Genomic DNA, 58,513 nt, shown 5'->3' with positions numbered 1-58,513 from the left:
AAGTTACTGTAATACAAAGTAAAAGGTGACAAATGCTTATAAGGGGGAGGTTCGTGGAAGTGCCAGGAATAGGGGGAAAACATTTCAGGTAGGGAATATCAAGGAAGGCTTGTGTAGTAGATGTCATTTGTCATTTTATCCGAGTCTTGAAGGATAGCTATAGTTCTGATAGGTCGAAATGAATTCCAGACAGATAAGTAGATGTGAAATCTTAGAGCTTGTTCTGTTAGCAGGAATTTGGAACATAAGAATGTAAGCAAGACTAGATTGGCAGGTTGGGGCTCAAATGTGGAAGCCTTCAATACCATGCTAAGTAATTTGGTCTTTGTTCTGCAAGCAATGGAGAATTAGAGTTTTTGGAGGTTGCAGGGGAATGGGGTGACAGTAGTGACATGATCAAAATGTGCTTTAGAAGTATCATTCTGGAGTGATATCAGGAACCAGGTGACCATGTAGGAGGGTAGAACAATACCCTAGACTAGACCAGGGGAATGGGAATGGAAAGGAAGAGATGGAACACAGAGCTCTGCAAGTTTGACAGAGAGAGGGAGCCATTTTTCTAAAGTTTTAAGAATAACTGGTTTTTTGAAAAGATGTGAGAAAATAGGAAGTGATCATTCTTTGGTCAGACAGAGTAACAGAATCAGGGAGGCCAGGCATGGTGGCTCAGGCCTGTAATCCCAGCACTTTGGGAGGCTAAGGCAGGCAGATCACCTGAGGCCAGGAGCTCGAGACCAGCTTCGCCAACATGGTGAGACCCTGTCTCTACTAAAAATGCAAAAATTAGCCAGCCGTGGTGGTGCACGCCTGTAGTCCCAGCTGCTTGGGAGGCTGAGGCAGGAGAATCACTTGAACCTGGGAGGCAGAGGTTGCAGTGAGCTGAGATTGTGCCACTGCACTCCAGCCTGGCAACAGAGTGAGATTCAGTCTGAAAAAACAACAACAACAACAACAAAAAACCCAAAAAAATAGAATCAGGGAGAGTCTTAGAAACACAAACAGACTGTTTGATAAAGGGCAGCCCGTGTGTTCTGCAAGCTTGCATTGTCCTGGGTTGAAAGTCAGGTCAGAAGGAAGCAGGTGATGAGGCATTGGTGAGCTTCCCTTTGGAAACAGAAGCAAACTATGAGTTTATCTATAGTTTACCACTGGTTTCTGTGTCATGGGTGCGGTGATAAAAAATCTCCCTAGGAAAAGGGATTGGACATTCTTTTCTTTGACTTAACTTTGACTTTGGCAATAATCCTTGGATGAGGAGGGGAACCCTGGCTTCACCCCTGGAGGTTGCAGCAAAGATGGGAGGAGACTCCAGCAGCTGAGTAGGCCCAGGTAGGAAACAAGCTTTGGGGTTGAGTAGTGGAAAGGTCTGTAAGGCCTCCCAACTTGGGAAATAGATACACTTGTTAAGGATTGAAAAACCAGCGTGTGGAAAGGTGAAGGGTTCTATTTTGGACAAATTGAATTGGAGGTGCTGGCTGTACGAAGACAGACTAGTTGTGGGTAGCCAGGCCTGGACTGATGGGGCTCATCGGTTTGAAGCCCAGTTTGCGTCAAGTGAAAATAAGATCTAGGCCTGGCACGGTGGCTCACGCCTGTAATCCCAGCACTTTGGGAGGCCAAGGCGGGCGGATCACGAGGTCAAGAGATCGAGACCATCCTGGCCAACACGGTGAAACCCCGTCTCTAATAAAAATACAAAAAATTAGCCGGGCTTTGTGGCGGGCGCCTGTAGTCCCAGCTACTCAGGAGGCTGAGGCAGGAGAATGGCGTGAACCTGGGAGGCGGAGCTTGCAGTGAGCCAAGATCGCGCCACTGCACTCCAGCCTGGGGACAGAGCGAGACTCCGTCACAAAAAAAAAAAAAAAAAAAAGAAAAAGAAAATAAGATCTAAATTGGGTCGGGCATGGTGGTTTGAGCCTGTAATCCCAGCTACTCAGGAAGGTGGAAGGATCACTTGAGCCCACGAGTTTGAGACCAGCCTGGCAACAGAGCAAGACCCCATATCAAAAAAAAAAAAAAAAAAACCAAAAATCTAAATTAGGAAGGATGGTATTGATAGGCAATATATGAGTGCAGTGACCTCTAGTCCTATCAGAGACAGAGGGTCCTGCCCCAAGGCCCCTGCAGACTCAGGTCACATTTCCGTGTCAACAGAGTCCCATGTCAAGGATGGATAGTTTGTCATCGTGAGCTCTGGCATAGGTGTTCTTGAAGGAGAAATGATTTCACTGAACAAGATGTTCCAGATTTCTGTTGCAGGAAGGATTCTGCTCATGTGCAGTGGGGAGAGGTTTCTACTGAGCCAGCTGATTGCTCTCCAGCTCTCATACAGACCTACTGACTTTCTAGGGAAGGACTTAACATGGCTTCTTGGAGCTTAAGTCTGCCTGTGATTGTTGCATATGCCTAGCTCAGACTTCTTCCTCTTCTTCTTTTTTTTTTTTTTTTTGAGGCCGGGTCTTGCTCTGTTGTCCCAGGCTGGAGTGCTGTGGCTGATCTCAGCTCACTACAGCCTTGACCTCCCGGGCTCAAATGATCCTCCCACCTCAGCCTCCAGAGTAACTGGAACAACAGTGTGTACCGCCACACTTGACTAATTGTTTTTGAAATGCCCAGACTGGCCTCTAACTCCTGAGCTCAAGCCATCTGCCCTCCCCGGCCTCCCAAAGTGCTGGGATTGCTGGGATTACAGGCATGAGCCGCCGTGCCTGACCAAGCTCTAGCTTCTTTAAGGGTATTAAGTGAACCCATTCAGTAAGAGGACATGAAAAGCAACAGGTGAGAGAAGAAGTGAAAGCACAGGCTATGGGGCCAAATATCACCCACCTAGATAATAGGCTCTTGGCCATCCTCTCACTCCTCTCTGCTCCTTGCTAGGTTTGACACAATCTCTTTCCTCAATCAGTTGGCTTTTAACCCAACTCACTTTTGCCTTCTGCTTCCTCACTTTCTTTCTTTTTTTAAGATGGAGTCTTGCTCTTGTCACCCAGGCTGGAGTGCAATGGCATGATTTCCACTCACTGCAACCTCTGCCTCCTGGGTTCAAGCGATTCTCCTGCCTCAGCCTCCCTCAGCTGGGATTACAGGCACCCGCCACCACGTTCAGCTAATTTTTGTATATTTAGTAGACAGGGTTTCACCATGTTGGCAAAGCTGGTCTGGAATTCCTGACCTCAGGTGATCCGCCCGCCTTGGCCTCCCAAAGTGCTGGGATTACAGGCGTGAGCCACCTTCTCCCTTACTTTCTCTTGAATATTCCCTTTAAAGAGATTTTTCCGAGCAGGGGGGCCTCTCCTTTATGCAACAGAGTTTTTCTTCTTCGCTTGCTTCATCTCTTCCTTGATTTACTGAGAACCCATTTCCTATAGGATACACGGCTAACTGTGTCTGGCTAGACATGATGTCCAAAGACGTAATTCCTGTCACCAAGGACTTTACAATCTAGGAGAGGAAATAAGATTTCCACATATTTCACCATAACACGGAAGTGGAGGAAATTGGAAAGTGTCACATGATAGGGTGAAATAATAATCAGGAAGTTCAAAAGAGGGCAGATTGCTTTTGACTGGAGAGGTGGGGAAGGCTTCCTGGAGGAGGAGACATTTACACTGAACATTGAAAAATGGAGACAATCTAGACATGTCAGAGACAGAACATTTCAACTGTATTACATCAGAGGTATGCACTTAGCCATGTCCATGTTTCTCAGTCTCATTTCAGAGTGCATAAATCACCGATATGGGATTTGTAAAAGGGAAGCTGGTAAAATGCGCGTGTTAAAATATAGCTGGCTATTATTGTTCCATCCTTCACCTTCAGAACCAGACAGCTCTCCGGCTATCAGCTGTCAGTGTGATAACTCTCTGGTGGAGGTATAGTAGAAAGAATGCAAATATCTTTCTGATGGATTTATACTTAATAAACCTTCCAATGCTCATATTTTAGATTTTATAATATATAGATGATAAAATGGTGAATTTCCTCATATCTCTATGTAGCAAAGGGGAAGCTGGATTTAATCCTGGGTCACACAGAGAAAAAAGTGTTGAATCAGGATGACAACGGAATCAGCCTGTGACAAAGATTTCACTAGTCTATGGTGAAATGAGAAAAATAATGTGGCTCCAATGAGTTTTTCATAAACTTAAAATTTATTAAACACAATAATTACCTTTTATCCAGAGATTAAATTTCTGGTCTTAACATGGCTTATTAAAATGACATGATGGTGATGGTTTGTAGGATGGTGGGACTAGGAATAAAAAACTCCTTCTTTTGTCAAAATAAAAGACTTCTGGCCAGGTGCAGTGACTCACGCCTGTAATCCTAGCACTTTGGGGGGCCAAGGTGGGCAGATCACCTGAGGTCAGGAGTGAAGACTAGCCTGGCCAACATAGTGAAACCTCGTTTCTACTAAAAATACAAAAATTAACTAGGCGTGGTGGCAGATGCCTGTAATCCCAGCTACTCAGGAGGCTGAGGCAGGAGAATCGCTTGAACCTGGGAGGTGGAGGTTGCGGCGAGGCGAGATCGTGCCATTGCTCTCCAGCCTGGGCGACAAGAGCGAAACTCTGTCTCAAAAAAATAAAAATAAAAATAACAACAACAACAAAAATAAAACACTTCTAACCCTCTGAAAATCCTGTGGAAAAAAACTGGGGGCAAGGGAATTTTACTGGCCTATGAAATCTTAAAACTGAATGCTCAGACTGATAAACTTGCTGATTTAAGGAGCAGAGGGGTAGTTTTTTGCATACGGAGTCAAAGGATGTCAGAACTGAAGGAAACACAGAGATCATCTGGTTTGTGCCACCTCCTCATTTTAAGATGAGGAATTTGCAGGGCGTGGTGGCATGTGCCTGTAGTCCCGGCTACTTGGAAGGCTGAGGCAGGAGGATTGCTTGAGCCTAGGAGTTTGAGGCTGCAGTGAGCTATGCACTTCATACCACCGCACTTCAGCCGGGTTTGTAAAGAGATGCTGTCTCTCTTAAAAAAAAAAAAAAAAGGAATGTGCGGCCCAGAAATGTTAAGTGGCTTGCCCAAAGTCATTTGTCCTTTTCTTTTGTTTTCAAGTGGCCCTATTTATAGTGACTGTGATTTGTGTGTAAGCATAACCGACAAAAAAAGGTCAATGAGCTGGTATCAGGATATTTATCATAAATTCAAATTATGTATAATAAACTTTAAAAAATGTCTCACATCACTTTCTGTAAGTTTGTGCTATTATTGATAAGTATTCATGAAATAATTGTGTTTTCTTGTTCTGCATCTAAGAAGGATCTCAAGAACTTACAAGATCATGCAGAGCCGCTGACCTGTCAAAATGCCCTTTCTGTGCTTTCTCACCTGCACAAAAGCAAAACATCCGTACCACTCATTACATTACACCAGTAATTATAATGCAATGGGAGATGTGACCTACTCCATGGGCTTCAAGGTTTCTTCATGCATTTGGCTGTAATTTACTCACTACCTACTCCGTGTTACATACTGTGCAGGCTTACAACACAGGGTCAGCACGACCAACTTTGCCATCCAGAAGGAGAAAGTCTCCTGGAGGAAGCTCAATTATGAAGAAACTTGAAAAACTGATAGTGAACTATAGACTGATATTGTAGAGGTCTCAGGGAGCCACCATTCTAGGTGTTTGAGCTAAGGAATGACTCAATGGGGATGGTGTTCTAGGGATATTTGGCAGCGATGTGATGGGCAGCTGGAATGCAGAGGAGCCTAGAGTAAGCGATGTTATAATCAGTGTGTGGTTACTAAGGACTGCACTGGCTGAGAGCGGAAGAAGAGAAAACATCACACTTTTCAAAGAAATGATGCCCAGAAGTTGATGACTCATGGGATAAGAGAGATAAAAAAGAAGAGTGAGTCAAAAATGACACCAAGTTTTAGAATTTTAAGCTTGGCTGATTGAGAAATTGGTGATGGTATTAGACCAAGACAGGAGAATTGGGAAGGAAGCACCAACCCTAAGTTGAGCTGAAGAAACTGGGTCCTTGTTGATATGAATGTGTCCTGTACTTTCAGGATTCTGCTTTTTTTTTGAGATGGAGTCTCACTCTGTCATTGCCCAGGCCGGAGTGCAGTGGCACAATCTTGGCTCACTGCAACCTCTGCCTCCCGGGTTCAAGTGATTCTCCTGCCTCAGTCTTCTGAGTAGCTGGGATTACAGGTGCACGCCACCACCCCCGGCTAGTTTTTGTATTTTTAGTAGAGATGGAGTTTCACCATGTTGGTCAGGCTGGTCTTGAACTCCTGACCTTGTGATCCATCTGCTTCAGCTTCCCAAAGTTCTGGGATTACAGGCGTGAGCAACCACCCTCTGCCAGGATTCTACATTTTAATGAGTTCATCTGAAAACCAATTTATGTCGTTAATGGTAGTATGATGGCTAGTTGTATGGGATAAATTCACAGGGCCATGGGATATCTAGGTAGTTGATTAAACATTATTTCTGAGTGTGTCTGTGAAGCTGTTTCTGGACGAGATTAGTATTTGAGTTGGTGAACGGATTAAAGCAGTTGTTCCTCCCCAATGTGAGTGGACATCATTCCCCTTGAGGGCCTGAGTAGAACAAAAAGTCAGAGGAAGGCTGAATTCACTCTCTGCCTGACCACTTGAGCTGGGAAATTGATCTACCTTCAGTGCTCCTGGTTCTTAGGCCTTCACATGCAGACTGGAATCTACACCATTGACTTGCTGAGGTTGTTAAACCACACCACTGGTTTTCCTGGGTCTCTAGCTTACAAATGGCATATTGTGGGATTTCTCAGCTTCCATAATTACATGAACCAACACCTTGTAAGACAGAAAGAGAAAGAGAGACAGCGAGAGAGGAAGGAAGGATGGATGGCAAAAAGGAAGGAAAGAGAAAAAGGTAAAGAAGGAAGGAAGGAAGGAAGGAAGAAAGGAAGGAAAGAAGGAAGGAAGGAAGGAAGGAAGGAAGCGCTGGGTGCAGTGGCTCATGCCTGTAGTCCCAGCACTTTGGGAGGCTGAGATAGGCAGATCACTTGAAGTCAGGAGTTTGAGACCAGCCTGGCCAACACGGCAAAACCCTGTCTCTACTAAAAATACAAAAATTAGCCGGGTATGATGCTGCACACCTGTAATCCCAGCTACTCAGGTGGCTGAGGCATGAGAATTGCTTGAACCTGGGAGGCAGAGGTTGCAAGAAAGAGTCTCTCTATCTATCTATCTATCAACTGTTATACCAACAGAATAGTTGGTTCTGTTTCTCTGGAGAACTCTAATACAGGTAGCTTTTTAATTTTATTATTAATAGATAATTACATCGTAGATAAACAAAAAACAATCTGTAATTGGCTTAGGTTATTCTTCGTAGCTGCCTATGTGAGGAAGTGACAAGGTTTGTGTTTCTGTTTTGGGAGGTGAGTGTAGCAAATAGGCAGATGCATATACCCGTGTAGCATCCACATTTTTGTCTAGAATGACAGTGGTCCACATCTCTGGTTCTATTCTTTTTTTGAGATGGAGACTCGCTCTGTTGCCCAGGTGGGAGTGCAGTGGCGTGATCTCAGCTCGCTGCAACCTCTGCCTCCTGGGTTCAAGTGATTCTCGTGCCTTGGTCTCCTGAATACCTGAGATTACAGGCGCATGCCACCACACCCGGCTAATTTTTGTATTTTTAGTAGAGACAGGGTTTCACCATGTTGCTCAGAGTGGTCTTGAACTCCTGACCTCAGGTGATCCACCCACCTCGACCTCCCAAAGTGCTGGGATTACAGGCGTGAACCACCGTGCCCGGCCGTCTGGTTCTGTTCTTGAAACTGAAGAGCTGGAAATTTGGGTGTGGACTGGCTTGTCAAGCTGGAAGGGGAATAAATTGGAATGGGACAAGAGCAACAACTTTGAGCAGGCTATGACTTTTGCCCCAAGAAGTAGTGGCCTGTCCCCAGATTTTAGGCCTGGAATATCCTTGCACCACAAAGTAAAGCCAGACTGTGGCCCTAAACTGATATCACTGGTAGATATTTGACCTGGGTAATTGGGCTCTCTATTCAGCTTCCAAACCACAGGCTATTCTGGGTTTGCTATGTAATTCTGCAATCCTTTGATGTTAGGGTTGTTCTGATATAATTACAGAGAGGACAAACAATACACAGTTGTGTTTATAACAATGCAGAATATGTTGTTGCTAACTTTTGAGGCCCTTAAATCCAATAAACTAGATTCCATCAAAAATACATTCGTCTAGCCTGCTTTTTCTTACCAGCAGCTACCCTGTCATACAAAATTGTGAATAGCATTTTCAATCCCTTGTAATCTTTGTGTCCTACAATGCTTTCTTTGGGAAACCCCACCCAAGAACAGCTTTATTTATTTGTCCTATTAAAACGGTAGTATACTGGGGTGGGTATCTTCAAAACGTACAGTGATATTGCTTGAAAACTCTGGGGCTAGAGGTTTGCGAGTGACTGCCAAATATTGTCCTTGAAGTCACTTTAGTAAATAAGTAACAAAAAGTCAGAGTAACCAGTAAGGATGCACATAACTAGGAAGGAAATTCTCCCTTTCTGTTTTTTTTTTTCTGTTGTTGTTGTTCTTTAATTGAAAAATTACATAACCCATTGCATAATTTACCTTGACATTTTGGATTGTCCTTTTTAAATAATGCAAATACAACTAACTGGTTTGTCTCTTCCAAGTGAGGATAATGTTGGAGCATTTCCAAACAATTAATATTGTGGTTCTTTCCTGATATTCGTGTTAGGAGCTAACTTTATGTGTATGGGTGAAAAGCCAATGCTTTAATTTGGATAGCTCTCCACTAGCTGAGAAGGGTGATTTGTACATACAACCAAGGGGTAATAAATAGGACGCTGAAGGATATGACTGTAACATGCTGATGAACCAGAGAGAAGAAGCAAATATCTAGCAGCACAAATCATACAGTTGATGTATCTATGGGATATGCCATGGCAGAATTATACAAGTGTAATTTATATTACATAGCTGGAAAAATTCTTGGGGATATTAATTCTTATCTTGACACTTGAAAAAACAGTATAAGCCAAACACAGTGGCTCACGCCTGTAATCCTAGCACTCTGAGAGGCTGAGGTGGGCAGATCACTTCAGCCCAGGAGTTCAAGACCAGCCTGGCCAACATGACAAAACCCAATCTCTACTAAAAATACAAAAAGTTAGCCAGGTGTGGGTGTGCATGCCTGTAGTCCCAGCTACTGAGGAAGCTGAGGTGGGAGGATCACCAGAGCTTGAGAAGTCGAGGCTGCAGTGAGCTGAGATCACACCACTGTACTGCAGCCTGGGTGATAGGAGTGAGACCCTGTCTCAAAAAAAAAAAAAAAAAAAAAGTACAACTGAGCAAGTGACTGAGTATCTCAAATTCCCCCCTGAGGGAAGCCATGTGGTTTTCCTCTGCTGGACTCTAGCTGTGTAGCCTTGGACTAATCTCCAGGCCTCAGTTTCCTCAATTATAAATAGGGCTGTGATCCTCTTTCTTCAGTGTTAAAAACATTGAATTGTACCTTAAGTGTTATGGGCTGACACGAGTTCCCCAAATTCATATGCTGAAGTCCTAACACCCAGTACTTCAAAATGTGACCATATTTGAAGAGAGTCTTAAAGAATTAATTAAGTTAAATGAGGTCATTAGGCCCTAATCTAATGTGATAGGTTTCTTTACAAGAAGAGAAGAAGATTAGGAAACAGACAGAGTGAAGACCATTTGAAGACAAAGGGAAAAGACTCAAGCCAAAGAGAGAGGCTTCAGAAGAAACCAACCGTATGAACACCTTGATCTCAGGTATCTAGCCTCCAGAATTGTGGAAAATAAAGTTCTGTTGTTTAAACCACCCCGTCTGTAGTACTTTGTTATGGGAGTCTGTGATAATCAATTTTATGTGTCAACTTAGCTGGGCCACAGTATTTAGATATTTAGTCAAACCTTATTCTGGATGTTTCTGTGAAGGTGTTTGTTAAATGAGATTAACATTTAATCAATGGACTTTGAGTAAAGCAGATGACCCTCCAAAACGTGGTTGAATCTCATCCAATCCGTTGAAGTCATTAAGAAAATAAGAACTGACCTCCCCTGAGTAAGAAGAAATTCTGCAGACTGCCTTTGAACTTGAACTGCAACTCTTCCCTGGGTCTCCAGCCTGTCAGCAGATTTTGAACTTGCATATACAAAATTGTGTGAGCCAATTCCTTAATTTATATATTTCTTCCTCTCTCTCTCTCAATACACGTCTTCTTGGTTCTGTTTCTCTGGATAACCCTGACTAACATATGGACCTAGCCAACTAATACAGTGTGTGAATTATATCTCAAGTCTGTGTTAAAAGAAAACTTAGAAGGCTGCATCCAAAAGGTTAACAGTAATTATTTGATGGTAGAATTTGTTTTAGGTTTATTTTTTGTTTAGTTTATCTGTACTTGTGACTTTTTGTGACCATGTGTTGTTTGTGTAATGATAATGTAAGAAAAGATTTCCATTCAGAGGAATGTTTAAAAGCAAGATTAGCTAATACAGAGCTCAGAGGACATGGGGTAAGATGAGATGTAACACCACTTATTATGAAGATTTGAATGGCACCCAAATCAAATTACAACTACTACAGAAAAAAAAAAAAAAAAATCTCAACATGGAACACAGCTATGATATATCTGCTAACACTCTTCCCTAGAATATACGTAATAAAGGAATTTTATTTTTCCTACGAAATCTATTTTTTCTGCCATTTTCAGTTTTTTTTTATTCAATAAGCTAGCAAGCTTTTACTGAACATATGCTGTGTCCAAGGGCTGCATTAGATGCCGGAGTTTGAAAACAAACAGACAATTAAGAAGTGTACACTTGACCGGGTGAGGTGGCTCATGCCTGTAATCCCAGCACTTTGGGAGGCTGAGGGGGGTGGATCACTTGAGGTCAGACCAGCCTGGCCAGCATGGTGGAACTCTATCTCAACTAAAGATACCAAAATTAGCTTGGCATGGTGGTGCATGCCTGTAGTCTCAGCTCCTTGGGAGGCTGAGGCAGGAGGATCGCTTGAACCCAGGAGGCAGAGGTTGCAGTGAGCTAAGATAGTGTCACTGCACTCCAGCCTGGGCTACAGAGCAAGACTCCATCTCAAAAAAAAGAAGTGTACACTCTAGAGGAGGGGACAATGTGGTCCAATGTGATAAGGGCTCCCATGGAGAAAGCCAAGAGAGCTGTTTGTGCACATGAGAGAGGCTGCCAGCCCACAGGGGATGGAGACAGGAGGAGAGGCTTTTTAATCCTTAGGACAACTCTGCAAGATATAATTGTTATTCCCATTTTATAGATGAGTAAACTAAATTTCAGAGAGCTTAAAAAATTTGTCCAAACCTCTCAAGAAGTAGAAGAAAGAGATTTAAGCACAATTCTGACACTAGAGTCCATATTTTTTCCACTATACCATATTCTGTGTGTCCAAAGCATTGTCAAATGGACAAGCAAACAAGTAGAATACACTGAAATAGAATCAATTTCATTTTTACTTTGAAGTAAGGATGTAGCTTTGTAGATACTATATGGTTTGTCTTAGTCTTAATTACCTTATTCTGCTCTTTTCACTAATTCTTGTAATTGCCAATAATAATAGTAACAATAGGCCGGGTACAGTGGCTTACGCCTGTAATCCCAGCACTTTGGGAGGCCGAGGTGGGTGGATCATGAGGTCAGGAGATTGAGACCATCCTGGCTAACACGGTGAAACCCCATCTCTACTAAAAATTAAAAAAAAAAAAAAAAAAATTAGCCGGTGTGGTGGCAGGTGCCTGTAGTCCCAGCTACTGGGGAGGCTAAGGCAGGAGAATGGCGTGAACCCGGGAGGTGGAGCTTGAAGTGAGCTGAGATCTCACCACTGCACTCCAGCCTGGGCAACAGAACGAGACTCCATCTCAAAAGAAAAAAATAATAGTAACAACAGTTAACATTTATTGAATGTTTACTGTGTGCCAGATATTATACTTGGAGCTTAACAAAGTTTCTCTTAATCAATCCTCATAACAGCCTGATAAGGTAGGCAGTGGTGTTGTCCCTATTTTATAATCAGGGAGACTGAGGTTTCAAGAGTTATCTGGTAAGTGGCAAAGCTGGGGTTTGATCCCAGATCTCATTCTAAGAGCAAGTTTTAATCATTTTGCTGCAGTACCCCAAACCAGACAACTGGCAGCCTCAAAACTCATTGCTGCTTGCTGGATTTTTTTAATTAGAAGAAAATCCTGGAAAGTGATATTCCACATCACAAGAGATAACCAAGAACTTCTCTTCTGTCTCTGGATCTCCTTAAGAGAGTTTCAGTGATTGGGCTCTGGAACTCTAGGTTGTTCTGAGAGATGGACACTGGTGGGTGGGCTGTTTGGATTTGGGACCAAGGGTACCAAAATGGAGCCCTTTGCAGATTCTGCCTGGGTAGCAGCTCTTGCGTCCCATCCCACTGAAGCTACTCATGCCCTCGTCTCTCTGACACTCCCCACAGGAATCTGGTGGCCCCTGGAAGGGCTGGACTCTGTAAACAAACCAAACAGCATCCATAATGCTAAACCACTAGGAAGGGTTTGGAAGAGGTGGAAGAAAGAGCCAGTTTTGCTTCCTTAGCCTTTGCTGCCCACTGATTGTGATGCTCTTTTCCTGAATCTGTGATAGGAATGAGCTCACACAAGGGACAGGCAACAGAGACAGCCTGTCCTGTAGCCCTGGTCCCTGGGGCTCCGGGTCCTGGGGAATTTTAGGCAGACAGAAGGAAGGGGAACAAGCCCATGGCGAAGGCTTTGGTTGAGAGCAAGAGAGAGAAACACCCACAAATCCACTAAACTTCAGTGTCGGGTAGATCCAGTCTAGGGCAGAGGAAAAGATGACTTTCAGGATGTTGTTTGCTTCCTGTGGAAGTAAGTGCTCACCCTTTATCTAAATGACCCAGGCTGGACTTCCACAAGGGTAGCCCAGAAGCTATGGAGCTTAGATTACAGGACTATGTCTGACCTTCAGGAGGCGGGCACAGGGACGTGATAAGCCCCTGCTTCAGAAAACACTTGAACACTGTGGCAGAGGTCATGAACATCGCAGAGCCCCAGTTCCCTGTTGATGGGAACAGGTGTATCCTCTGTTTTGATGTAGGGAGGGTGAGTGGAGAAGAAACTTGCCCCACCTCTGATGTATCTGTGGAGCATCACAGTACCAGGCTGTGAGCAGGTCAGAGGTGAGTGTTAGGCATTGGTGCATTCTTCACCTGATGCCCCTGACCGAACGTGGTCCCCCTGCCCAAGGCAGGTAGAGAACTCTGGAATCCATAGGAGGCTCTATTTCATCCAGACAAAAGAGATGAAAGAGCATTTGGTGCAGCGTCTGTGGGCTTGGCCTGGGTCTGGCAAGTGGTAGTCTTCTGGGCATGGTGTGAGACCCTCAGGGCACATCTTGGGCACTGAAAACTGTGATGACTTTGGACAGTGAGGAGCTGTGCCCACCGAGGGGTGGTGAGAATGTGGCCTCCAGGGAGGGCAAAACCTCCAGAGGCAGCCCTGCTGGCTTGGGAGGGGGCTTACTGTAGTCAGAACAGGTAAGTGCTCAGTACCCAAGGCCTGAAAAAGGAACACAGGGGGCCAGGACCTGTGACATCATCCATGCTGGGACTCAGGACACTGTGCCAGCCTGCCCTGATTATGAGAGGGGTTTGAACTAGGACATGACTTGTGTTCCTGAGACTAATAAGGATCAGAAGGCTTTGTTTGCTGATAATGCATTGCACCTGATGCTTTTATAGCTTTCTTTTTCCTGGATACCTGTTTAGATATCTCAAAATCTATTTAATACTGCAGGCGGGGGTTAAGCTAGATTAAAAATTATGAAACAGTCCTGGGAAGTGGGATGATTTGTTCCTAGAAAACATTTACTGAGTCTGACTAACTGACAGCCTGTTGGTGTCCTACATTTTCACAAAATTTAAATGAGGGATTGTAATGATCAATGTTGTGTACACAGTCTTAGTATTTGTTGAGTAGATACATAAGCACACATGCAAATCAGTTTAATTCAACAAATATTTGCTAGATGGCTAATAAGTGCCTTCATGGGAATTAGTGTCTGATTTTGTGGCTTAATTTTTTGTCAGTGCCACAGTAAGAAATATCTTTTATGTTGTGACTCAATACACACATACATGCACACTGCAACAAAAATTTCATGAGCTAACTTTTACCTTACTAGGTGAAATGCGTTCTGATATTTTCCTGTTCTATTCTTTTTTCTATTTTTTTTTTTAAAGCTGATTAAGGCCGGTGTGGTGGCTTACACCTGTAATCCCAGCACTTTGGGAGGCCGAGGTAGGCAGATCGCAAGGTCAAGAGATCAGGACCATCCTGGCCAACATGGTGAAACCCCATTTCTACTAAAATACAAAAGTTAGCTGGGCATGGTGGTGCACACCTGTAGTCCTAGCTACTTGGAAAGCTGAGGCAGGAGAATCGCTTGAACCCAGAAGACGGAGGTTGCAGTGAGCCGAGATCGCACCACTGCACTCCAACCTAGTGACAGAGTGAGACTCCGTCTCAAAAAAAAAAAAAAAGACTGATGAAGACCCACTGATTGGATTTTATGACCCATCAGTGATTCAGAGTCTGCAGTTTGGAAGACACTGGTGATACATGAAGTTACTGAATTTCTAATCTCATCTTTACCTTGCTAAAAGTTGAGGAAATGAATACAGAAGCTGGTGATTGTGGTAGATGCTCACTCACTTCCCAGTATCATGTACAAATGTGTCTGTCAGTGGAGCTAAGTGACCAAGAAGGAAAAAAAATGAGTGACTTCTCATTGAGCCCAAAGGAAAATAGGGAATCAGTATTTTTTCTTTTGGCTATCTTCCCAGAAACTTGAGATCAGCACGGTAGGTATGATGAATGTCTGTGTCATCACTGAAAACAAAGAAATGCTACCCCCCGATTTACGAATCCTTAAGGAGTTTAGAACACATGTGATTGTTAACCAAGAGAAAACACATCTGAACAAACCCCCTGAAAATACGATTTCAACTCCTAACTAAACATCTCATTTGCAATATTAGGCAAAACCATATCCTTTTTTTTCTTTGAGACGGAGTCTTGCTCTATTGGCAGGCTGGAGTGCAGTGGCGCGATCTCAGCTCACTGCAACCTCCGCCTCCTGGATTCAAGCAATTCTCCTGCCTCAAGCTCCCGAGTAGCTGAGACTGCAGGTGTGCGCCACCACACCCAGCTAATTTTTGTACTTTTAATAGAGACGGGGTTTCACCATGTTGGCCAGGCTGGTCTTGATCTCTTGACCTTGTGATCTGCCTGCCTCGGCCTCCCAACGTGCTGGGATTACAGGCGTGAGCCACTGCACCCGACCAGATCCTTTTTATACTTAGAGCTGACACTGTTGGAGCAATCCAGAAGATGCTAGTTCTGGAGAAAGTCTCTGATGTTAATCAGATTTTTAGAATTCTGACTCCACCCATCAAGGACCGACCACTCCTGCCTTGTTATTTCCCCCTTCACCTTTATATATATTTTAAAAATGATTACACCTGTGATATCCTGTTGCTTATACATTACTGGCTTACAAATTTTTCTCCCTCCCAGATTATAAACTTGCAGATAAGAAATTGTTTCTTCTACATCTTTATATTCCCAGTGCTAGGCACAAAGTAAGTGCTTTGTGAATGTTTGTAGAATAATTGAATGATAATTGGTTCAAATTGGTTGGAACGGTATTAATAATGAAAAGTACAAATTAGTTTACTTATGAAGGAAAATTTAGCTGCAAAAAAGAGAAAGAGCTCTCTGAAATAGAACTTGGGATTCTAACACATCATAAGTTGAATAAGGTTCAGATAAAGGCAGAGTAATTGTGTTTTTACACTTACATAAGAAGTACAAGCAGGACTCTCGCCATTCTATTTTTTTTTTTCTTCTTCAAGACAGGGTCTCCCTCTGTTGCCCAGGCTGGAGTGCAGTGGTGCGATCTTGGCTAACTGCAACCTCCGCCTCCCAGGTTCAAGCGATTCTCCTGCCTCAGCCTCCCGACCCTCGCCATTCTTACGTTGAATTTTGCATCATAGGTCTTCAACCTGTGAGAAATCTCAATAAATCACCTAATCCAGCTTCCTGCTTTTACAGAGAGGGGTTTTTTTTTTTGGTTGATAAAGCAAATATACCAAAAAATTGGAGATTTATATAAGTTTACTCTCAATTGTGGAAGCATATCTGAGATATCTGTACCTGATGAAAGCTGAGGGTAGCAGACCCAGGACCAAGAATGCTTTGAATTTTTCAGATGACAGATTCATTGAGCAGAAAAAATTCTTGATTTTGTTCCAGGTGGTTTAGTTGATGACTCATTTATTATTAGCTTAAGCAAATTATGGCAATCCATCTTCCTTTTGCCAAATATCTGATTTCCTTGCCTCTCTTTGCAATTGGAAGGAAGTGCCCATGTGGCTAGTTGTGGCTAAAAATATGTAAGAGGAAGTGTGCTGAAGGACTTCTCGTAAACACTTGGCTTTTCTGATTAAAAAATGTGGTTAGTGTTGCCCTTTCCCACTCATCCAACCGTGAATGTAGAATGATACCTGGAGACGTGGTAACTATCGCAGACAAGCAGAAGGAGGAAGCCCTGGCATAATAATGACAGCAGAGTAAGTAAAAAGATGGAAAGAATGGAGATCCTTGATGTCACCCCTGAGCAGCCGATCAATGCTAATGACCCCCATGTTTGGGTTTCTGTGTTGTGTTAAAAAACCGAAAATATATAAAAACAAAAACAAGATTCTTGTATGAGTTAGATATCCTGATACTTGATTGCAGTTAAAACCTTCCTAATTGATACAGCCAGTAGGAATACATCAATGACCAGATCTCAGTCCTATCAAAAGAACTTACTAGGGACTGGGCACAGTGGTTCACACCTGTAATCCCAGCACTTTGGGAGACTGAGGCAGGTGGATCACCTGAGGTCAGGAGTACAAGACCAGCCTGGCCAACATGGTGAAACCCCACCTCTATTAAAAGTACAAAAATTAGCTGGGCATAGTGGTAGGCTCCTGTAATCCCAGCTACTCTGGAGGCTGAGGCAGGAGAATCGCTTGAACCCAGGAGGCGGAGGTTGCAGTGAGCCGAGATCACGCCGCTGCACTCCAGCCTGGGCAACAAGAGCGAAACTCCATCTCAAAAAAAAAAAAAGAAAAGAACTTACTAGGATGGAAAACAATTGGATTTATCTAAATAAAATATCAATATGGGGATTTTGGTTTTAAAAAAGTAATGAATTCATTACTTTTCATTCAATTAAAAATGGAGTACTAAAAGATCAATCTAAACATATGTGCAGAACTTCCTTTGAGAATCACTGAAAAAGTAGGTAAGGAAAAAGAAACTGATGTTCATTTAGTGCCTACCACTGGCTGGGCTCAGTACCAGATATCTTCACACTCAGTTTTCACAAACCTCACAAGAGCTTTTCCCCATCTCACAGATAAGATCACTGAGCCTTAGACATGTTACTATAACTTGCTCAAAGTCACACAGTAAATCTTAGAGCCAGAAATTGGGTTTACAGAATTATTTTAATGACTTTCAAATGAATAATGTTGTGAGCCTAAAGGAAAAAAAAAAACTGAGGCAAAATAAATAGAGTTTATCTGGGCCAAGGTTGAGGACCACTGCCCTGGACACACATGCCTTGGGGAGTGCTCCATTAATCTTTTGTCACAGGCAGGTTTTCAAAGGCCAAAAAAAGGGGGAGTTTGGGGACAAAGGGTGGACTGATACAAAGTTGTTTGTCAGGAATTTTCACTGGTTTAAAGAAATAACATGGATTAGATTGGCTACACATTGTTGAACTATAGGGTATGAGTATGGTGTCCTGTGTGTGGCATTGCTAGGTTAATTTATAACTACTTGTGAAAATAGCAAGCAGTTTCAACAGATGATTACAGGCCGGGTGCAGTGGCTTATACCTGTAATCCCAGCACTTTGGGGGGCTAAACTGGGTGGATCACTTGAGGTCAGGAGTTCGACCTTTCCCTGGCCAACATGGCGAAACCCCATCTCTACTAAAAATTTAAAAATTAGATGGTTGTGGAGGTGTGCGCCAGTAATCCCAGCTACTTAGGAGGCTGAGGCATGAGAATCCTTTGAACCTGGGAGGTAGAAGTTGCAGTGAGCCGAGATCACACCACTGCACTCCAACCTGGGCGACAGAGGGAGACCCTGTCTCAAAAAAAAAAAAAAAAAAAAAGATAATTACATAGCTCAGGTTGGGGTGGGAAGGAGTAGGACATAATTGCTGTCTCATTTTAATGCCTCTCTGGGCCTGATAATTTAAAAGGGGTCACATTCCTCAAATAAGAAGTATTTATATGTTTTCTTTTCTTTCACAATGTCTTCTTCACTTGCACTAAATTGAAAGCAACCTGACGAAAAAGTTAAATTATTTAATATGTAAAGGAATAGCATTTTGATTACTTTGAAGTATTGACAGTATCTCAATTAATAAAATCTTTGTAGATGACTTATGTAAATCTTACTTTCATAAACAGATAAGCTTTGTTTCTGTGGTCTTCATGGATTTTACTTTAGTAAATAGATAAGCTTTGTTTCTATTGGTACACCACAAAGGATATTTGTCAAATACTTGAAGGTGCTAAAAATTTAGATCTTTTAAGATATTTAAACCTTTCCCACATTAAGTTTGTTTATATACCAATTACTGCCATTTGTCAGTTGCAAAAGTCAAACTTCAAATTAATCCTTGTCTGAATTACCATATATTCAAAATTATGAGTCAATTAACTTTTACTACATATAAAGGATTGTTATTTGGATGAAGACGAGCATATCTAAAGTGAAGAGATGGAAGCTAATTGGCTCAGACCACGACAGGAGATCTTTGAAATTGTCTTTCGTTTTCCAAAACCATTGCTTACATAAAGCCGTCTTGACCTGTACTGTTGTGATGATAGTTTATGAACAATAACAGGGAGGCTGAGCTAAGTAGATGGTATTGGAGAGACAGGGTATTGGAGAGACCCTGCCTTGGGGGCTGGGGAGCGGAAGGTGTGCAGACGACAGGGCCAGGGGAAATAAGGCTAGAAAAATAAAGTGGGGCAGAGCTTGGAAAGCTTTGAGGATCTGTATGAGGAGCCTGAACTTAAAAAGTTCTTGAGGATTCTAGGAAGATCCGCAAGATGTGAAATGATGTGAAGTGCACAGAGAATAAAATCAGGGCAATTTGTTTAGATTTCTTAATCTATAAACTTCTTTTATTTTTCATCTATTTGGTCTCCTTGGCCACATTGTGGCCAAGATGTGCATTCAGAAAATATTCTAAAGGCCGGGCATGGTGGCTCATGCCTGTAATCCCAGCCACTTTGTGAGTCCGAGGTGGGTGGATCACTTGAGCTCAGGAATTTGAGACTAGCCTGGTCAACATGGCGAAACCCCATCTCTGCTAAAAATACAAAAACTGACCAGGTGCGTTGGCATGTGCCTATAATCCCAGCTACTCAGGAGTCTGAGGCAGGAGAATCACTTGAACCCAAGAGGCAGAGCTTGCAGTGAGCCGAGACCTCACCACTGCACTCCAGCCTGGGTGACAAAGCAAGACTCCATCTCAAAAAAAAGTGTGTGTGTATATATACACACACACACATACACACATTTACATATACATATATTTATACATATATGTGTGTATGTGTATCTATATATAAAATTGTTTATTGAACCCAAACCAGTGAAGTGACAGGATTATCAAGAAACATATGCTCGAGGTTGAAGCCATGAGACTCTGGAATTTTTGCAAATCTTCTAGGGTCTCTCTCTGTCACCCAGGCTGGAGTGCAATGGCACGATCTCAGCTTACTGCAACCTGCACCTCCTGGGCTCAAGCAATTCTCTTGCCTCAGCCTCCCTAGTAGTTGGGACTGTAGGCATGCACAGCTACACCCAGCTAATTTTAAAAATTTTTATAGAGATGGAGTTTTGCCATGTTGCCCAGACTGGTCTTGAACTCCTGGACTCAAGTGATCTACCTGCATTTGCCTCCCAAAGCACTGGGATTACAGGCGTGAACCACTGCACCTGGCCTGCAAATCTTCTTGCTAATTGATATAAAGATAACTTGGAAGACAGAGGGCAGGTGGTTCTTCCTTCCCCCATTACCAGTTGAGATGAATAATGAGGCCCCAGAGCACCTGATGCTGAGTAACATCGGTATAGGTCCCCCTTCATTACCTTCTCTTTTGTTCAGATCTGCAGGTTGTGGAACCCGAGCCTCAAAGAACTGGCTGGCTACTTTTAGAAAGCCCTAAATTCAAAACTTGAAAGCAGAAAAAATAGAAAATGATTTTTCATTTGTATTTCCTGTAAAACAACCAACTCTTATTACCTAACTTTAAAATCTCATTGATTTTACAGAGTTTCCATCTTTATGTCACCTTTCCAGAAGCTTATTGATTAAACAGTGTGTGTTGTCTTTATTTACCCCCTGCCCACAACCTAGCCTCACTCCATAGCACATCTCCTGGGTGTGGCCTGGAGCTTCCAGCATTGGAAGCTTTCTGGTTGATAATGCTTATTTTGATTGCAGCAGTAAAGTCACCAAGGACTAGAAATTCCCTGCTCCCCACTTTAGCAACTGAAGCTCATTTTGTTTGTAATTGCTAGATATTTTAGGTGGAGGAGGAACGATGGCTGGCTGTGGGGAGAGGAGGGAGGAAAAACATCATAAAGGGCTCTAGCTAACAGCTTTCCAGAAAGACAAGGGCTTTCCATTCACTATTTGCAGTTTACTTGTGTAAAATATTTTAGCAAAATTGCTATAGCTCTAAGCTGCATTGTCAAGTCACACCATGAACACAAACATCTCATATAGCAGGTCCTTGCAAGGAAACAGCAAAGGGAAGGCGGAAGGGTTACTCCCTACTGCCAATGACTGGTCATAGTCAAGCTTTGGCTATTAAATTAATTCCCCATCAACATCACAAATGCCCAGGGTAGGGGGGCTATTGAAATAATTATGGTAGATCAGTCCCTTTCATGACCATTAGTGCAATTCTTCAAAAGCTCCCAGGCCACTAACTCTTTCAGCACACCATCTCAAGAAGTATCCTAACTACACTCTTAGATGACCATTTGGGGTACATGTTTGGGAGGGGGGTTGTAAATAATTTCCTACATTGATGATGTGGTGTGCCTTAGTGATGGGTAAGGCCACATTCTCATCATCAGTAAAGAGATCGTGCTATCATTAGGAGCTGCCCGACTGGAAGAGTGTCACCACTATAATTCTTTATTAATTATAACTCATTGAATAGTGGTGTTACCCCAAGAAGTTGCTCTGGAGACCTTCGCCCAATGAGTGACCATCTTTTGCACAACAGAGAAAGTCTATTGTCATAAACAAGTTAACACCCTACCACACACAAATTATAGTAGTACTAAACAAAATGTCTATTTACTTAAGCTACTATTACATTTAATTAGTTGCTGGGAAATAAGAAATGCATTTTCTAACAAGCTAACTCATTATAATTTCTGTCTTGCTTCTGTAGAATCACATTCAAGTGTTATGAATGCCTCAAACAAATGTTTGCTTCCGTGAAAGTGAAAAGAAATACTAAAAATGTGATAAAGATTTTAAAGACTCAGATAAATGAAGGAATAATTTGCTAAAAGCCCATCATGTGCTAAGTACTGTGCTGGAGGCCATGGGTTTGGAGTCAGGTCCCCCAAAAGCTGAAACACAGGCCTTGCTTTCCACAGGCTCACAGACCAGGAGTAGGAGATTCTCATGTGATAATTTGAATATAAATTGGTTAGTGCTAAAGGCCTTCTCAGAATTGCAGAGGGCATGGGGAGAGATTGGTCAGGCTGTAAGATCTAGGGAGGATGCTCCTTGTGGGGTTTAAACAAGGCCTGGAAAAAATGCTTAATGGGGGTGAGGTGGGGGAGCAATAGAGAGAGTTGCATAGTCCTAGACATGAAAATAGACAAGAGGTTGGGCGCGGTGGCTCATGCCTGTAATCCCAGCACTTCGGGAGGCTGAGGTGGGTGGATCCTGAGGTCAGGAGTTCGAGATCAGCTTGGCCAACATGGGAAACCCTGTCTCTACTAAAAATACAAAAATTAGCCGTGTATGGTGGCGGGCACCTGTAATCCCAGCTACTCGGGAGGCTGCGGCAGGAGAATTGCTGGAGGCCAGGAGGCAGTGGTTGCAGTGAGCTGAGATAGTGCCACTGCACTCCAGCCTGGGCGAAAGAGCAAGACTCTGTCTCAAAAAAAAAAAAGAAAGAAAAAAAGAAAATAGACAGAAATGTAGACATTTTTAAGGAAGTGAAAGGAGCTGACTGTGATGAAAGTGTGAGTCTGTGATGTCTCTGAGCTGGGAGGACAGCAGAAGGGAAGCGGATATGATGTGGGGCAGCCATGTGGCTGGGTTAGGATACTGGCAGGCCTGTGCAACCCCGAGAGTCAACACCTCCTAAAATTCTCCTAGGACATGTGTCTTTCTGGTCTCACCTTAGTCCTGCCCCTGATTGTATAGAACAAACATCATGATAAACACTGGACAGAAGAGCCCAGCTTGCAACTTCTTTAAGGGCAGGAATCATATCGTTCTTTCAATTTTTTTTTTTTTCTTTTTTTGAGACAGAGTCTCGCTCCACACCCAGGCTGCAGTGCAGTGGCACGATCTTGGCTCACTGAAGGTTCTGCCCCTCCGGGTTCACGCCATTCTCCTGTCTCAGCCTCCCCAGCGGCTGGGACTACAGGCGCCCGCCACCACGCCTGGCTAATTTTTTTGTACTTTTAGTAGAGATGGGGTTTCACTGTGTTAGCCAGGATGGTCTTCATCTCCTGATTTGTGATCTGCCCTCCTCGGCCTCCCAAAGTGCTGGGATTACAGGTGTGAGCCACCGCACCCAGACTTTTTTTTTTTTTTTTTTTGAGACAGAGTCTCCCTTTGTTGTCCAGGCTGAGGTGCAGTGGTGGGATCTCGGTTCACTGCAACCTCTGCCTTTCGGTTCAAGTGATTCTCCTGTTTCAGCCTCCCGAGTAGCTTACCACGCTTGGATAATTTTTCTATTTTTAGTAGAGATAGGGTTTCCCCACGTTGGCCACACTGGTCTCAAACTCCCTACCTCAGGTAATCCACCCTGCCTCAGCCTCCCAAAGTGCTGGGATTACAGGCTTGAGCCACCGTGCCCAGCGTTTTTCAATTTTATATTTATCTGTCTATTCCCTGTGCTCTAGTGCTGGACAGAGAGACTGGGACCTAGAAGATTCTCAAAAATGTTTATCGAATGAATAAATATTTGTCTAATGACACAGGGTAACCAAGGCAAATCTGGTAAGCAAATGAATAGTGGAGTTTTAAATAATCAGTCTCCAAATAGAAATTCAGCAACAAAAGAGTATTTGTTGTGTTAATGTGTCAAGAGAAGACCTTGGCCTGGAATGAGTTCAGTATTTAAAACCCATTTTCCAAGGGGTAGAAGAATGGAATGTGTATAACTTTGGATCAAAATGTGTATAAGTTGTAATCAAACTCAAGGTCTGATGCCTTGACATTGGGACAAACACATGATTCAAAAGGCAAAACTGCAAAGCAGAAAAATGTTTTGTAAAATCTGTAACAGTTAAAATGCTCTCCTCTGATATCTTTTACTGAAGGGAATTTTTTAAAAGTCATTTAATACAAATACTTCATCTTAAAAATAAACATATAAATGTCACTCTTTTCTTAGGTTTGAGGTTGCTATGTTATTTAATTACATTAAATGTAACTTCTGTTAATCAAAAGAAAATCTTTTTTTTGCCCTCTTTTTGTGGAATAATGTATGTGTAGTCTAAGTAAATATTCATTTGAGGCCGGGCGCAGTGGCTCACACCTGTAATCTTAGCAGTTTGGGAGGCTGAGGCTGGAAGATCACTTGAGCCCTGGAGTTCAAGACCAGCCTGGGCAACGTGGTAAGACCCCATCTCTACAAAAAAATAAAAAAATAGGTGGGCATGGTGGTGCATGCCTGTAGTCCCAGTTACTAGGGAGGCTGAGGTAGGAGGATCACTTGAATCTGGAAGGTCAAGGCTGCAGTGAGCCATGATTGCACCACTGCACTCCAGCCTGAGTGACAGAGTGAGACCTGGTCTCAAGAAAAAAAAAAAGTCATTTGAGACAATATATTCTTAGCATAAAATTTATTATAATGAATTCAGCTTTATTTTATCATAATGGTGGTTTACATTTCAGAAACAAACAGAAAGCTAGAATTCTCCTTTATCTGGGGACTGAAATCAAAATGAGAAAGGCAGCAAATGTCATTCTTCTACACCCACTTAGTATGGTAGAGTCAAGGAAGGACAATAGGTTTCTAACAGCCCCTGGGTTTTTAGGTGATGGGCAGCTCTGCCTGCACTGTATTTATACTCCACTAGGACCGAATTAATAAAAGGAAGTGAGCTTAATGATATTCTTTTTCTATGATTAAATATATTCACTGTCCAATAGATACATGAATGTAGCATCTGTTTGTTTTCAGAAGCAAGAATTGTGAGGTAGAAATGCCCCTAGAGAACAGAGGTGCATAGAGGGTCAGCACCCAGCCTTCACCACCTGCCTCCTGCCTCCCTCCCTTCCTTGGCCCCATTGCTATATCAAAAACCCCTGCAGTCTATTTTTTCATGTATTCTGTTGGGGGCATGTATGCAGAAATTAAACGACACCTCTTAGACTTGTTTTTTGTTTTGTTTTGAGACGCCTGCAATCCCAGCACTTTGGGAGGCCGAGGCGGTTGGATCACCCAAGATCAGGAGTACAAGACAAGACTGGCCAACATGATGGAACCCCGTCTCTACTAATAATAGAAAAATTAGCTGGGCGTGGTGGCACATGCCTGTAATCCCAGTTACTCTGGAGGCTGAGGCAGGAGAATTGCTTGAACCCAGGAGGCAGAGGTTGCAGTTAGCTGAGATCATACCATTGCACTCCAGCCTGGGTGACAAGAGTGAAACTCCAACTCAAAAAAAATAAATAAATAAAAGAAAGTAATAAATGCTTTCAGTGAGAAAATTCAAATAATATAGAAAGGTAAACATTTGAACTGAAAGCTTCCTTCTTCACCCAATTACTCTCTTCCTAGAAGGCTCCTGTTAATAATTTCTTAAGTGTCTTTTCAGCAAAAAGGGCTATGTACCAGCATATATTTCTTTTTGAAATGTACATAAATTGAATTATAATGTATTTTATTTTATACCTTGCTCTTTTCACTTAATAAGCTTTGAACATGTTTTCATTATCAGTATCTACAGTATGGATCTTCCCATATTATTTTTATAATGCTTCCTAGTGTTCTATTGTATAAAGGTATTCTAATCTATTTATATACAGTGTGCCCTGCTGGTGGACATTTGTGATAATTTATTTTGCTGTTACAATGAATACCCTTCAATTGATACCCTTTTATGTATAACTCGATATCATCTTTCATATGAATTCATGAGGTCACTGGGCCGTTGCGTATAGTTACATAAGTTGTACACTGCATAAAGTGCCTTTTCTATGAGGGCACCATTCAGTTTGTAGACATCATAAATTTAAATAGTTATTATGATACTTTTCTGGAAGATAGACATAAAATCTCCTGATGAAGGGATACTTTATTCTAATTTGAACAAAATCACCATGGCCCTGGGTAAATCAATATTAACAGAACAACTGAGTCAAAGGGCATATGTGGCCAGGCGTGGTGGCTCATGCCTGTACTTTGGGAGGCCGAGGCATGTGGAACATCTGAGGTCAGGAGTCGGAGATGAAACCCAAAATTAGGAGTTTGGCAAAAGCCTGTCTCTAGTAAATATACAAAAATTAACCAGGCGTGGTGGTGCATGCCTGTAATCCCAGCCGCTCAGGAGCTACCTAAAAAAAAAAAAAAAAAAAAAGAAGGCGTATGCACATGGACTCTTTTGATAAAATATTGTCAACTTTCCCTGCAAAATGGTTGTACCAAGAGAGACTGATTTTTGACAGACAATAGGGCTTGATTTCTAAGATCTAAAACATACCATGTTGTTTTAAGTCATGGTCAACTTTTATTTACCTGAGGTTGTAAGAAAGAATGAGAACAGGAATAGCGAAAAGCTACCTCCCCAAAAATTCTCAATGAGAAAATCAGGTAATTTGCTTGTTACCTGTTTTCCTTTCCTTTCTAGGGATGATCTAATGGACAATCCCTTGAGGGATTGGATGCCAGCAGGAGACAAAATAATCTGCTCTAGTTGCAGGGCACCTGAAACCTGCATAGTTAGTTCCTGAACATATATATGTTGATAAAAATGTTTGCTTTTGTTCTGTTTTTTGTTTTTTTTTTTTTTTCTGAGACAGAGTCTTGCTCTGTTGTCCAGGCTGGAGTGCAGTGGCACGATCTTGGCTCACTGCAACCTCCACCTACTGGGTTCAAGTGATTCTCCCACGTTCAAGTGATTCTCCCACCTCAGCCTCACCAGTAGCTGGGACTACAGGTGCCTGCCACCATGCCTGGCTAATTTTTGTATTTTTAGTAGAGATGAGGTTTTGCCATGTTGGCCAGGCTGGTCTCGAACTCCTGACCTCAAGTGATCTGCCCACCTTGGCCTCCCAAATTGTTGGGATTACAGGTGAGCCACTGCGCCTTGCTGTTCTTTTGTTCTTTACTGGAGAAATTAAATGAGCAATAATGGGAAAGTTGCAGTAATGCTGTGATGGAGTTGTGGTGGGAAGCTGGTATTATGGGATTAAAGACAGGACTGTTGTAATGTATCTATTGTGGGGTACATAAAAAATAGGTTCTACTCTTAGAGTCTTCTCCAATCTGTCAAGGAAGAGTCAACAGTTCCAATATTAGACTGGGTCTTTATGACAGCAGCAGGCCTGGTAAAGCACTTTTGGGCATGGGTTTATTGTTTTATCGGTCACGTTGTGCCTGACATCACTCTCATTTTCATAAAATGCCTACAGGTTGGTCGCTTTGTGGGATTTGACCGGATTCTACTCTAAGTATAAAATCGAAGGATGAGCCGTGGAATGTTAAGACTATGGTCAGTTTCAGAGGAAGGAATATGTTAAGCAATGCTCAAAACAAACTTAAAACAGAAACAAGGCAGGTGGGGGTGGGGGAGGGGGCAGAGAAAAAAAACAAGCTGAGAAAAGATTTTTAAAAAGTGGGAAGAAGGAAGGCCATGGGAATGAGAACTCTGCCTTTAGAGGTGAAAGGCAGAATCCATAGAATGACTGGCTGGACAAAGCCCAAGAGGACGCCAAACATTTAGATCCCAATCCCATCAACTAGCTTTGGGACTTTCGGGAAGCTCCCCACTCACTCTTCTCCACTCCCCCAAGTTTCCCCGTATGTCAAAGAAGCACAAGAATGACCTTTCCAAGGTTGAGAGGAGAAAATGACAAATAGCCTAAGAACACTTGGAGGTGTTAAGAGCAGAAATCATAGGCAGTGTTGTCTGCAGGACTGGTTTGATGTCTCATGGTGCTGTTTACTGATTCTGTTCTCTTCCACAATAAAACATGTGTAGCTTTCTCACTGGGCCCTTGCACAAATAGGAAATGTAATGTGAGAATCTTAGAAGTTTGCAAAACTGCATCATTTAGAATGTATCACCAGCAATTATCAGGGGCAGATAGCAGAGGCCTTATTATGTATTTCTCTCTTGTGATAAAACTCTAATCTGGCCTATGTTTCATCCTTAAGGACAAAATGTGGCTTATTGTTCACTGCAAGCTTGTTTAAAGGACAGAGATGTTTCTAGATTGATTCATATTCACCCTTCATCAGGATGAGCACAGAGCGAGAAGCTAGCCACGCTGTGCTCCTCATTGCCTAGCTCAGGTAAGACAGCACAGAACAGTTTCAGGATTCAACTGATTCTGTTAGACATTGTAGTTCAACACAGTTGATAGATTGCTATAGACTTAACCAGTTCAACTGAAAAACGTTTACAGAAGTTCATAATTACCTTTTGGAAGTAGGGGTGTTGGTGACGGTGTGGGAGTAATTAATATCTCAGGTAGGAAAGGCATTTAAACTTGAACTTTTTTTTTTAATATATTTTTTTTTTTTTTGAGATGGAGTCTCGCTCTTGTGGCCCAGGCTGGGGTGGAGTGCAGTAGTGCGATCTCGGCTCACTGCGACCTCTGCCTCCCAGGTTCAAGTGATTCTCATGCCTCAGCCTCCGAAGTAGCTGGGATCACAGGCATGCACCATCATACCTGGCTAATTTTGGTATTTTTAGTAGAGACAGGGTTTCACCACGTTGGCCAGGCTGGTCTTGAACTCCTGACCTCAGGTGATCCTCCCGTCTCGGCCTCCCAAAGTGTGGGGATTATAGGCGTGAGCCACTGTGCCTGGCCTTTTTTTTTTTGAACTTTTTTTTAAAAGACAGTGTCTTGGCTGAATGTGGTGGCTCATGCCTGTAATCCCAACACTTTGGGAGGCCGAGGTGGGCAGATCACAAGGTCAGGAGATTGAGACCAGCCTGACCAACATGGTGAAACCCTGTCTCTACTAAAAATACAAAAAATTAGCCAGGCATGGTGGCACGCACCTGTAGTCCCAGCTACTAAGGAGGCTGAGGCAGGAAAATCGCTTGAACCCGGGAGGCAGTGGTTGCAGTGAGCCGAGATCGCAATATTGCACTCCAGTCTATGCAACAGAATGAGACTCTGTCACAAAAAAAAAAAAAAAAAAAAAAAAGGAAGAAAGAAAAAAAGAAAAGACAGTGTCTTGCTCTGTCACCCAGGCTGGAGTGCAGTGGCATGATCATGGCTCACTTTAGCCTTGACCTCCTGAGCTCAAGAAATCCTCCTGCCTTAGCCTCCTAAGTAGCTAGGACCACAGGTACATGCCACCTTGCCTGGGTAATTAAATTTTTTTTTAACTATAGAGATGGGGGTCTCCCTATGTTGCCTAGGCTGGTCTCAAACTCCTAGGCTCAAGTGATCTTCCTCCCTCAGCCTCCCAAAGTATTTGGATTACAGGCGTGAGCCACCATGCCTGGCTAAACTATTATTTGCATTTATCTTATACTGAATGTATTCCTAGGCCATGTTGTTTCTTCAGTTTCTTGTGGGATACCTTTTTCTTGTGTGTAAATATCTCTTCTGGTTTAGAAACAATTTGTTCCTTTTCAGCGAGGATCATCTCCATGTAGCAGGGGGATCTCTCATATGGGTTGATCTGACCATGAGCTCTGTAAATATGGTGTACATCTTGGCTTTGCTCAACTGAATGTGCTCAATGATCCAAGAATCTACATCTAAACCCTGAAGTTCAGCATTGCTCTCTGCATTTTTAAGCACATGCAGCAAAAATTTAACACATTTTCGGGCCACCAACCCTGCGTCCAGCCCCATTGTTTGGCCTGGGCACACATGCCAGCTCCACCTTTGTAATGATGGAAAGGCACACAGTGCCTCTGAAAAGTGACATCTTTCAGGTACTTGGTGGTTTTTTGGGTATGCGTACCTTGATGGCCTGCACAGTTACGTGGGTGTTCTTAAAGCGAACATAAAGATTTGAACCCCTTGGTTTGCATGATTTTGTGGAGTTTTCTGGGTCAAGGGATAGGCAAACCATTTTCAGAGATTACCCCAGGCCAAGAGGCTACAGAAAGAGCTTGAATTTTTTCTCGCATTCTGGTACCAACAATAACTATCAAGTAACAAAATAGAGAAAATGGAAGGCATAACAGCCAGATGGAGGGTTGGATGAAACAGCTTACTGTTTATAGGGTTTGGAGAACTAAATCTGGGCGTGAGGAGACCTGGGCCACAGGGCTCTCCTGCCTCCACATGCTGGAGGGTATTTGAAGCCAAGGGATAAACCCCAATGCTTCTTCCTGCAGCATCTATTTCATTCAAAGAATAGCAGCCAAAAGACCTTTGTTTTTAGATTAAAACATGTAGGTAGAGGAGTGGGAAGCAAATGTGGCATGAAGTTTGGGAAGAGCCTCCCAAGGCTGTCTGCCTTGGAGGCGAGTGGATTGTGGAGGAGTCAGGTTAGGTGGCTCATTGGGGTGGCTAGCTGGCGGGCTTTCATGGCCTCGTGTTCTTGCTGGGCCTGCCTCCTGGGAGGCATTTCTCATATGTCTCTCTGTCTAACAGGTTTCACTAAGCGCAGGAGTAGGTGCTCCATCCTCTACAAAGGGTTTTCCCGAGTGACTGCCCTTTGACTCATTATCACCTCCTCTCCTTGGCTCTTATCAATTCCTGCCTTGCGCTGTGGGCACATAAGCCCCAGTCCTAAGTCCTCTACTGGTCGATTCTCCTTGAGAGCGCAGTCTGAGTGTTGGTCCCACCTGCCGAGCACTCTGCCTCCATGGAAGCAGGATCTCAATAAACACTGGAAGAAAGAAGGAAAGAATGAGAAGCTGGTAAACTCAACCTGTGGCTAAGGAGGTGGCTGATTAGGGTTTAGCTTAGCTGGGGGGCATGGGGTGGGGGATGTATTTCCTGAAAGAAGATGAGAGGGAGGAAACTTAAATCTCTTCCTTTAAGATAAATTTCCTGGCAGGGCCCAGTGGCTCATGCCTGTAATCCCAGAGGCGGGCAGATCACCTGAGGTCGGGAGTTGGAGACCAGCCTGGCCAACATGGTGAAACCCCGCCTCTATCAAAAATACAAAAATTAGCCGGGTGTGGTGGCAGGTGCCTGTAGTCCCGCTACTCCATAGGCTGAGGCATGAGAATCGCTTGAACCTGGGAGGCGGAGGTTGCAGTGAGCCAAGATCCCCCCACTGCACTCCAGCCTGGGTGACAGAGTGAGACTCTGTCTCAAAAATAAAATAAAATAAAATAAAATAAAATAAAAGAGATAAATTTCCTGATTACACATTGGGCATGCACACACACAAGGAAGTGCTTCTGAAATACCTGAAACTGAAGAGAAACCATTTTGATTGGTGACTCTCTTTTGTCCTTATCCCCTGTCTAAACGGAAGGTGAATTGTGGATTGCTTTAGTTTTGCCTGTTGCCCTTTTCATCAGTAATGCAGGCTAAATAATTACCCTCTTTGCTTTTTCCAGTTGTGCCAGCCCCAGTGTACTTCTGGCAATAAGGAAATGTTAATTGAGAATGAAAATAGAGTCATTAAATCCTTACATTAAATAATTATGGTGTGTTCTTTTAAGGACATCGTGTTATCGATATGCAAATATGTTGCAATCAAGTTATCAAACTTGCCCTCTAATTTCCAAAGAACTCTACTGTGACCCAGGGCCACATAAGGAGAATCTTAGACTCTTGTGGGCATCATGCATTGATTTTGATGCTTCCCAAGTTTGTGCTGTGTCTGGGATTCTCTAGGGGCAGTTAGCTGCATCCAGGCCCTTTATGAGAAGTGTTTAGTAGAGCTGAAGTCAGCACAGTGCAAGTATCAGAAAGGCTCCTGGATATCAATTCCAGTTCTGGCCCTGATATTCTTTGTAGTTTTAAGTCAAACAGGAAAATTTATCTGCATATTAGTTCTCCTATTTAGCAGTAGAGAAGATACTATGTCTCTGTCAAATGTCTTAAAACATGAATACAAAGAAACTTTAGACACAAGGGGTTATTAATAGTGTATCTGTTGTGTTTCTGTTCATGGGGAGGAGGGGATGTAAATTTCAGTTCTGATTCACAAAGGAGATTTTGCAGAGAATCTTTACAATCATACTTCGGGCTTCCTTTCTCCAGTCTTCTCTGTTCTTTGGATAATCTTATTACCTTTTTGGTCATTCTAAGCACTACATGGATTAGTTCAGTATATAGATTATGGCCGTATAAACCTCATTCTCACTCTTGGCAGATAACCTAACTCTGGTTTTACTGAAAAGATTAAAGCTAATTTGGAAGAATTGAACTCGCCCATTCCTCTCAGTTTCGTGTTGATGTATCTTCATCTCTGTGGCTGCCTCCCAGTTGCAGACAGAGGCAGCCACCTTTCTTCCTCCTCCAGAGCTAACCCTTTCCCTTGTGCCCTTGATGCCCCCCTCCACCTCTTCCTATTACTACTACTTGGCACCACCCACATATTAGGGCTCCATTGCAACCACTTTCAAACAAGGCCAGGCTTTATTCCATTTTAAAAAGCACACAAGAAAACCAAAATGCTTTTGCCTGACCTTGCTGTCTCTTCTAGTCTATTTATTGCTTTCCTTTTGCAGCAAGACATCTCAATTTCCTCTTTCCTCATAGCCCCTTAGTTTTGCAGTCTAGCTTCCTTTCTCTGTCACTCTATTGAAATTGTGTCCTCAAATGTCACAGTGGTGCCCTTGTAACTTAATCTGAAGAGGGTGGTGTTTTAGCCTCATTCTTCTTATTTTCTCAGCAGCATCGATTTTCTTTCTTTCTGCCTTTTTTCTTTCATCTTCCACTCTGACATAATTCTCTGGTTTATATTTTTCTGTTTATCTCCTAATTGGGTTTTCTAGACCAGTCCACTGCATAGCATCATGGCTGAGTCCAAGCTCTTACATTAGCCTGCCTGTGGCTGAATTTTAACTGCCATAAATTAACTGCATGACCTTTGTCAAGGTAATCGCCCTGTGCCTCAGTTTCTCCAGCCTTAAAATGGAGACTATAGTAGGAGTATTAACCTTTGGTTTGATGTAACAATTGAATGAGATAGTCTATGTAATATTTATCACAACATGTGGCACAGAGAAGTTTTAATTGAATGTTATCTATTAGCGTAACAATAAGTGCCTCGATCTTTGAAAATATAACCGTTCTTTTTTCCTTTTAGGACATATTTTCTCCCTTTATGACCCAATGCAGAGCGAGACGATAACTAATTATTGTTAAATAGATTTATGCACATGGTTGGAGAATCCGGGGAAGGAGGGATGATGAGGGAGAGAGGCTCCTAAATTCTACAGGTGCTGTAATTCCCTGGTTTTAATTTTGCTTTGCTTTTTACCAATAAATCATTTTGAGAGCTTAAATCGCTCCTTTCGGGACATACGGTGTTTCTTGAGCAGGAAGGGACGTCAACGGTTAAAGCTCTTGTTGTTGGTGCAACAGTCACGATGAGGCTGCTTGGCATGGAACACACTGTCCCATCCTTAGATTAAATGCGCTCTAACAGGATTATGTAAGGAAGGAGGCAGCCACGGCGGCGGCTCTGTGCAGAGGCCGCCTGGAACCCGTCCATTGAGTCATGCCGCCATCTCGCGGTCGCATGGGGAACGAGCCTTGGCAGGGCGGTTTTGTTTGGTGCAGAAGGAAGGTCCCCAGAATTGCCGTCTGCAGAATTTCTGCAGAAAGTGTCGGCCAGGCTGGCATGAGGGAAGAATGAAGGGAAATCACAGCAGAGAGAAGGAAAAACACCTCAGCATGTCGTGGGAAAGCAAAGGGCGCAAGTGATGCTTGTGCCAGCCTACAATATTCTTGTCGGTTTCATTCCAGAACAATTCCCTCCCCTGCCCAAATACTCTATAAACTTTGACTTTCCCCTCTTATTTGATTCTCACTTTCCATCACTCTGTGCCGACCCGTTATCCTGAACAGACCCTGCATCACCACCTCCTCATTTCCCTTCTTGTATGTTAGGAATTCAGGGCTGGGAAAATTTAGCCGAGTCATCACATTTGGCTACTACCCGGGAAAGCAGCCCTCCCGAGTCAGGAACGGGCTCCGGTTCATCACGTGGCAGCCGCCTGCAGGAGCCGCAGGTAAGGGATACTGTTGGCCGGGGCAGCCCAGATGCAGCGGGAGGCGTCCTTGCTGCACCTGGGTTCCCAAAACCTTTCTGGAATGTCACTCTGGTCATCAGTATCAGAGGCAGTTCGACCTCTAGGGGGTAGATATTTGGTAATGTTCTCTTTGTAAAACTGAAGTGGGCAATGTTGACCAGGAAGCTGATTTTGTTTGCTTTTCACAAACTATGTTAATCGATCAATAGATGGGTTATAGATCATTCTATTGTCAGCAATATAATAGAATGGCAGGGACTCAGGGAAATATTGACGCTTTAAACTGAAATGTCTATGCGGTCTGTCTTCCCTGGTTCAGCACACAGGAGCTGAACCCAGGCTTATAGCACAGTGACTGGAAGGATAGCTTTCAGAGTCCTAAAATCTGCTCTGCCACTACTATTTGACTTTGAGTTAATTGTTCAACATTACTTTAAGCCCCAGTTTCTTCTTTTCTAAAATGAAGACGATTTTTTAAAATATTAATTTTTATTTTTTTTTGAGACGGGGTCTTGTTCTGTTGCCCAAGCTGGGGTGCAGTGGTGCGATCTCGGCTCACTGCAACCTCTGCCTCCTGGGTTCAAGTGATTCTCCTGCCTCAGCCTCCTGAGTAGCTGGGACTACAGGTGTGCACAACCATGTCTGGCTAATTTTTGTATTTTTAGTAGAGGCGGGGTTTCACCATGTTGCCCAGGCTGGTCTTGATCTCCTGACCTCAAGCAGTCTGCCTGCCTCAGCCTCCCCAAATGCTGGGATTTATAGGCATGAGCCACCACACTCAGCCTACTATTGTCATTTGTAAGTTCAGTGTTGGAAGGATTTTTAAGCAATCTAACAGTTTCTTCTGCTCATTTTACAGATGAGGAGATAAAATCAAAGTGTTTTATAATTTTGGCCTTCCTAATATACCTTTTGGCTTCAATAAATAAAAGGATTATTGACCAAAAATCTAATATTTTGAGTCAGAATCATTCAAGTTTGCAAAAGCAGATGGGAGTCAGTGTAAAGCATAAAACAGTCTTCTAAGTTACCCCAAATCCATATATCTTCAGTAAGATCAGGTAGAAGCACAACATGGCAATGAACACAAGCCCCAGCCGGGGTCTTGGGGTTGCTGAAAACCAGGGGGTCTGCACATAGCTCACTCAGGAGTATGTTCCAGAGGAAGAAGAATTCGTTGAAGAACGTGTGCAGAGATGAGTAAAACTATAAGCAGAGCTGTGTCTTTGGCTTCCAAATGGCCAGGGGACCTCCCGGTCTTGGTCATACAAGGCTAGGCATGTGTGGTGACCGTAGAAACCCACCAGAAAATGTAATTCTCCTAGGAAAGAATGCCTGTCTTACGGGTGAGAGGGCTTGGAGGAGGAGTTAGAACATCCTAAGAAATCTTGGAATCTGTATACTACGTTCATTCACAGTGTGTTTAAAACGATCCTCTCTGAGATCCTGTGTTGCAACAGATGAGAATGATCCTTTTGTTTTTGTTGGATTGGGTGTAAAGGACTTAATGTTTTAGAAAGGAGGGAGGCACTGCAGGCAAGAAGGAGGTCATGGGGGTGGTGGGAGTTCTTTAAGAAGCTGCAAGTACAAGAAACATAAGGCTCCAGCGAGGGGCCTTGTGACCTTGATTTAACTCCTAATTTGTTTTATTTTTTAATGAAACTTTTAACTGAAGAATAGCATCCTAGAAAAGTTGCGTAAATCATAGACAAACAGCTGCTGTGATTTTAGTTTTATTTTTAAAGTGAAATTCAAAGTGCTTCACAAACATATGGTATCAATCTCTTGTTCTCTGCAAAGACACTGACCTCTTTCCCTTTCTCATCCCTCGGCCCCAGCTCCCTCCCTGACTTCCATGGTGTCTACTACTGCTTGGGCTCAGCTTAGCTTTATTTAATTTCCAGGATAGAGGTTCTGCTATACCAACAGGCGTGTAGCATCACCAGGCACCACATAGAAAAAGTACAATGCTCAGGCCCAACACTCCGACACTCCCTGAGATTCAGATCCAATAATTCTGGGGCAGGCCTGGAGTTTATTATTATTATTATTATTATTTATTTTTATTTTTTAGAGACAGGATCTTGCTCTGTCAACCCAGCTGGAGTGCAGTGGCGCAATCATGGCTTACGGCAGCCTCAAACTCCTGGGCTCGAGGGATGCTCAGCCTCCCAAAGTGCTGGGATTACAGGTGTGAGCCACTGCACCCACCTCTGGCTTGGAGTTTATAACATGTACCCCGGGGAATTCTGAAATAGAAGGCGCAACCAACACTGAGAAATGCTTTATCTTTCCTGCACCCAAGATTGAGATGGTCCCTGACAACCTGTAAGATTAAACTACATCACAGTTTTTCTCCTGTGATGGAGAGGCAGGATTTGCTAGAAGAGGTAGTGAGCTCAAGATGGAACTCTGTGAGTTTCTCTAACCACAGATCGAATCTTCCAGGTGGAGCCACTCCGTTCTCATTTATTTTGTCTGCACGGGAGCATGACCTTGAGTTCTACTTACGCCTATGAAGGCGAGGCTGGCTGCTTGGTTTCTGAAGCCTGGGGAAGCTGCCTTGGCTGGCTAAAGCCCTTAGCTGTTATGCTAATCTTTTAAGAGAAGTCAAGCAGAAAGAACAGGGTAGCAGGTTTGCTTTCCTTCCCAATGGAAAGGAGCTTCAGGCATGATTTTCTTATGCCTTGGAACAGAGATACCAGCTGTTTTATAATGAGGCCCGTGCCCTCCTTGGTGAGTGGGCCCTCAGCTTGAGGGAGTTTTGCTTCTTTTATTTTGATTTTGAAATTTGAGATTTTTTCATTTGAAGGTAATCTTAATGCTATTAAATTCATAAATATGCTAATTTAAATACCTGATCCTATTTATTTAAAATAGACGTTGCAAGCATACAAATATTCTCTCCACATGTCAGCACCCATTTAGATCATGGTTTGGAAATGGGGAGAATAGAATTCCCTTAAACTGCAAGTCAGCTGGTGTTTCTTTACAGCTAACGTTAGCAAAATTTATGCAAAACAGTACTTCACAATGGTCTGCTTTATTTGTTAACTCACAAGGAAACACTCTCAAAACTGTATTTTGTTAAAGTGTCTGTTCAGAAATGTGGAAAAACTGAACTATACAAATATTGAAAAGTTAAAAATTCCTTAATTTTTTATTCTTGGAACCACTACCACAATTTACAGGGCAATATACCTGATGTAATGAAAAGAAAAAGAAAAAGCTACAGCAGATAAAAGACCATAGGGATGTTCATCTAGCCAATGCTACATTGCATTATCAATAGCTGCACTTTTTGCAAACTGTGGCTATGACAGTCCTGAACAAGAAGGGTTTTCTGTTTAAGCTGCAGTAACTTTTCTAACTATGTATCATCGTTTCTTCTGTGGCAGATTTTTAGTTCCTAATGCATTTGGGACGACTGTTTCAAGGTAACTTGCTGCTTTCCCAAAACTTCTTGTTCTTTCTCCTGCTAAGAACTGTATCCCTTTTCTGCTGTTTTTATTTTTTTATCTTTTATTTTTGGAGACAGAGTCTCACTCTACCCCCCATGCTGGAGTGCAGGGGCATGATCTCGGCTCACTGCAATCTCTGCCTCCCGGGTTCAAGCGATTATCGTGCCTCAGCCTCCCAAGTAGCTGGGATTACAGGCGCCCACCACCATGCCCAGCTAATTTTTGTATTTTTAGTAGAGACAGGGTTTCACCATGTTGACCAGACTGGTCTCGAACTCCTGACCTCAGGTGATCCGCTCACCTCAGCTTCCCAAAGTGCTGGGATTACAGGTGTGAGCCACCGTGCCCAGCCTCCTTTTCTGCTGTTTTTAGAACCTTCTGCTACCATATCCACCATTTCCACTACCGGATCCATAACCATCACCATAGGGACTACCTGAGCTTCTTCCATCAAAACTGCCCCCTTTCATAGGTTCATAATTTGATAGTTGTTTCCAAGATCATTATAGTTCCCACCACCACTGTAGTTACCACCACCAAAATTTCCTCCTTCATTGTAACCATCATATCATCCACCACTGCCACCATATCCACTACCTTGGTTTCCATATCCTGGTCCACCACCACCACGGCCCCCCTCTACTATTATGACCAGGATCACCACCCATAGTGGCTACCATCACCTCCAAATCCATTCTGTCCACCGCCATCTCCTGCATAACTGCCTCTGCTACCATCACCTTCACCACCATAGCCTCCTTTCCACCAAAGTTCCCACCACGGCCAGAATTATCTCCACCACCTCCAAAGTTTCCTCCATGACCAGCCAAGTTGCCAGATCCACTTCCATGACCTCTTTATGACCCAGTAGACTCCATCTTATTTAGAAAGGACCCTTTTTACTTCACAATTATGCCCATTAATGGCGTGGTATATCTGAATAACAATTTCATCAATTGTTTCATGATCATCAAAAGTTGCCAGAGCAAATCCTCTCTGTTTTCCACTCTGTCTGGCTTCCCTAACGTTTTTATTTTTTATCATTATTTTTTGAGACGAAGTCTCGCTCTGTCACCCAGCTGGAGTACAGTGGCATGATCTCAGCTCACTGCAACCTCTGCCTCCTGGGTTCAAGCAATTCTCCTGCCTTAACCTCCCGAGTAGCCAGGATTACAGGCACGTGCCACCATGCCCAGCTAATTTTTGTATTTGTAGTAGAGACGGGGTTTCACCATGTTGGTCAGGCTTGTCTCGAACTCCTGAGCTCAAGTCATCTGCCCGCCTCGGCCTCCCAAAGTGCCGAAATTACAGGCATGAGCCACCGTGCCCGGTTCATAACTTCTACAGTTTCAATCTTGTCACACTTTTCAAAGGAGTCTCTCAAATTATATTCTTCTGTCTCTTCCTTATTACCCCCCAACAAACATTTTCTTTACTGTTGGACGGGCACCAGGCTTTACAGAACCCTCTCTAGAAACAGCTGTCTTTGGTTCTGCTACATGCCCATCAACCTTGTGTGGTTGAGCACACTTTGCTGCACGAGTGTAAGTCACAAAACCAAGGCCCCCGAGATGTTTTGTTTGGGAGTTTCTCCTTACCACACAATCTGTGGGTGTGCCCCATTCCTCAATATGGCCTCTTAAACGGGCCTCTGTAGTTTCAAAGCTCAGGCCACCAAGAACCAGTTTTCTCAACTGCCCTGATTCCCATGGGTCATGGCTCTCCTCCCCGCCCCCACGTTCACTGGCTGCTGCAGGGGCACATGGTGATGGCCTGAGTCGGGCTGGGGGCAATCAGGTGACAGCTTTACCTCCACTTTGAGGGTTTTTTTTTTTTATTTGAAGGTAATCTTAATGCTATTAAAATTCACAAATATGCTAATATAAATAACCAATCCTATTTGTCTAAAGTGAGATTGTGTTCAACCCCTCGTTCAACATGGGACAGGAGTTTTGCGTCTTTTAGGCTCCCTGTACCCATTGTCAGGCACCTGTCGGCTCTGATCCGGAACATCTGACCTGAGAATCATTAGGTTCTATTGAAACATAAAGTTGTTAAAAGAAAAGCCCCAGAAAGAAACAACCAAGCATGTTTTTTGACTCTGTGTGAATTTTAAATTTTTAAATTTTATTTTAGTTTCAGGGGTACATGTGTGGGTTTGTTATAAAGGCAAATTGTGTGTTGCAGGGGTTTGAAGTATGGATTGTTTTGTCACTCAGGTAATAAGCATGGTACCCAACAGGTAGTTTTTCGATCTTCACCCTCCTCCCACCCTCCACACTCAAGTAGGCCCTGGTGTCTGTTGCCTTCTTTGTGTCCACAGGTACTCAATGTTTAGCTCCCACTTGTAAGTGAGAACATGTGGTACTTGGTTTTCTGTTCCTGCGTTAGTTTGCTTAGGATAATGACCTCCAGCTCCATCCTTAATGTGAATTTTAAAATCCCTTTATTCTGGAGAGAAGCAACACTGTACTGCTGTGGTTTGTTTCTGTTAATGCACTGGTTCTCCAAGTGTGGTCACCAAACCAGCCACATCCCAGTGTCACGTGGGAGCTTGTAGATAGAAATAGAAATTATTAGGCCCTGCTGCCGATGCACAAAATCAGAAACTCTGGGGCCTAGGCCTGGGAATGTGTGTTTTAACAAGTCTTCCGGGTGATTCTGATGCACAATGAAGTGTGAGAACCACTGGTTTAATGAGGAAGCCTGTGGGAATACCTTCAATCAAACAGAGAGAATCTCAGTTCAGCCAGGTAACTGATGAAAAGAGAAACTCTTGCTAACTGGTGGGGGTGCAATTTTCTGGGGTTTTATTTTGGTTCCCCATTGCAGTGGTGACAAGATTCCTATTGGCCAGATATGAAGGAGATACAGGTCCTGGAAGTTAGGCGGTGAGGGAGTGTTTTCATGGACCTCTCCAGAATGGAGCAAATCCACCTGGGGTTTCATGGACCAAATCCACCTGGGGGGCAAGAATGGCAGAGAAACCGAGTCCCCGTGCACCTCCAGATCAAGTGAGTCAAATGTTCCAAAGTACAGCTGTTGAAAAGGGTCAGATTGCATCAGAGAGGAGTGTGTCTTGGTTTGGCCAGGACTTTTCCAGCTTTAGCAGTGAAAGTCCCATGTCCCTGGAAGCTCCTCAGCCCTGGTCAAACCAAGGCAGTTGGTCACTGGTCACTGTAGTTCAGTGACTGCCTTCTGGAATTACCTGGTGGGCTTTAAAAAATACTGATGCCTGGGCCTCCCTCCAGAGATAATGGCAGACTTAGTCTGGATGTTCAGAAGTTCCTCAGGTGATCCTAATATAGCCAGGGTTAAGAATGGCTGCAGCTGCTTGCCTGCCATTTCTCCTATTAAAAAAAATAAAACACAAAACACATACAAGTCAATGGTTCTAATGAAGTTGAACCCCTACCACATATTACATACAAAAATTAACTCAAAATGGATCAATGACCTAAATAGAAATGTGAAAACTATAAAATGCTTAAAAGAACACACAGGGGTAAATCTTCATGACTTTAGATGTGGCAATAGATTCATAGATTTAACGCTAAAAGTGTAAGAACAACAAAAATAGACAAATTGGACTTCATCAAAAATAAAAACTTTTGTGCACAACAGACATTATCCAGAAAGTGAAAAGACAGCCCACAGAATGGGAGAAAATATTTGTAAATCATATATCTGGTAATGGTCTAGTATTCAGAATATATAAGGAATTCTTACAACTCAGAAAAAGACAAACAACCTAACTGACAATGAGCAAAGGATTTTAATAGAAATTTTTCCAAAGAAGATATATAAATCACCAACAAGCACATGAAAAGATGCTTAGCCTCATTAGTCATTAGGAGAATGCAAATAAAAACCACAACGGACAGACCATTTCATACCTACTAAGATGGATCTAATAATTAAAAACAATAATAATGGAAAATAAAAGTTGGTAAGGATGTGGAGAAATTGGAACCCTCATACGTTGCTGGTGGGAATGTAAAATGGTGTAACCACTGTGGAAAACAGTTTGGTGGTTCTTCAAAAAGTTAAACATAGAATTACCATGTGATGGCCAGGCTTGGTGGCTAACACCTGTAATCCTGACACTTTGGGAGGCTGAGGTAGGCAGATCACTTGAGGTCAGGAGTTCAAGACCAGCCTGGCCAACGTGGCAAAACCCCATGTCTACTAAAAATACAAAAATTATCCAGGCATGGTGGCATGTGCCTGTAATCCCAGCAACTCAGGAGGCTGAGGCAAGAGAATCCCTTGAACCCAGGAGGCGGAAGTTGCGGTGAGCTTACTACACTCCAGCCTGGGAGACAGAGTAAGACTCTGTCTCAAAAAAAAGAAAAAGAATTACCATATGACTCAACAATTCTACTCCTAAGTATATGCCCCCAATAACTGAAAGCAGATACAAATAGTTGTGCACAGATATTCATAGTAGCATTATTCAGAATAGCCAAAACAGGGAAACAGCCCAGGTGCCTATCAACAGGTGAATGGATAAACAAATTGTGGTATAACCATACAATGGAATATTATTCAGCCATAAAAAAGAACGAAATACTGATACATGCTACAACGTGGATGAACTTCGAAAGCAATATACTAAGAAAAAGAAGCCAGTTATAAATGATCACAATAATGTATGATTCCATATATGTGAAATATTCAGAATAGGTAAATCCATCGAGACAGAAGGCAGATTAACATTGCCTGAGGCTGGGGGAGGATGGAATAGGGAATGAATGCCTAATGGATGCAGGGTTTTCTTTTGGGGTGATGAAAAAGTTTTGGTATTAGACAGAGGTGGTGGTTGCAGAACATTGTTTAAATGGCTAATTGTATGTTACATGGATTTCACCTAAATTAAAAGAAAATCATCAGGTTACTCATATCTACAAAGTACAATTGAAATCAAGCTCTTTAGAAGTCAGAGTCCTCCACAGCTGGCCTTTAACTAGCCTCTGTAGCCTATCTTCTACCTCTCTCCTACTATTTTAATCATTACTGCTACCACCACCATGATACTGCATGGGATCCCGTTGACTCCCAATGTGTCATATATGCTCTGCCTCTGCTTCCAAGCTCACCAGTGTGCTTTGGGAAGTCTCCACCAGCTGTTCCAGCCCACAGTCCTCTCTCGACTCCAGTGGCTCTTAACTTTATGCCCTGCACATGTATACATATGCAACAAACCTGCACGTTGTGCACATGTACCGTAGAACTTAAAGTATAATAATAAGTTAAAAAAACAAACTTTATGCCCTTGACACTCAGAGCATAGTACCTGCTTGGAATCCCCTGGGAGCTTGGAAGAAAGGTGGAATCTTGAGTTCCCGCTGCAGACACACTGAACAAGATCTTCAAATTATTTTAGTGCATATTAATGTTTGAGAAGTGCTGGTTTGTACTAGTGGGCCCCAAGTCAGGCTGTGGATCAGAATCACTTGGTAAGCTACGTTTATGTATATTATATTCAATAATACATGTACATGGTGAAATTACAAGCTGTACATATACAAAAAAGGTGAAAAAAGTAAGTTTCCCTCCAATTTCAGTTCCTCGGATTTCCAGCCCAGAGGCCATCTCTCTTAATGTTTCTTGTGTATTTTTCCTCCTTCTATGCATATGCAAGCATATATGTACATATGTATTTCCTGCCCTCATTTTGATTTTACACAAGTGGTAACGCACTGTGCACATGGATTTGCACTTTTCACTCAACAATATATCATGGAGATTATTTTAGCACATGTTGAACTGCCCAATATTCTTCTTAGTGACTGCATAGCAGTCGTTGTAAAGTTGTATAGTTGTAATATACGTAATTTATTTATGTTCAAACCATTGGCTAGGCACAGTGGCTAAAGACTATAATCCCAACACTTTGGGAGGCTGAGGCAGAAGGATTGCATGAACCCAGGAGTTTGAGACAAGACTGGACAACGTAAAAAAAAAAATTAAAAAATTAATTGGGCATGGTGGCATGCACCTGTGGCCCCAGCCACTCAGGGGCTGAGGTGGAGGGATTGCTTTAGCCTGGGAGGTTGATGCTGCAGTGAGCTATGTCCTGCCACTGCACTCCAGCCTGGGAGACAGAGCAAAACCCTGTCTCAAACCCCTGCCCCATTCCCCCTTCCCCTGCCCAAACCATTAAAGAACACAATATTGTCTATTACAGTGCTATGGTGGCTATCCTTTGTGTATATCTTTGAACATATGATGTGCTAATATCTATAGGATTAGAGAATTGCCAATTACGTGCACTTTAAAGTGGTAAGAGATAGTGCCAAATCCTCTCTAAAAAGAGGTACCAATTTACATTCTCAGAGAACTTTTAAAAACACAAAATTTGAGGCTACTCTGTATTTCAATTCATGAGAACTCTGTGGGCAGAGCCTGGGAATCTGCATTTTACTTCTTTGTTGATAGTGATAAAAGAAATCTGCAGAATGGAGTGGGGAACTAGAGGGCAGATGCCCCTTGGCCCCCAAGCTGCTATTCTTTTTGGGCTGCCTTGGGTTGCTATTTATCTATGTGACTGTTCTGTCTCACCACAGTGGAAGGTTCCTAAAGACAGGCCTCAGGATTGCTGCCTCTTTATATTCTTACCCTAGCACAATGCATTGTACAACAATGTTTGTTGATGATGAGTGTCAGTGGCTCATGTGATTTTTTTTTTTTAGTTCCATGGACCAAAGACAGAGGAGAATCCTGGGCCAGACCCTTTCCATCCCTACTTCCCAGCCTAAGCAGAAAAGGACATCAATGATATCTTTCTTTTCCAAGGTCTGACACAAAATATTATGAACAAATTTCTCCTCCCAGCAGCTGTTTTGTAAGATATACGTTTGCTTGGTCTGCGGTTAGTTAGGCCTGCTCCACTGAAGTTCCTTCTGAAAAAACTTTGATGACAGTTCTTTTAACACGGATAGGATGTATACAGGATGACAGAAAGATTAGTTGAGAATAATTTAACTTGCTGCTAACTCAATAATACAAATATAGAATGAGGCCGGGTGTGGTGGCTCACGCCTCCCAGCACTTTGGGAGGCTGAGGCAGGCAGATCACTTGAGCTCAGGAGTTCTAGACCAGGCGGCAACATGGCAAAACCCTGTCTCTACCAAAAACACAAAAATTAGCTGGGCATGGTGGCATGCACCTGTAGTCCCAGCTACTCAGGGCTGAGGTAGGAGGATCGCTTGAGCCCAGGAAGTAGGGTTTGCAGTGAGTTGAGATCATGCCACTGCACTGCAGCCTGGGCGACAGAGTGAGATCCTGTCTTAAATTAAAATATATATATATATATATATATATATATATATATATATATAAGATAAAAAAGGAATGAACTGGAATGAAAATCCAGGAATACTAATGAAGCTTGGAAATCACCAAATCTCATCCATAGCACCATTGAGAGAGCTGAATCTCAAGCCAGTCTCCCCCTCTAGGCCCCTTTCTAAGGATGGTGGAGAGGTGGCTTTTGTCTTCTTTGATCTTGTCCGGATCTTTCATCATCTTGATTCTGACTCTAGTACATGTTGCTGTGTTCTGGGTCCTGCTGCACACCAGGGTCTTCCTGCATGAGAGCTCATAGGTTTGCTACAAAGGCTCAGAGACTAGCCTATCTAGTCTAGTCTCTAGTCTAGAGTAGCCCCATCCCTGGCCCTGCAATTACTTAGAGTTTAGTGTTTGTGTTTGTTTGTTTGTTTTTGAGACGGAGTCTTGCTCTGTTGCCCAGGCTGGAGTGCAATGGTGTGATCTCAGCTCACTGCAACTTCTGCCTCCCAGGTTCAAGCAATTCTCCCTGCCTCAGCCTCCCAAGTAGCTGGGATCACAGGCATTTGCCACCACGTCCAGCTAATTTTTTGTATTTTTATAGAGACAGGGTTTCAGGGTTTCACCATGTTGGCCATGCTAGTCTCGAACTCCTGACCTCAGGCGATCCGCCTGCCTCAGCCTCCCAAAGTGCTGGGATTACAGGCGTGATAGAGTTTAGTTCTTAAAATACAGGTTTCTGCATCAGACACACAGTGTTCCCCAATTTGCATTATTCATGTATTTCTCTTCCTGCTCTTAACTGCATGCTCAGATGCATGCATTCTGGAGTTGGGACATCCTTTAAGTGCCCTGAAATGTTTGTAGATGTGTACTAGATCAATCCTGAAATGTTTGTAGATGTGTACTAGATCAGTCCTGAAATGTTTGTAGATGTGTACTAGATCAGTCCTGAAATGTTTGTAGATGTGTACTAGATCAGTCCTGAAATGTTTGTAGATGTGTACTAGATCAGTCCTGAAATGTTTGTAGATGTGTACTGGATCAGTCCTGAAATGTTTGTAGATGTGTACTAGATCAGTCCTGAAATGTTTGTAGATGTGTACTAGATCAGTCCTGAAATGTTTGTAGATGTGTACTAGATCAGTCCTGAAATGTTTGTAGATGTGTACTAGATGTTTGCAGATATGCTTTGCTAATTGTGTCAAGTGCTATTGAGATGTTGAGTAAGGTGACTACTGAGAACTGACCCTTGGAATTAGTCATATGGCAGGGTAGGGGTGAGGGGACATTAGCCTGATTGCAGAGGGCTCAAGAGGCAATGCGAGGAGACAAACGGGAGAAAACAAGTATAGATGTCTTTCAAGGCATTTGGCTACAAAGGAGAGCAGAAAAATGGGAAAGAGCTGGAGAAGAAGGGGTAAAGGGAGCTCTTTGAGGAGTAACAGCACGCCTTTCCCTGTGAAATGGATCCCTATTCCCAGGTCACATCAACACTGATCAAGTCCTCTTTTTTTCGACTTCTATCACACCCATAGCTGCTCTAGAGCCCCTCCCCTTAATCTCCTAAACTTACCTCAACACCAGCCTGCATTATCTTTATTGCCTTCTTTCTCCATCAATTTCTTCGTTATGTAGACCAAATGAGTACATTTCCAACAAAACCCAGGCATCTTTATTAGGAGAAAGACGGGGTAAAATTGAGCAGGCAATCACAGGATTTTCTTTAGAGGGAGGGATTGGGGTTGGGATTGGGTATGACTCTGAACACTCCCAAATTAATACATTTTTGACCCATCACCCAGGTCTCTTGGAAACTGAGGTTCCAGAAGCGGGAGCCTCTGAAGAATGTGTTTTTCATCTTGGCAGAAAGAGCTCGGGACCCCAATGCTAAAAAGCGTCACATGGCAATGAGAAACTTGGGAACCATGGCCTATGAAGCCCCTGACAAGGTAGGGAAGGAGAGTGGGGCTCAGCCAGCCCCCCAAGCCTCTCCAACCCCCTTGGTGTGGAGACTCCAGGGCTGGAGTATGGTCTCTGTTGTATTAGTTATCTATCACCCCGGAACAAACCACCGCACACTTAGCAGCTTACAGCAACACGTGTTGATTATCTCGGGTTTTCGCGGGTCAGGAGTCCAGGTGCAGCTCAGCTGGGTCATCTGCTCAGGATCTTACGAGGCTGCAATCAAGTGTCTGCCAGACTGCATTCCTTCCTGAAGCTCAGGGTTCGCTTACATGGTTGTTGGCAGAATTCAGTTACTTCCCATTGTGGGACAGAGGTTTCTGTTTTTTTGCCTGCTGTATGCCGGGGGCCACTTTCAATGCCTAGAGGCCACTCTCTCACATCAGGCAGCTCACTTCCTCCAGGCCAGCAGGAGGGTGTCGCCTCCTCCTGTCTGCTAAGATAGAGTCTTATGGGCTGGGCTGTAGTGGCTCACGCCTGCAGTCCCAGCACTTTGGGAGGCCAAGGCGGGTGGACCACTTGAGGTCAGGAGTTCAAGACTAGCCTGGCCAACATGGTGAAACCCCCATCTGTTTTATATTTTTGTAAAAATACAAAAAATTAGCCAGGCATGGTGGCATGTGCCTGCAATCTCAGGTACTCGGGAGGCTGAGGCTTGAGCAGAGATCACACCAGGCACTCCAGCCTGAGCGACAGAGCGAGACTCCATTTCAAAAAAAAAAAAAAAAAAAGATAGAGTCTTATGCAATGTAAAGTCAAGTCATGTCCGTAGGCTGGAAGCAAGTCACAGGTTCCTTCTGCACTCAAGGGGAGGAGACTCATTCAGGGTGTCACTCATTCAGGGTCATCTTAGGCTCATGACACCTCAGCGATATCAGCTGTGGGAGACAGCTGCAGGAAGGATAAACTCACAGCTGTTACCCTTCCTCGTGAATTTAAGTGATTTTTTTTCTAGCAATTTATGTTTGTTTCATAAAAGATGTTTTTCCCACCTCCTCCTTTACCATCCGCCAACTTCAGTGCCCATTTTGTCTCCTCCCCACTATAAAGGTACCTCGTTCTCCCCAGGCCCTGCGATCACCCAGGTCTGCCACCCTATTTGAAGAGCCCCACCCAGCCTCACCCACCCACATGCCACACTCCAGATTGCTCTTTCTGTTTTCTTTCCTAGGCTGAGTTGGGCTCTTGGGTTGGGTTAATGGAAGCATTTGTATTTTAATGAGAATTGTGCAGATCTTGAAAAAAGCCCTGGTCTGTTAGTTCAAGTCCTAGGTTATTAGTAGCTTAGATGTAGGGTTGCTTTTCAACCTATGGGGAGCAATTCCTGTGCTATTAATGCTTTTCAAACCTTGGTGACAGGTGAGAAAGTATAAGAAAATTGTCCTCGACCTGCTGGTGTATGGACTGTATGACCCTGTGAATTTGGAAGTCATCCATGAGAGTATGAAGACTCTGACCGTTGTTCTGGGCAAGATCCAGGGGAAAGGTTTGGGTTCCTTCTTCATAGACATCACCCTTCAGACCAGGACTTTATTAGATGATGTAAGTAAATTAGAAAAATTCTGGGTTATTGAAATCAAAATGGGATTAGAAATATGACTGTGGGGCGGGGTGCAGTGGCTCACGCCTGTAATCCCAGCACTTTGGGAGGCCAAGGCTGGTGGATCACGAGGTCAGGAGATCAAGACCATCCTGGCCAACATGGTGAAACTCTGTCTTCACTAAAATACAAAAAACTAGCTGGGCATGGTGGTGCATGCCTGTAGTCCCAGCTACACGGGAGGCTGAGGCAAGAGAATCACTTGAACTTGGGAGGTGGAGGTTGCAGTGAGCTGAGATCGCGCCACTGCACTCCAGCCTGGCAATAGAGCAAGACTCCCTCTCAAATAAAAAAAAAAAGAAAGAAAGAAAGAAAGAAAGAAAGAAAGAAATGTGAGCTGTGGGTGGTTTGTTGCTGTGGGAACAAGGTCGCTATTATTCACTTATTTATTAACACATCTTGTTGAGAGCCTAGTACTGTGCTAGGGTTGGGAGGACATATAAAGATGTATAGAATTTTATCTCTACCCCTCAACGGTTTTTTTGTTTGTTTGAAACAGGGTCTCACTCTGTCACCCAGGCTGGAGTGCAATGGTGTGATCTCAGCTCACTGCAACCTCCACCTTCCGGGCTCAATTGATCCTCCCATCTCAGCCTCCCAAGTAGCTGGGACTATAGGCACATGCCACCACGGCTGGCTAATTTTTGTATTTTTGGTAAAGATGGGTTTTCACTATATTGCCCAAGCTAGTCTCAAACTCCTGGGCTCAAATGACCCACCTGCCTTGGCCTCCCAAAGTGTTGTGATTACAGGCATGAGCCACTGTGCCTGGCGAGTTTTCATCTTAACAGAGAAGTGGGTATATGTACACTGATGATGATGTACACTGATGATGATGTACACTGATTGACTAACATGTCAATGCTCTCTTATAAATGTGGCAATAGCAATGATTAGCATCTAGTGAGCCCTCACTGTGTGCCAGGCACAGTGCTAGGCAGTTTATGTGAATCATCTCATATAATCTTCACAATAACCCTGTGAGATGGGCACTGAAATTATCTTTACTTTGTAGACAAGGAAACCAAGGCACAGAAAGGTTAGAACTTGCCCAAGTTCACAGAGCCAGGAAGTGGACATGCCACCAGCTCCTCTGACTATAGGGCTGCACTCAACTACCAGATGACAAATCGGGCTAAGCAAAAAGTGCACTGGCACATTGTTCAGCCCGAAACTGAGAAGAGTCAGAGACCCTGACTGCAAGCTAACAAGTTAGCCTGCCAGTTATTCTGTCCCTGAAAGACAAGACCTACAGAACAGCAAACAGAACTTTTATTTACTCCCAGAGAGATTTGCATCATCTCCCCACGCCCTAATTCTCTCTGGAGCCACATGGCGAGAGCCAGATGTGTCAGCAGCGCAGAAGGGGAGAAGAGGCCTTGACCTTATGTAACTTGGAGCTCATATAGGAGCTGGGCACATGTGTCCCACCTGCTCCAGAGACACAGAGGGATTTTTGCTCTTGAATGTAAGCCAGTCCTCTCTGGGGAGGGAGCGGGCGAAGGTCCCTACTTACCACCCTGAAGTGTAAGCAGATGTCTCCAGGGAGATGGCTCTAAATCTCTTGGAGGTGCCATCTGAACTTCGAGGACTTGTTAGTCATTCAACCACTATTTTTTTTTTTTTTTTGAGTCAGGGTCTCGCTGTATTGCCCAGGCTGGAGTGCAGTGGCAGGAACACAGCTCACTGCAGCCTCAACCTCCCAGGCTCAAGTGATCCTTCCACCTCAGCCTCCTGAGTGGCTGGGACCACAAGTGCATGCCACTATGCCTGGCTAATTTTTGTAGTTTTTGTAGAGATGGGGTCTTGCTATGTTGCCCAGGCTGGTCTCTAACTGGGCTCAAGCAATTCTCCCATCTCGGCCTCCCAAAAGGCTGGGATTTCAGGCATGAGACATGTGCCTGGCCTTCAACCATTTTTTTAAACCCTGGTTGCCTGGAATTTTTGAGCATAAATTCCTGGCCATGTAGAAACACAGAAATTCTTATGCAGAGCTGTTTGCTGACAGTTTACATCTCGATTACAGATAGCACTCTTCACTATCTGAGGCCATGAAGCTCACCCGTGCGTGTGTTCCCAGTTAGATAGTTGTCAGACTCCTAAGGGGACGAACATCTGTCTTACATGTCTGTACATCTTAAAGCATTAGGGTATGGCTTTGAATGGGGTACATTCTCCATTAAAATTAGTTACACACACACACACTACAAACACACACACTCTCACTGATAGAACTGTGAAGATAATACAACCCTAAGCCAGGCATGGTCGTGTGTGCCTGTAAGCCCAGCTTCTTAGGAGGCTGAGGCATGAGGGTCACTTGAGCCCAGGAGTTGGAGGCCAGGCTGGGCAATGTAGCAAGATGCTATCTCTAAAAAAACAAAAAAGCAAACAAAAAAAAACCCTAAGACAATTTCTGTATGCATCATGTGCTAAATTTTTAAAAGATACTTCACAATATGATTAGTGGTCCTCAGTCTTGCTGGGTCTCTGTGACCCCCAGTTCTTGGTGCTTCTTCCCCCCTGTGAAGGCCCACCCCAGCCCTCCTGCCTCTGATTTACCTGGAGGAGGACTTAGACTACAAAACACTGATATAAAAACCCGTGCACCGGAAGTCAGGTGCTTGGGTTAGTATACTGGCTCTGTTACCTGACAGTGTGATTTTGGGCAAGTTCCTTAAGTGCCTTGGGCCTTGGTCTCCTCACCTGGAAAGGTAATACTTGGACCAAATAGCTTACCTTGGAAAGAAAGAGAGGGCAGAGTCCACTGAAATGCACTCAGGGACAAACCAACCAGTCAGACTGGAAGCAGGGAGAGGTGAGAGGGTGTTGGGGGAAGAAATGTGATTATTATATCCACTGCAGGTAGGAGAAACTCAGACCAAAAGCAAAGAGAAGAGACTTGGCAAAAATGCTGGAGTAATAAACAGGGAACTGGTTGAATGAATTCTGGTGCAGAAAAGAAAAAGAGAAAAAAGAAAAGAAAAAGAAAAATGAAACCTCCTTTATGTATTGACGTAGAAAGAGCTCTCAGACTGAGAAAACTCAAGGTGCATAACAACAGTGGCATGTGCTTCCATTTATGTAAAAAATAGGGAAAGGATTATACGATATGCATCTTTCTTCTTTATTTTCTGGAGAGATACACACAAAACATAACTTTATTAGCTTGTGGGGAGGAAAATTTGGTGGCTGATGGAGAGGAGTAGAAAGTAGACCTACTTTTTCTATGAAGCTTTTTGGTTATTTTGAATTTTGGGAATTGGTAAATGTATTCTATCTCCAAAACATGAAATAATGAAGAAAAAATCTGGGAAGGTGGGAGTAGCACTAGTGATTTCCCAGGCTAGTCCTCTTGTCTGCTGGAGAAGAGGTTCATTGAAGCCTTTGGGCCCTCTTCAAGCCACCCCCACCTACCCAGCTAAATGCTTTAGACCAGATCTCACTGCCCACCCTGTAATGTACAGCCAAGATTGATGGCTGTGATGTGTTCTGATTGATGGCTGTGATGTGTTCTGATTGACTGCTGTGATGTGTTCTGACCGATGACTGTGATGTGTTCAGATGCAGTTGCCTTTTGGTAATGATCTGGCTTTCTTATTGTTTTGTTGATGGGGACCACAGGAGAATGACAGTCTGAGATACTCGGCCTTTGTTTTGTTTGGGCAATTGGCTGCCTTTGCCGGGAGAAAATGGAAAAAATTTTTCACCAGTCAGGTTAAGCAGACACAAGATTCCCTCCTGATCCATTTACAGGACAGAAATCCCCAGGTTGCCAAGGTAAGACCTTGACTCTGCAACCAACGGAGTGACATCTCCATGCTATTCATAAAGGGAGTTGCGAGTTGAGACGCCAGACCCTGGGGTTCCTGCCAGCACTGCTGTAGATGCTTAGCAGCGTTTCTGTACACATCCTAGACAAGGTGCCTCTTTGGTGTGTAATCTCTCTTTGAGCAAGAGTGTTACTTTTCATCTGCCCCACCTGCCTAAGCGCAGCACCTGTCAATGCTATTGATAAGCTCAGGGTAATGGGGTTGGGGGCAGAGAGGCACAGATTTAATCAATGGTGCAGCAGCCCGCATAATGAGGATATTTATTCATGCCCAGTTAGCTTTTGTCATTGTGCTTGGTATAGATTTCCCACCCATGGCTTCTTTTCTGTTCTGTTCTTTTCCTTTTCCTTTTCGTTTTCCTTCCTTCCTTCCTTCCTTCCTTCCTTCCTTCCTTCCTTCCCTCCTTCTCTCTCTCTCTTTTTTTTTTGAGACAGAGTTTTGCTCTTGTTGCCCAGACTGGAGTGCAATGGTATGATCTCGGCTCACTACAACTTCCGCCTCTGGGGTTCAAGCGATTCTCCTGCCTCAACCTCCTGAGTAGCTGGGATTACAGGTGCCCACCACCACGCCCTGCTAATTTTTTATATTTTTAGTAGAGATGGGATTTCACCATGTTGGCCAGGCTGGTCTCGAACTCCTGACCTCAGGTGATCCACCCGCCTCAGCCTCCCAAAGTGTTGGGATTACAGGCATGAGCCACCTCGCTGGGCTCCACCCATGACTTATTAATTTCTTCTGGCATTTTTGTTTTATTCTTGGAGAAAATGTGTCCTAACAAGGTTGGATCAACTTCAGGCCTGCTTTGGAGTGGGACTTGGTGAATGTTTCAAAACAATTGGGAGCAAAGCTTTCTACCAAACCACTTGCCTTCTTTAAGTTACTGAGAGAGAGATTAAATTTAGGAATCCAGTACTACTTTTGATGGGATAATAACAAAGGCTGTGCTAAACTATAAAGCTACGCCCTTCCCACCAGTCCCCAAATTATAGACATGGCCATTTTATAAGCATACATCCTTTAAGATTCAAATTTTGAAACTACCTGGAAGTTACTTTCACACTTTCAGTGGGCCCCTGACCACAGATTGGGTGCAATCCGCTAGGATACTTTTCCTTGCTTGGGATTATGGAACTCTTTAATAAATAAAATAGTAATATTATCTTTCTCAGGCTTGCAAAACCACATTTCGAGCCTGTTCTCCATATCTGAAACTAAAGAAGGAATACAGCTTCCAGAGTGAAGAAGATCAAAGGAACACTAAGCTCTACCGGCAGCTGGTGAGTGAGCCAGGGGAGCAGAGAGTTCTTTTCCGGTCCCTGCCCTCCCGGTGGTTAACACGGAAGGTGGCCAAGCACAAGAAAGAGTTACCCCCCATAAAACGACTCAGGCCAACTATGTTTTTCTTTATTTTTTCTTTTTTTCTGAGAAGAGCAAGTGCAGTGGCACCATCTCGGCTCCCTGCAGCCTTCACCTCCCAGGTTCAAGCGATTCTCGTGCCTCAGCTTCCTGAGTAGCTGAGATTAAAGGCATGCACCCCCACACCCAGCTAATTTTTGTATTTTTAGTAGAGATGGGGTTTCACCATGTTGCCCAGGCTGGTCTCGAACTCCTGATCTCAAGTGATCTGTCTGCCTCAGCCTCCCAAAGTGCCGGGATTACAGGCATGAGCCAGCATGCCCGGCCAAGCCAACTGTGTTTTGATTGTAATGGACCCATCATACAATGTAAATGGCAAAACGCCTAGAGGATCAAGCACAAGATATATTGGCAGTTCCAATTCAGGTCACTAGCTGGATACAGATGATGCCTCCACCTCTCCTGCTTATCCACATGCCCTGCACTGATCACTGCCTACTAGTTATATTGTCAAGGAAGTTTGCTGAATCCCGCCCTCACGCGTACCTTTGCTAATTTCTTTCAGAGCCACTATCATCCAGAGATCCTTCAGTTCTTCTACGCAAATAAAATTCTGTAAGCGCAGAACAGCAGGGAAATTGTTCTATATGAGTGCATTGCTGAGCCATCATATTCCCCTGTTTTATCTCACTGGATGCCTCTTCTGCTTGCCTCTTGGGATTGTAATGGAAACCAGGGTGCTGGGAGAGCAATCAAAGGCAAAAATAATACATGGAATTGTATGATTATATCTAAAGTAAAATTCTAGACTGCTTTCACTTATTTCATTTCCTCCCCATACAAATTTGATGAGCAGGTACACACTTTCTTTAAAACATTCCAAGTGTATATAGATTCAGTGCTTATTTCTCAGCTTTTTCTTTCTTAAGTTCATCTGTCACCTAGCTTTTATTTTTAATAATTTCTGAGGCTTAGGAGACTACTTGTTACCTTAAGCATTTTTGTTTGTTTGTTTGTTTGTTTTAGTGTATTTGCTATTGATACCTTTTCTTGCCAAGATTTATTTAAAGTTGGCCAAGATACCAAGAAGGTGGCTTGCAGGGGTATCTTTGGCTTCTCATAATTTTAAACAGTCATTGCTTTCAAGATCATCCTAAACAAGAATTAATAGACAGAAAAAGATCTATAAAGCATGTGTTGAAAATCCTCAGGCTCATGATAACTTATGGGATAACAATAGTAGGTAACACTGAGTGCTTACAATTTAGTGGGCACGGTCTAAGTGCTTTTTGAGAGTTCTATTTAATACTCATGACAACCCTATGAGATAGTAAGTACTATTATTGTTCTCATTTTGTAGATGAGAAAGCTAACACATAGGGAAATTAGGTAACTTGCCCCAGATAACTCAGTAAACAGTGGAGCTGGAATTCAAACGCGTACGGACTGACTTCTTGAGCCCATACTCAATAATCATGCCATCCTGCCTCTCCGTGGAATAACTGATGGTTGGTTGGAAATGTTAGAAACAAAACAAATGCAAACGTCTCTGCTTCTGCTCCTCTACTAAGCCCAGTTAGCTTTTGATTTTATATGTACTAAGTATACATTTTTATTAATTTATGTGAGCTGAGTGTATGTTTTTATTAATTACTTTTTGGCTATTATTGCCAATTATCTTGGTGATCAATCCTAGTTATCTGAGGAGTCACATCACTCATAAAAATCACAAGAAAAATCTCTTAGTCCCTCTCACCCTCCTTCTAACCAGATTGCATCCCAAGCTTCTACAGAAACTCTGGTACCACCCCTGAACTCAGTATCTAGGCCACACCTGGAGCGTTTTGTTCAAGACAATTTAAAACAAAGGAGATTATAAAAGCTACAGCTGGATCTTAAATGGCATTCTGAGAATCAGGAACTCAATTTTCTGCTGTAGCTCCTAGGGACAGCGTGGTGTGACACAGATGCGGGGATGAGGAGAATCCTAGGCGAGACAAGGATGTGGGAGATGGCAGATGGAGTGGCAAGTGCCAGGCAGGAATGGATTTTCTTCCTTCCTGTTTTGAATCTGAAGAATATGACAGCAAGAGATTTTAGGAGGGACACAGGCTCAAGAGCAAATGGGTGGTTCTGAGCTGTAAGCCCCCTGCCCCTCCCCAGCACCCGCTCCCCGGATGTTGGCCTCTTTGAAATTTTGTTGCAAGGTTGGTTTAAACTTGATGCAGTTCCATTAAGTGATCAGTGAGTGGTCTGAGAAATGGCTGCATGTGGCTGGCATTCAAAAAGGTGGAGATAGGGTGAGATGGGTGGGGTTACGTGCTCTAGAGAAGAAAAACCTATGCAGTTAATGTCCCTCTGTCGGTTAAAATTGTGGAAGATGCTGTTGGATTATTTGACTTTAAGATTCAATGGTAGCCTTTTATTTTGGTGGCCCCCAATGAGTCATGCCTCCTGATACTCATGTCCTTATTTAGTCACTTCTGTTTGAATCTGGGCTGCCTTTGTGACTTGCTTTAATCAGGAGATTGTGATAAATGGCACTGTGCTGGGCCTAGAAACCCTGGCTTTTTCCTCGTTTGCATTGTGGGGGAAGCCAGCTGCCACATAAGGGGTTGAACTACCAGGAACAAATGAGAGTGCCTGAGATCACCATGTGAAGGAGAATGGAGACACCCAACCCACGGCAGAGTCCGAGGCCCAGACACATGACACAAGTTGTCCCTTCCAGCCAGACCCGAGCTGTTGAAGCTACTTCAGCTGACACCATATGGAAAAGAGACGAGCGTCTCCATCAAGCCTGTCTCAATTGCAGAAGCATGAACAAAGAATCAGATGATTGTTGTTTTAAGTCATTAACCTTTGGGATAATTTGTCACACTGCAATAAGTAACCAAAGAAGATTCCTTATTATTAACTGTTGTCTTGGCTAATTTTGTTTTGCTTTTCATAAGTCTTCTTTGAGTTTAAATTCTATTTCCAGAAATTTATGTTATCATGAAATTTGGTGGCAAGAGCAAGGGACTATGTTATTTTGTTTGTTTGTTTCTGTTTCTCACCATACCTACCACAGGGCCTGGCCACGTGATTAAGGAACATTTGCTGAATGACTAAATGATTCCAAATTGTAGAGGGAATAAAGTCCAATGTCCAGTCTGCCATTTCAGGCTTTCAAACTTCCTTTTCTTCTGTTACTCTCTGTGCTTCAGCCAAGTTTGGGTCCTTTCTCTTTTCTCAACATGTCTTGTTCTCCTACACCCCCTCACCTTTGCTCAGTCTGCCATTTCCGTGTTGCGTCCCCTCCCTGCTCACCTGTGCACACCCACCTGGACTCACATGCACACACACACACACATTTCACGTGTATCTCTTATCTGTACTCCAACGCCTAGATCAAAGTCCTGATCCCCTCAATCAGGGGAGAGCTCGAGCCTCTGAATTCCCAGAACATTCTAGCAATATTATACCACTTATATCTTATCTGAAAAGTTTTTTTTTTTGTATATGTCTTTATGTTTTTTTTTTTTTTTTTTATCCTGTTAGATTGAAACTACAGAAGGCAGGGCTGTATCTTGTACCTCATTGTATCTCCCTGGTGACAGCAAAAGTACTCTGTAAATGAATGTTGATTGGGGGAAAAATGTCAGAAAGTCATCTGAAGCTGTCACTCCTTCCTGGGAGGAGCCCATTTTGACAAATGAGGGTCATCGATTTCATTCCTTATAACCAATGTACAGGTTACCTTTATGCTTGTGCATTTCAAGTTTCCCCTTCCCCACGTTTATTTGAATGCCAACCCAAAGGTAATGTTTTGACATTTCTTAATTTTGAACATTAATTTTGAACCTTATTGAGCAGTTGAATGAAAGAAAGAAAAAAGGAATGTTCAAGTGCCCCGACCCTCATGCTAAGTGCTCAGGGTAGAGAAGGAATGTTCAAGTGCCCCGCCCCCCATGCTAAGTGCTCAGGGTAGAGAAGGAATGTTCAAGTGCTCCGCCCCCATGCTAAGTGCTCAGGGTAGAGCTATGCTTGGTCCCCTGTGTCCCTGGTGCTCATGAGATGGGTCTTTCTTTATTTTTATTTTTGAGATGGAGCCTCGCTCTGTCACCCAGGCTGGAGTGCAATGGCACGATCTCAGCTCACTGCAACCTCCACCTCCTGGGTTCAAGTGACTTTCCTGTCTCAGCCTCCTGAGTAGCTGGGATTACAGGTGCCTGCCACCATGGCTGGCTAATTTTTGTATTTTTAGTAGAGATGGGGTTTCACCATGTTGGCCAGGCTGGTCTCAAACTCCTGACCTCAAGTGATCCGCCCACCTTGGTCTCCCAAAGTGCTGGGATTACAGGCATGAGCCACCGCTCCTGGCTGAGATAGGTCTTTCTTAAAGGGGAGAGGGAAGTCGTGGAGAGAGAGGAGAGAAAATGACAAAGGAGGAGGCGGAGAATCTAACAGGTGTGACCAATTCTGCTACCAAATGAGAGCAGAAGCCTGTGAACTTCCAGTTAATAGACCACTTAATTGGGGGAACGCGTCACACGTTATAAAAAAGCACTAGAATGTTTTGAAAGTGAGAAACAACAGCTGTGTAGGGTAGCTAGCAGTGTTGTATGGAAGACAGATATTTGTGCATTTCTGCATTTTCTAAGTTTGCTGCAATGAGCGTGTATTACTTTTATAGTTATAAAACACATGCAAAGTGCCCTTTTAAAATGAAAAAAAGTCCATGAGTGTAAGTGATAATATGCTTTGGAAAGCCTGGGATGGTTATTGTTTACTCTCAATAGTATGTGTTTGCCTTTGTCCTTTTGAGACATTTTGTTTTAATCTGTTGATCACAATAACCTGTTGATAATATAACTTGATGACAAATAAAATGACTTATGATTGATTATCATTTTATTTATGTTACTGAACTTACATTAATTTTGTCTGACCACAGTACAGTAAACATTTTGTTCCTTTATTTACATGTTAAATGGTTTCAGGAAAACCCTGGGTTCTAGATAAACCCAACACATCCTAATTTACTGAGGAGGGATGATTTGATATGCAAAGGCACCTATTATTTACCAAGTTAAGCACTTGGGAGTTAAGACTCCCAAGCCAGACTTCTAAGATTCCTTATAATAAACACCAACCTAGAATTTCCCATGATGCTTCCTCAATTCCTACTGTCTGGAATACTTTCCAGTTCCTTGGTTCTATCAGCCATTCCCTGGACTGATTCCAAATGCCCATTTCTTCAGAGGTAGAGCAGA

The 58,513-nt window shown here is 43.3% G+C and overlaps 1 protein-coding gene and 1 pseudogene across 8 annotated transcripts; one reads left to right on the top strand and one right to left on the bottom strand.

The window, feature by feature from the left end:
* Nucleotides 1-10,125: 10,125 nt before the first annotated feature.
* On the top strand, nt 10,126-58,144 carry MRO (maestro). Of its 8 annotated transcripts, XM_054461339.2 has the most exons (8): nt 27,849-27,907; nt 33,607-33,728; nt 43,906-44,008; nt 46,307-46,453; nt 47,826-48,008; nt 51,691-51,846; nt 53,069-53,176; nt 53,821-58,144. In XM_054461339.2, the coding sequence occupies exons 3-8, from the start codon at nt 43,910-43,912 to the stop codon at nt 53,872-53,874; spliced, it is 747 nt and encodes a 248-aa protein (XP_054317314.2). In that variant the 5' UTR covers nt 27,849-27,907; nt 33,607-33,728; nt 43,906-43,909; the 3' UTR covers nt 53,875-58,144. The 8 variants fall into 8 exon arrangements, with proteins under 8 accessions (XP_054317317.2, XP_054317314.2, XP_054317316.2 ...); XM_054461342.2 differs by lacking the exons at nt 27,849-27,907; nt 33,607-33,728 and adding an exon at nt 10,126-10,185; XM_054461341.2 differs by lacking the exon at nt 33,607-33,728 and having other exon boundaries at nt 27,869-27,907.
* LOC129018781 (large ribosomal subunit protein uL22-like) lies at nt 29,099-29,653 on the bottom strand (annotated as a pseudogene).
* Nucleotides 58,145-58,513: the final 369 nt, after the last annotated feature.

This window comes from Pongo pygmaeus, chromosome 17 (genome assembly GCF_028885625.2).
Source record: "Pongo pygmaeus isolate AG05252 chromosome 17, NHGRI_mPonPyg2-v2.0_pri, whole genome shotgun sequence".
Classification (NCBI taxonomy): domain Eukaryota; kingdom Metazoa; phylum Chordata; class Mammalia; order Primates; family Hominidae; genus Pongo; species Pongo pygmaeus.
Note: the sequence above shows the minus strand (reverse complement) of the source record. Positions and strands in the feature narration are given on the sequence as shown.

Excerpts from the sequence above, each read along its gene's own strand:
- MRO (XM_054461347.2), top strand. The coding sequence starts at position 33,600 with ATGTTAGGAATTCAGGGCTGGGAAAATTTAGCCGAGTCATCACATTTG. Across the intron at positions 33,729-46,306 it reads GCCGCCTGCAGGAGCCGCAG|GTCTCTTGGAAACTGAGGTT; the intron begins GTAAGGGATACT and ends CCCATCACCCAG. Across the intron at positions 51,847-53,068 it reads GAAATCCCCAGGTTGCCAAG|GCTTGCAAAACCACATTTCG; the intron begins GTAAGACCTTGA and ends TATCTTTCTCAG.